At 41.6% G+C, this 72089-nt stretch overlaps 2 protein-coding genes across 7 annotated transcripts in view; both read right to left on the minus strand.

Annotated features, from left to right (window-relative positions):
- Positions 1-2267: 2267 nt before the first annotated feature.
- MSANTD1 (Myb/SANT DNA binding domain containing 1) lies at positions 2268-36892 on the minus strand. The gene is given in 5 exon segments (XM_056326860.1): positions 2268-3300; positions 13529-13813; positions 23954-24218; positions 36627-36816; positions 36818-36892. Coding segments are annotated over 5 exon segments (1056 nt in total). The 3' UTR covers positions 2268-3059.
- A 25432-nt stretch (positions 36893-62324) lies between these two features.
- Positions 62325-72089, minus strand: part of HTT (huntingtin) — an 87672-nt gene continuing 77907 nt past the window's right edge. For 5 of the 6 annotated variants that reach the window (XM_056339133.1, XM_056339123.1, XM_056339170.1 and 2 more), the window contains 7 exons: positions 72040-72089; positions 71336-71450; positions 70912-71125; positions 70664-70769; positions 69150-69312; positions 68313-68473; positions 62325-67361 (listed from right to left, as the gene is read on the minus strand). The exon at positions 72040-72089 is cut by the window's right edge and continues 141 nt beyond it. In XM_056339133.1, the coding sequence (XP_056195108.1) occupies positions 67148-67361; positions 68313-68473; positions 69150-69312; positions 70664-70769; positions 70912-71125; positions 71336-71450; positions 72040-72089 (1023 nt within the window). In that variant the 3' untranslated portion in view covers positions 62325-67147. Of the gene's footprint in view, positions 67362-68312; positions 68474-69149; positions 69313-70663; positions 70770-70910; positions 71126-71335; positions 71451-72039 lie in introns of those variants that run through there. The other variant, XM_056339142.1, reaches the window with a different exon arrangement.

Below are 72089 nucleotides of genomic sequence, written 5' to 3' on the forward strand. Positions count from 1 at the left end.
TACAGCACAAAGTTCAAATATGCTGCCATTGTTATTGCTCATTAATTGGATTTAATTGCTTTAATGGTCAAGTAGATAATATCAGTAAATATTAATAGTTCCCGCGGAGTCAGGGGAGACTTACTGTAACACAAGTTAAATTGTCAGGAAGCACTACAACATGGATATATCTGCCTACCCAAATCTGTAACACATCTACATTTGTAATGTGCAAAGCCATGACAAAGCACACAACATATATTCCCCTCTCTCTTATAGGTCTGTATGGCAATGCTCTTGCAGGTATTCTGATCACCTATATGACATTAGGAACAGTCCTGCTTTTAACAGTAGTCCTGCAGGCAGAGATACAGTACGGTTTCATGATTCTCTTTCAGATATGACTAATTCAGTTTTACAACACAAAAGTATTGGGAATTTCACTTTTGCTAAATGTCAGCTATCACCCTATCGTTGCAGAATCAGACCAGACACTTGCCCTTTTTCCAATCATCTAATCACTGTAGCAAATGTGAAAGAAAGTTACTTCATTTATACCTCAGCAGCCACCATTTTCTGCAGGTTGAATCTTATACTACATTTGCATTATCCTGTTATCATCAATTAAACTCTATAGGAATGAGCCACATTTACATACTTAATCATTCTTAATTTTCATACCTGCAGGATCTTCTAAGAAATGTTTCCACGTATTACTAATTTTCTTGGTGAATATAAACTTTATCCTGTTTACTAAGTATAATTACAGAGTAATTGGTTGTGTCGGGGTTTTAAAATAGTTTAACTAACATTAGCTTAAGCAACAATACATTAAATTACATAGGAAAATGCAAACACCTTCAAAAATAAAGTTTCAAGAGGGGATATGGTTTAATAGCAAGAATGGAGAATGGCCTGAATTCCTAATACTAACATTAATTCTGTACTTTCTGTACCTGAATGTAACCTTCAGTCTTGCAAATACAGTGAAAGCAGCAGAAATATGTTTTTCAAGGAGAACGCAAAAAGAAATGGTATGTAGGAAATTCAGCCGACGAACTTTTGATATTAAAGGTTATTTCAATGTCTTACTTCACTGAAGAACCAAGCACTTGCTGGTACTTACTTTACCGACTTAAATACAATCCTTTATGCCTCCGGCTCCCTCTTGTGGTGTATCGATGTTGATCGGCCTTACAGACCACGCCTTAAAGCATTAATTGCACACCGAAGCTGTGCCACCAGCAGATAAGAAAGTTTGCCAACGACACCAAGCTGAGTGGTGCAGTCAACCCGCTGGAGGGAAGGGATGCCATCCAGAGGGACTTCGACAGGCTTGAGAGGTGAGCACGTGTGAACCTCGTGAAGTTCAGCAAAGATGGGTTGAGGCAATCCCAAGCACAAATATGAGCAGGGTGGAGAATGGGTTGAGAGAAATCCTGAAGAGAAGGACTTGGGTGTGTTGGTGGACAAAAAGCTCAACATGACCTGGCAATGTGTGCCTGCAGCCCAGAAAACCAACTGTATCCCGGGCCACATCAAAGCAAGTGTGGCCAGCGGGTCAAGGGAGGTGATTCTGCCCCTCTGCTTTGCTCTGGTGAGACCCCACTTGGAGTGCTGCATCCAGCTCTGGAGCCCTCAGCACAGGAAAGACATGGACCTCCTCGAGTGAGTCCCAAGGAGGGCCACCAAGATGATCAGAGGGCTGGAGCACCTCTCCTGTGAGGAAAGGCTGAGAGAGTTGGGGTTGTTCAGCCTGGCTCCAAGGAGCCTTTATTGTGGCCTTCCAGTACCTGAAGGATGCCTACAAGAAAGCTGGAGAGAGACTGTTTACAAGTGCATGTAGTGATAGGACAAGGGGGAATGGCTTTAAACTGAAAGAGGATAGATTTATATTAGATATAAGGAAGAAATTATTTACCATGAGGGTGGTGAGGCACTGGAACAGATTGCCCGGAGAAGCTGTGGATGCCCCATCCCCGGAAGTGTTCAAGGCCAGGCTGGATGGGGCTTGGAGCAACCTGGTCTAGTGGAAGGTGTCCCTGCCCGTGGCAGGGGGGTTGGAACTAGATGATCTTGAAGGTCCCTTCCAACCCCAACCGTTCTATGAATCTATGAAATACTACCATAGAGGTTTTGAATGTTCTTCATTACTTCCATCTCTATATTTCACACATCAGTACAGGATATCTTTACACTGCAATTAAGAATTAAAAAACTTTGACCATGTTTACCTCTCCCAGAATTTTTCACTGTCCAAAGCATACTATCTGCTCAGCAATAATAAATTTCTTCTTTTTCTTTATTTCATTTGATAGATTATATATATATATGTATATACACACAGTACAATATTTTTCTTTTGTGATAGAGAATAAATGGGAGTTTTCATTGCTGGTTGTTCTTTAAGTCAACAGATTCCAGTTAATAATGAAAAAAATTAAACATTTAATATCAAAAGCAACTTCAAGTATCTTCTATACATTTTAGTATTCAGTATATAGTGAGGTGGTTGGGGGGGGGGTGTCTTTTTATATCAAAAGTGTATTTGAATAGACTATTTTTACCCTAATACTTTTAGAGTACTATTCATATCAGGCATGGAGTTAAAAATTATGTATCTCCACAAGAACCATAGGTCACTTGTACAATCATGGCGTATGTTTCAAAACAGGGTTTAATCATCAGCAAAGTCAAGATGCAATTACCATGCTTAGAAATGCACTATTTTGTTCCCCTACAACAGGTCAAGCTATAGTCCTTGATGCGAAGCGATACACAACACCACTGTTTGTAAAACAATACCTGACCTAGGCATTAATAGTACTGAAGTTCCCAGAGCTATTCATCCCTTAACCTTTCCGTATAAAAATAATTCAACTTAGGCATATATTGCACTAATTTTATCATACTGGATAGCTCTCACCCTCCATTATCTGTTCTCTTTGCTTAACTAAGATTACACTAGGGTTTTAATTTCCATGGAAAACCTGGGAATAGGGCAACAGACACACATGTGGTGTGCAATAAAGGGATATCTATATTATCAATAGTCATCTCAGAGGCATTCACAAAGGAAACTACACATTAGATTTGGAGATCATTTTCTCCAGTAGATTCATCATTCTCTCCTGTAACTGTAAGCTTTGAACTTGAATGATGTTCTGCTGATCCAAAATCCTGCGTACTTCTCTACAGGTTTCTTCCATAGCTCTGCTCAACTTCTTTTGTTCTTCCAACATGGCCTCCATTAATTTTAGCTTCTTCTTTTGGAAGCTGCAGTTTTGCATTTTTCTTTTCTTAACTGGTCTTTCTTCAGCTCTGAAATGTGAATATTTGATACCAATTAAACTCATATTTATTTTAAAAGCTATGTTAGAAACTAAAACTCTATACTACATTCTTAGCCAAGTTACAACATAGTCCTATTTTTAAACCCCTCTGTGTTCTCCAATAAATTCCCTCTCAAGTTCATGTCAAAACATAAGTATTTACTGTATTTGTGCGTAGTGTTACAGAATGTTAAAAAAAAGTTTTTAAATCACATTCCTTTTAGAAAGAATTTTCCCTGCACAATACCAGGCATCTTGGGATTTTTTTGTTTTTGGTTTTTTTTTTTTTAATCTTGACTTTTCTTACATATTGAATTTGTAAACTGTATTGGAAGAGACATTTTCCTTATCTGGCCCTTTAAACTCCAGTTTTAAAGCTGCACTAACCATTCCATCTAGAGAAAGTGCTGCACTGTTCTGTGCGGTGGTAAGCCACAGTTTGTTTTCTAAAGCTTCACATCAGTAAGGCTGGTCCCACTACAGAATACTAGTCTCAGAATTTGCCCTTGCACTGAGACACAGCAGTTGCACTGACCACTTATTTATATATTCCATCACAAAACATTATAAACAACATAAAAGTTTAGCAGGATACAGTTTACAAGATGCCCCCTTCTCTTAGTGGATGAGGGAAAGGCTGCGGATGTTGTGTACCTGGACCTTAGTAAAGCCTTTGACACCATCTCCCAGAGCATCTCCTGGAGAAACTAGCTTCTCGTGCTTTGGATGGGTTTGCTCTGCACTGGGTAAAAACCTGTCCAGATGGCTGGGCCCAAAGCACGGTGGTGAATGGGATTTACCTCCCACTGGTGGCCGGTCACAGGGGGTGTTCCCCAGGGCCCAGCGCCGGGGCCAGTCCTGTCTAATGTCATTATCAATGATCTGGACAAGGGGATTGAGTGCACCCTCAGTCAGTTTGCAGATGGCACCAAGTTGTGGGGTAGTGTTGATCTGCTGGAAGGCACGAGGCTCTGCAGAGGGAGCTGGACAGGCTGGATTGATGGGCCAAGGCCAGTTGTATGAGGTTCAACAAGGCCCAATGCTGGGTCCTGCCCTTGGGTCACACCAGCCCCACACAGCGCTGCAGGCTGGGGGCAGAGCAGCTGGGAAGCTGCCTGGGGGGAAAGGGCCCGGGGGTGCTGGCTGACAGCCAGCTGAACATGAGCTGGCAGCGTGCCCAGGTTGCCAAGAAGGCCGACAGCGTCCTGGCTGGTATCAGAAACAGCGTGGCCAGCAGGCTGTCAAAATTGGAACAACTGCCCAGGGAGGTGGTGTAGTCACCATCCCTGGAGGTACTTAAAAGATCATAGATGTGGCACTTAGGGACATGGTATAGTGGTAGACTTGGCAGTGCTGGGTTAACACTTGGACTCAATGATCTTAAAGGTCTTTTCCAACCTAAATGATTCTATGATTCATATCTGCTTTTAGAGGCATTTTCCAGTTGCACTTTAATTTTTTTAAATTAAATGTATTTGTCACAAACACAAGATACTATAGGTACCTTCTTCTCATATTTAGTCTAATGACAAATTTTATCAAGTAGGATACCTAACCAAAAAAAAACCACCATTCTTTGCTTCAAACTCCTAACTTTTTAACAGACATTTCAAGCACACTATAACCCTCTGCCTATAGTTTTGTTTTCACCATAATGTTAAGGCAAGACTCTGTATTAAATATAGTAATTAATTGTTACTTGGATTAAAAAAAAAAGTTATTCTGAAATTCAAAAAGAGTATTTGTGGTCCTTGCAGAACACCAGATTGCCAAATCCAAGTCTGTCTATGTATCCAGTCATGTTGATGTTCCTCTAGCAGAATGTATCTCAGATTTCTCAGGGTATAAATGATAGACAAGCACGTATCAAATTGCACATCCTCATCTGAAATGAATGTAGAACTGCCATATGCGATTTGGGTAATATTTTAAGACTTTCCTCTATGCTGCATCATTCTGAGTTTCTGTTTTGGAAGAGAGAGATAAACTTAGCAATAGACAGTGTTCTCAAGGTGAATGGTTCACTCCGCTGACCTAACTTGGGCTGACAGTGCAACACATTAATTCAAAACCAGCCTACACCGCATACAAGTCAGAACAGGTACACACAGATCTGTTTCTTTTAACCTGCAATCTAAGCAGCATGCTGAATTGTGAAGCAGGAAGAAAGGCAAGTAGAAGGCAAACATGTAAGTGTACTACACACCTTAAAAGCCTCCAGTTACAGGTGGATAACTACTTTTCTGACTTAAAGTGATAGTCCACGTGTTCGTTCACACTTTTTATAACTCCAGACTGGAGATCCCCACATCAAAGTTAACTGATGATGGGTCTTGAAGTCCCTTTACACAAACATCAATCTCTGTCGTGTTCTGCCAAACACAGTATCCTTTCTAAGTGAAATGCAATAATGACATAGCAGAGTTGTGAGTGGTATGCCAAGTCAACATCCTTGAATAAGGATAACTTGAACTCTAGTGGAATGTGTTTTTATTAAGGTGAAGAAGGGGAGTGGGGGGGGAGGTCACTCAGCTGTGGCAGATTTGTATCAAAATTTCATTCATGTTCTTATCCTACTTGACACAGTCTTTGTGCAACTGCGACTGTGACATTCACATCTCTCAGCAAAAGAAATAAACAATCCTAAGCACCTGAAAGCACCTGAAAGGCTTAATGCAAATACCACAAAAAGACACAAGCCCCTTGACATTTAAGAGTGCAATGACCCCAAAAGGGTGAGGTCTATGAAAAGAAACAAGTGGGTTAGATTAAATGCTGTTAAAACCTAAGAGAAAAAAAAAATAGAATTGGTCTTGAGGGAAACTGTTTGAGTACTGTTTAGCCACTTGAATGTGCTGTACCCCTGTATACAGGTAAGAAAGAACAAGAGTCTTCCTTTATAAACGTAGACTAACATGGTGAACAAGAACTACTGGCTTTCAGACTATCCAAGAATTTAAAGTTACTTGTACAATTCAAAGGGCTTTATTACCATTACACTGCTATGATGATGCTAAGGGAAAGAAGTCATCATCTTTATGCTAAACAAAACTTTGGGAGATATACAAAATAACCTCATTTTTGCAGATTCTATATATCATATTTGATTTTGCCCATCAAATAAATGTGTGTAAAATAAATACATGCTGCTCTGCTCAAACTGTGCATCAAGCTTGCAGGTGATCACTGAGATTATCACAGCCAGACAATTCTCCAAGAATGGATCTTGGCTGACAGCAAAGTCTGTTTTCCCCCATTGATCTAAGGGCCAGAATGATTTCAAATGTGGTTCTCAAAGGGGTCAAGCAAGTGGGAAAAGCCTACAGCAATCTAAGGACAACACTGAATCTGTTATTCCAAGGTACCCATCAGTGCACTCACATTGACGAAGAATGCATCCTTTCTGGTAGACAAAGCAAGAAACTTTCAGAAACTATGGTATTATTTTAGCCAAAGTGACCTTTTGGATTTAAACTTGTCTTCACAGAGGATTTAAATATTGAAAACTAATGGATCTCTATCCTCATCCCTATACAGAACTAGAAAGTAGCTATGTAAGAGCTCTTGTCTGAAACAAGTAAGAATTGGTTCCTAGATCCACAAGAGGGCTTGCGTCTTGTCAAAGTAAACACTAGTGAGAATGGTCCTTAATAAGGAATGAGAGAAAATCTGAAGCATGTCAATGGTACTGAGCTGCCCTGAGTATTGCATGACTTTCTTGGCAATTGTGGCTACTATTTATTTTAACCACGAAAAAAAAAAAAAAAAAAAGCCATGAAAAAAGGAGATGGAGTGGCTTGGATTGAAAGATTTAAAATAAGCCTTATTTTTAAGAGAAGAAAAAAAGTCTTTGAAGTGTTTTCCTAGAGTCTGTACAGGCTTTTATCAGTTTTTTAGATAAACAACAGTGGCCTATCAGAAACCTGTAAGACATAATCATATGTCCAAGATAATAACAGTCTTTGCAGCTCCAGAGAGGAAAGAGAGGCAAAATGTCTGGTGGTGATGGCAGCTAGTTGGGGAACTGTATCAGCAGTATCTGCGATCTGCTAATAACTGAGAAAGTGCTCACTGACAAGTGCTTGCTCAAAACCAGGTTTCAGCACAGAGAAATCCCCCAAAAGCCAGGGCACAAGGATTCTTCAAGGTCTCCTAAGTACTCTCTATGTTTGTTTACAATTAAACATGACTTGGTAATTAGACAGCCTTCATTGAAAACAAATACCCATTTCAGACACCCCTACCTTTGGTGGTGTTCCCAATTTCCTTTTTCCTCCACCCATAGTGACTATCAATGAAAGGGTTTTAAGATCACTCACCAGTTCATAGTGAGGACCTGGAACTGACCATCCTCTCTTCTTGCAGAATAGCTCTTGAAGGAGAGCTGTTGAGAAGGGGTCTACAAAGGAAGGATCTAAAGAATCTAATTTACAAGTAAAGAACCCTCAGCAACATGAAATGATGTAAAATGTCCAGTGATGCCTGAAGGAGTTATTTGAATACTGAAGTGTTTCCTCAGATATTAAGCCATCTTTCTTAAGAAGTTCTAAGTCTCCTAGGTAGTACACCTGAGAGACCTCTCCATTGTCAATAACTTTTTATAACAGAAAGTCAAGAGGGAAGCAATGGGTTTCAGCACTGAGTAACCAACCAGCACGAGTATCCTCAAATAGTTCCAGCTAGGAGTATATCTAGTCTGGCAATCTATAGGCACAAGAATAAGAAATGATCACATTTGCTGTAGTGAACACCAAACACCCATTGGTTCCTGTTGCTGATTCTACATGTTGCATTCCTGTGAGGCCAACACCTCTGTGACATTAGGGGTGCAACAGATCCTAACAGCATCCACAGCCTTTGCCAAAAAAGCATCTCCACTCTTTTCCAAGCTTAGTCTCTGAAGGTAGATTTTGAGATCTGGAGGAAAGAGGAGTCTAAGAAATCCAGGACCTCAAATACAACCTGCTGATACTTTTGGACCTCTGTCGTCTATGGCAGGGAGCCTCTAAAAAGCATTAGCACTCGTATTCCACTGATCACACAAAGTATGAAGAGCTCTGGCATTGGGACCGTCTTCCAAGCAGAACCTTGCAAAGCTGTTTCCACACTATGCTCTAAAACAGACAGGCAGGATTCAAAGGAAGCAAACCAAGGGAAAGAAAATGTTCTATCTCATCTAGGACGAGTAGAAAAGACAGTGTGTATTGGGGACCAAGGGGAACAAAGCAAATTCTCCAGATACAATTAGGGAAGATATTAGGCAAGTCTCAAATGCATTTGTTGTCTCCCTATCTAAGACCAATTTAATTCACTGTTCAATTAAAAGTATTTTGATTGATTGCCTACACTCACCCAATAAGGCTCATTTCAGGGATGTGCATGAATAATTAATGAAGCAGGAGTTTAATACAAGAGTAATCCGTCCACCAAAATGTATTACCTCCTCAAAACCATGAAAACAATTCTTCCTTTCTGACTACTTCATGGAGAATGGGTCTCCAGTACCATCAGTTTCTGGAATTTATGACTTCCAACAGCTAACAGATGTTTCTGGCTTGTGTGTGTTTTTTAGCTATGTACAGATCTGAGTAGACCTCCATAACCCACATCTTTATGGAAAGTAATTGACAACGATCTGGAAATAAGTAATATTAATATTAGAGACGGCACAAAGATCTTCAGAGTTTGAGGACTGAGGATCAGGCAACCTGGATCTTCTGGTAAACTAGGCTCATTCAAATGCATTCAGGAATTAATGAGGCTCATCCTTGAAGTAAAGTGTAGAAAAAAACCACATAAATGGCTTGAAGCCTAGGCAAAGCATCTTGCTATGATGACAAGTCTGCATAAAGAGTTAAGATGCACTACATAATGCGCATAGCCTGAAGCTGAAACTTCTTTGTAGATGCTGCCCATTCAGATTTTAAATAGTCATGGCATAATTTTAGAAAGATTAAAAGCTTTGCCAAAACTCTTATTCCTGAATTAGCATCCTCACCAAGTTTTAATGCACTTCTATTAAATGATTCATATCTTGGTTAATTCATGTTACCAATTCTTATTCTTTGTCCATGTGTAAACCGTCTGTACCAAATTATTTGACCTACATTTAAACATTTAAGAATACCAAAGATAGTATGATCATGGTATACAACTACCTTGAGGCAAAAAGTGAAAAAAAACCCTGAAAAGGTCTCCAATATAGCAAAAAGAAAGATAAATAGAAGTAACATCTGAAAGCTTAATTCACTATAATGACATTAAAAACAAGCACTGGTTTAAGCAAGGCATTAATCACTGGAACAGATCCCTGTAGGGAAGAATGAATTCTCCATCTTCAAAATATACCAGATCTAGACTGGATATCTAGTAAGAAATTATCAAAAGTCAAATGAATCATAGAAACAAAGAAGTGGATATTAACAGAGGCATGGGGCTCCTGAGTGAGCAGTAGCCCACTGCTGAGAGGAGGCATGTCTCACAGAACCCCCGCTCCATAACGTATCTGGGCTGCTCCACACCAGAATAACTGAATTCAAATACATGGATGGTATTTAACAAGAAGTCAGACTAGATGACATGGTGGTTTTATTACGGTGTATTAATCTATGGAAGTAACTCTTTCACCCCCATTTTCAGTATGATAAAAATGGCAGAACAGGTGAAGTCTGAACCACATTCACAGTCTGTATCATTATGATATATCAATACTTATAAATGAAAATAAAGACTATAAATTAGTCCACAGGATGAAAAACCAATGTTTCCTATTAGATAAAAAATCATTTATAGTGGTGTCAAGAATTTTGATTTTAAAAGTTTAAGCTGCAGTACAAGACTCCACCACACTGCATTATATTATCTGAACATAATAGAGCAATTCTATTATTGTCAGATGTTTTATGGATGTTGCAGTACAATACAAGCTTTGTTCAAGTCCAAGAGCAGTGTTAGAACAATACTAAATAAATAGTAGGTGCCTTATTAAAGGGAAGTAGGGATTCCAAATGTTTTCCTCATCTGCAAATTGCAACAAAAAATTAATTTTATCCCATGTTAATTGTACCATCACTAACTAGCAAAATTTGGTTTTTCTAAGAAGGTCCCCAATTCCAATGAATTTCAAATAAAATGCAAAGAAACACAGTTTTGACTATTTTTAACTTGAGTACATATTTATTGATTAAAGTATAAATCTTGACATTTTTCTCTATTGTGAAAGCTAAACACTAAATTCAATAATCTTTCCTTAAATTGTAATTTATATAGCCAGATAGCCTCCTGCTATGTTCAAGTACACTGTGGAAAATACAAAGCTGACACTCAAAAGCTGTGTCTGAGAATTTAAGGGAGTAACAGTAAAGTTTTCAGAAGTTTAAAAGCTGACATACAAAAGTACTGTTTGAGGATTTTTCACTATCCATTGGTGCCTTAACATTATGATTTTTATTACTGAAGAAAAAAATGCCATAGCATAAGCTTACTTTGCCTGTGTATAGTCCTCTTCATAGAAAAATAATTGTAAAATATACAGTTGTAAAATGCATCTATATTTTACATATAGATGTGTGTATATTTTTCAAAATATGTTTCAAAATAATTGTTTTGCATAGCCATGAAGTACAAAAATTGAGAGAGAACTGAGGACTTCAAACATTCTTTTAACTTCTAATCCCAAGATTGTCTTCAGTTACTTTTTTGAATCTGTTAGATCAACTGTGTACCATTTAGAAGCAAGGGCATTTACAAAAAAGACAGGATGGACCCAGATTTTGTATGCTAATTCTTTTCTTTCTTGTTGGCTATTTCAAAGTGTTTATCAAATACAGGATGACACACTAATTGCTTAAGCTGAAAATTGCTTCTCAGCTCATGATTTTCCATTAGTAACCTTAACAGAATTAGCTTCCTCGTCTTACTGTGGCAGCTCTAAGTGATTTTAACCCATCTGATATCATTAGCAAGTGCTGTATTTCCTTCTGGCCAAGAAAGGGTTCCCTACTCTTGCCCTCATTCATCACGCTAAACTAAGCATGTCAAAGCTGTACAAGCTTTTCAAAACCCCCTACATGACCATTTGGATACCAGTTTTCCTCCTTCCAGATATGTGCCCCATTGCCTTCTAACTTTTATTCTGATCATGATGCTCACCTGAAATTTTATACTACTCTTGAAAGTGGTATCTACTCCTCAATTTTTCCTTTTTTTAAATACATCAGAACTGTATTTAAACTTATGAATATGTACATATTTTGCTGTTAAATTATATGAACAGTATTATATTGTACAAAATTAATTTATAGTAGAGACTGTGAAGGAAGGAAGCAACAAATTATGGAGGTCCTACCACACAGACAGCTGACCTACCCTTCCCTCCAGCTCCCAAACCCTGTTGCACAGCCATCCTTCGCAGGCATCAGCAGCACAGCAACCTGACCTACTGCAAGGACAAAGCATCATCACCTGCCACACAAACTTGCAGCCGGTTGAAAGCCAACGTATGCCACTAAAGGCTAGATTTAAATGATCTTCAGTTTCTAAATTGGCCAAGTAAAGTTATTTTTTACTAAAACAGGTTAGGTAATTACCTTGGACAAAGTAAAAAAAAAAAAAAAAAACAAAAAACACTGAACCTGAAGCTGGCTAAAATGCATTATAGCCTAACTTTTCGAGATCTTACCACTGTGGAAATAATTCAGTTGGAGTGGCTGAAGTCCACTTTCATTTCACAATTTCCATTTCACAAATGAAAGCATCTACATGAAAGTGGCAGTCCACACGCAAACTGTAAGCACAACAGATAAGCATTTATGGTTGATTAGCTTGACTTCTGTGATGGCTTGTCTACACTCTGTAATGAAACCTGGTGTGGTGACCTCTGTTCTCCTGTACCAGTCACCTACGGTACAAAAAAATCTATGTTTTCCTAGAGTTGTCCCTAAGCTGAAGAAACTTAACATCTGGCATTTGTAAAAAGCTTCATGCTACCAAATAGTCTAGTGCATAAACTATAACCCCAGGTTTATGGAAAAGTGACCTTCTAATTAAATATTAAATAATAACATTGGAAATCAAATTGGGAATTGAGAAAAAAGTTATCACATGAGAAACATGATCTTGGAGTTTGCAAATACTAAAATCAAGCAAGATTGTGTGTCAGGGATATCAGCTACTTACAACGAACTAGGATGAAAAATTTGTTGCTTGCAAACAAAAAGGTTGCTACAGTTCAAGAATTATACACGCTAATATATATATATATTCAGTTGCCAGGAAAAAAAAAAAAGTTTTAAAAAATAATCAGCTATTCAAGGGCTATTTGTTTGAACGACTGAATGAATTTACTCTAGTTTTATTCATCCAGGAGAAGGCCTGGAAACAATAATCCAAACTTGTTAGGTTCGTTCTTCTTCCAGCTCAACACCTTCTCAGTTGCATGACTGACAGATAATTTTACTGTTATAGTTAAAGCCTGACAGACTCATGATAAGGATCTCTAGGATCAACTTTTTTCCTGCCAGAAAACTGTAACCAACTCTTATTTCATACCACTCTGGATGAAAAATGAGACCAGTAAAGTCTGAAATTTGTATCAAGTGTACAACCCTGCCTTTTGTTAAAACGCTGCTTTCTGGAGAACTCCAATCTTATCAAAAAAGGAAACACGTGTTTGCATTCTTAAACTAGCTTTTACTTTGAAAAATTCTCAATGGTATTTAAAATGTTGCAATCTACTTTTAAACTGCACGAGTAGCATTTCAGCATTCACAGAAACATTCAGTTTGCATCTTTTCACCATTTTAATAACAGCTGAATCTAGAGAACTTTCATAATCATACCAAAAGCAAAACCAGAGCGAGCCAAAAACCATCTAAGCAGTATGTTATATCTCTGATTGCACTGCAGGACTCTCTTGAACATGCCTGTACTCTTGTTATAAACACTCAACCTCATGTGAGTTGTGATATGCATGCTGAGTCTTGGCAATATTCTATAACTTTTTGCCCTGTCCTCCTACTCTTCTTCCAGTCTCTCATAAAGGAATAAAGAAAATGCCCTAATTCAGCGAAATGGCTGAGACTGGAGAACAGATCTTCTGTGTGATTTACAGAAAAGGTACAACAGCTGTTAGACAAAAATGTGCTAGGATGTCCCCTTTACGTAGCAGATCTGGCTCATTCTGTGAAATACAAGAAAGGGGGGGAAACAGATGTTACCTGAGCTTGTAAGAAAGTAAGCTTGAAGAGCTCTCTGAATGTTCATCTTCAAAGCACTCTTCCCTTCCTTCGTATGTAAACTGGTTATATGGCAAATACAGAGGTGTAGACTTAGCTGATGGAGACTGCGAGGCCTCCGTCTGTGATGTAGAAGGACCTGGTTGCTGATTTTCATGCATTTTCACATCGCTGTGGTCTGTCACTTTGGATAAGATCCTATCAATGGTTTTGTAGTAAGGCCAGTCAGGTGCAACAGTTTCACTGTCAGTCATACATTTTAATTTCCTGTAAGAAAAGGCATACAACATTAAAGCTTGTTTTCCTATCAAAGTATTTTTCGTACAGACATTCTGTCTCAAAACATTTGTTCTGGTCTCATTTAGGAGTCAAACCAAATGCTTTTAATGAGAATAAAGTTAGATACCTTTTTCTTTTAATCTCCAACGAAACCCATCGGTTTCTTTTCCCAGTTTTGACCTGTGACTGAAAGTTGCATGTAAACCCCAAATGAAATTTAATACAAATGAAGAACATTACAGTTTCTAATGGAAACAGTACTATGTTGGTTGTAGAATAATTTTTCTTCCCCTTACATTGTGCCAGACTAACCAACCCAACAGCAGTCTCTAACAACCAGAGCAGGCAACACACCACAGCCTTTACTAAACTATGGGCAGCACTGTCCTTCCATGATTTGAAGAATGAATATTTATTTTCCATGATGAATACAAGTGGCTATAACTGTAATTCATATCTTTTTCTTAACATTGCCTAAAAGCTCTGAATTGCTTAGGTAAACACCCTAGTAGCAGCCATGAGATGTAGATGTCTGTTCATCTGTTACAGAACAAAGATCAGTGTAGGGAGAAGTATAGAATTTCATTAATTTAGAAAAACCCCAATGAAAACAGTTAATAATGCATTATAAACAGCATGCACAAAAACATTACAGTGAAAAGACTATCAACCATGACCTTGTCTTTCACATGCATCTTATTATGAGATCTGTCAGTCCCAACACAAAGCTCACAGCTGTCCCACTTGATACCTGTTGTTATTTTATTTACTTTTACTGAGAAATATAAAACTGAGGTGTGTAGATGAATTATACATCTCAGAGAAACTCCAGAGCCCAGCTAGAGCCCCAAATTTTCTTTTAATTTGCCCTTCCCAGCTGGGATCTTGTTACTCTAAATAAAAATGCAGCAAAGGAACACAAAAGGAAAGGCAAGACCAGTGACAAATGCTCCATTTTCATAAACTAGATTTCATTCAAGCTAGCAAAAAGCTGAGCTAAATCTGATTCTCACAGCTAGCAAGAGGTTTCCTTTTGCAGAAAGAAAAGATAAAAAATATTCCTGGACACCTGGCCCACCCCCTTTTCTTGAAGCCTTTCAAGTTTTTCCTCCTCAGACTCCATCCTGCCCACACCGGTCCTGCAAAGGATAGAATTAAATAACATGTAAACATGATAAAAATGTTGCCAAACTTAAAAGTGAGAACTTGAAGTTCTTCCTTTTAAACAGCTCACAGCCTAGGGTAAGGGGAAATCCACCAGTGAGCAAAGGCGGCAGAAAGATTTGCTTAGGTTTTAAAGCCATTTAAGGATTCTTCTTTTTTTTTCTCATCCTTGCAAGGTCTGATGAGCTTTTCCAGCTATTTAGAAACGCACACTATAGTCCCGCATAGAAGAACCTCCACAGCCACCCATATTTTTATGCCCTCTATGCATTCAAAATTTTAATTTCATACATGGTTCACAACCTACTGCTGCGATTTCATAGTCAGAAATATCTAGCCCAACCTACAAACACGTACATTTCCATCCAGCACAGATAGAAAATAGCTAAATACAAGGCTGACAGCAGCTATCACTTAGTATTATTTATAGTTCAGTTGTTTAGGCTGTTTGCATGGAAAATGTATCAATTAAACCACTATAAGCTACTAGCCAAGTCTACATTCCACATTTGTTTGCCCATGTTGAAACCCCCATTATATTCAAGCAGCAGGTTTTAAAAGATTCCCACCCTCAGCTGCTTGTTGCAACAGATTCACCACGGCCAGTTATCCACATGGGTGAGACAGCAGAAAGCCATGCGTGACCACATCTCAGCCACTCCAGTGCAAAGTCCAGCAGCTGCATTAAGACATCACGGGACGTGTTTCGAGCCTTGAAGACAGCAAAACATCATGCCAACAAGGACAGGAAAAGCTCAGAGCTGGTGTTCTGCTGACTCTGCTCTGGGAGCAGACTTGTGTTTAGCCTAGTATTAGCCAGGATCCCCAAGTCCTCACCAGCAGAGGTACTGCCCAGCCCGTCCATCCCCAGTCTCTATCAGCGCAGGGGATTCAACCATCCCAGAGGTGGGACTTCACATTTACCCTTGCTGAAATGCATGAGGTCCCTGTCAGCCCATTCCTCAAGCCTGTCTAGGTCCCTCTGAAGGGCAGCCCTGCCCTTGCACGTGCAGGCTGCAGCCCCCCAGTTTGGCATCATCTGCAAAACAGTGAGCATGCGCTCACCATCTCCTCCTCTGGGCTGTTGATATTAAATGGGGCATGTTCCAGTATAAACCCCTGCAGTCCTCCACTTGGGATGAGCCCCTAGGTAGAGCCATTAACCACTACTCTTTGAGCACAGAGATCCAGCCAGTTTTTCACCCAGCTGGTAGCCCATCCATTTGGAGTATACCATCCCAACCTGGATACAAGAATGTTCTTGGAGACCACGTCAAAAGGGTTTCTACTGTCAAGCTAGACAAAGTACATTGCTCTACCCTCATCCACAGATCTAGTCAAGTCATCACAGAAAGCAAGCAGGTCAGTCAGATGTGATTCACTCTTACTAAATCCATTTTGGCTATTTCCAGTCACCACCTTCTCCTTTATGTGACTGGAAATTGCTTCCAAGGTGGCTTGCTCTGGGATCATCCCAGGAGCTGAAGGGAAGCTGATCAATTTTTAATTCCTGTTCTTGCTTTTCCTGAAGATGGGTTTAATGGTGGCCTTTCTTCTTCCCTCCCTCAGTCTTCACAAACTTTCCAGGATGAGTCCTGAGTCGGTCCTTTCCTACTACTGGTATTTCCTCTAACTCTGCTGCAGGCAGACTAGCCTGAAAGACCTGGGCAGTGAAGTATGAGCCTTATTACTTGCATCTGCTTTCAACAAATCACCCATCCCCAGTGGTAATTCTCAGGGCCACCCACCGCATCAACACAGGCTGGGGGATGAAGGGATTGAGAGCAGGCCTGGCAAGAAGGACTTGGGGGTACTGGTGGATGAAAAGCTGGACGTGAGCTGGCTTTATGTGCTTGCAGCCCAGAAAGACAACCATATTCTCAGCTGCATCAAAAGAAGCTTGGCCAGTGGGTTGAGGGAGGTGATTCTGCCCCTCTGCTCTGCTCTGGTGAGACCCCACCAGGAGTGCTGCATCCAGCTCTGGAGCCCTCAGCACAGGAAAGGCATGGACCTCTTGGAGTGGGTCCAAAGGAGGGCCACCAAGATGATCGGAGGGCTGGAGCACCTCTCCGGTGAGGAAAGGCTGAGAGAGTTGGGGTTGTTCAGCCTGAAGAAGAGAAGGCTGCAGGGAGACCTTATAGTGGCCTTCCAGCATTTCGTAGGGGCTTATAAGAAAGATGGGGACAGACTTTTTAGCAGGGCCTGTTGTGATAGAACAAGAGGTAATGGTTTTAAACTAAAAGAGGGTAGATTCAGACTAAATAAAAGGAAGACATTTTTTATGATGAGGGTGGCAAGACACTGGACAAGGTTGCCCAGAGAAGTCGTGGATGCCCCACACCCCTGGAGGTGTTCAAGGCCAGGCTGGATGGGGCTTTGAGCAACCTGGTCTAGTGGAAGGTATCCCTGCCCATGGCAGGGGGGTTGGACTAGATGACCTTTAAAGGTCCCTGCCAACCCAAACCATTCTATGATTCTATGAAAAGTCTGCAGGAGTAGGTATTTTGCCCAAGTAGGTCAGTACCTTTGTTTTTATGTTTGAGCTCAGCTGTGTACCCAGAGGCCTGTTTTTTACAAAACTGTCATGATTTTGAAGGAAGAGCTGTTGTTTATTATCTGCCCACACAGCTGTAGAGTTGCATATATATAAAACCAGGTATTTCTCTGGCTCTGAATGCATTGAAAGGATACTAATTCTTCCACTTCTGACTGTTTACCATAGCTCTGGACTAAAATAAAAATGAAAATAAATAAATAATTTAAAAAGGATCACTACCAGGAGGTAGGCAGGAGAATGTTAGTTCAAAAGCAGCACCAGCAGTGACCATCTACCTGTATGGAGTCTGGCTCGTACACAAAGAAAAAAGGATGAAACAGATGGAGAGATGAGAAGGGGGAAAGGAGTGTCAATCCTTTGTAAAAGAATTAGGAACACTGCAGGTGGAGGTAAACAGGGAAAACATTTGCTGGAATAGTGGTGATGGTTTAGCTTTCTGCTAAAAACAAACTAAATAGCTAACTTTGTAATATTAATATCCAGTTTTGGGATTCACTGATTTTTAACTGGTTTTTTTCTACAACTGCCAGAAGTCCAGAAAATTCAGTGAGACATCTGAGAGTTTCTGCCTGCATCAAGGCAAGGATAACCTTGGCAGAACTGAAATCTAAAGCAAAGATGAACTTACTGCTGTCAGGCAGTCATTACTGTAACTCGTCACATGTCTTAGTTGCATCCAAAATCCAAAGTTGTTTATATGTTTGTTTTGGGTTTTTTTTTTATGAAAAACAAAGATATTAAAAAGAAACAGGACAATAGTAAGGCTAGGATGCAATAGTCCAGGAAATGAGAGTGGAAGATGAGCCAAACATTCAACACTTTGAAACCAGGCAAATCACTGCCTGCGTGAGCAAGCCAGGCAGAAAAATTAGGTAAGAACATGGGGTGAGAAAGTCAGCAGAGCTTGCAAACAAAATTCACGCTGAGTTTACCTAAACCTGTTGGTGTTTCATGAGGCTCTATTAAAATCCAGCTGAGAGCAGAAGCAACTGAGAACTCCCTCCAAAAACTCAGGGATCAGAGTCGAGTTTCCAGTGGACAGATATCTGAAGCATGAAAAACATTGTCAACCCAGTTAATCTGAAAGGTGGTTGCTTGTCTTATTGCAGAGAAGTAATAATAGTGAATAAAGTAATGAGCTTTGAGATCCTATTGCCAAAACTCTCCACTGAATGGACTGAGACAACAGCTGAGTAATTTGTGCTGCCTTTGACCTTTCTTCAGACTTTATTCTCTGTGCCTATTAATCCACCTTCTAAAATAAAATTATTATAATATTATGTTCTAAAGTTTTTTTTAAAAATCATCATTTTTTTTCAGTAAGAAGCAAGCAATCTGTAACCTGACTTTTTAGTCTGTGCTCAAAACACTATTGCTTTTTTATTATTATTACAGTATTTGATATTACTGCTTCCCTTAAGGAATGGATACAAGATCCATCTCCTGGGGTTTCTGAGAAAAGCTTTCAAAATAAATAATAAATAGCAACTGTTCATGAACCAATCAATGGTAAGGCAAAGAAAGATGTATGAAAGTACAGTAAAAAGTTGTGTATCTGCTATAAATTATTGAAGTTAAAGAGAAAGATAGTAAAATATTCAAATTAAACTTTCTGCTGTAATTTAGCTGCACTTATATTTTATCATTTGCTGTAGCAGAGGTCAAATATTCCAGTTCCTTAATATCATAGAATATAGCAATGGATTACACAAGTAACAGTGTTTAATTGCTATCATGTACACATGAAAATAAAAAATTAGACTAATCTTTTATTCAAATCATGAGACTGATTCAAATTTACCAATCATTAACATTAATTGACTGTGATTCAAATCAAAAAGCAACAGCTGCATCCTGTTTTCTAGTCTTTGGGGAGGGTAATGTTTTTGAAAATAATAAATTTGCATTCACACAGTTCTTATTTTTAAACACAGAGAGAATCAGTCAAAACTGTGGACCACTGTGCATGCAAGCTTTGCAAACCCTGCTTCCTTTTCATAAGCCAGTGTGTATTATGTCAGTGGAAATATTATAACAACAGATACAGTGCAGCATTACACATTACAATCAGCGTATTAGCAGTGACAGGACAGTGCTTTCTTTTAGGACTAATTACAGGTTCATATGTGCTGAATGCCCCAAGTAGCCTACACAATAGAAAGAATTCAGCACATACTCTAAGTGATGCTGAACTGCAAGAGCTGGCATGCTAATCTCAGCAAAACTTTTGATGACCAGCACGTCAGAAAGCTTAACTTCGAATTCCAGCAGGCTTGACTCAGCCCTTCCTCCTTCCAAGACGGATATAATAGGGAGGTTCACGCGGCTTACTGCACAGGTGTCTTTAAAATTGAACATTAAAAACCTGGGGGCTGATCTATCCACAGCAGATATTTCAGATTCTACAGCAATTCCTAAAAGCACAGTTTTACTCAAATGCACCTGCAAAAAATTTTTTCCTTTCACCTATGGTGCTGTGCAGAATTTTCCACCCAGCCAATTTCCACAGCAGATGAAATGGTCTTTTAATATACTGAGACTACAGTAAGAATTACTTCAGGTCATGGTGTAATTTTCCCTGAACAGTTTCTTCCAAATGCACTTGGACTACAGCAATGCAGAGGAATACAGGAGCTGCTCCCAGATCAACCCTTCATCCTGCTGCCTCACTTCTGACAAAGGTCAGTGCTAAATACTTCAAGAATCATTTGGATGGACAGGTTTTGGGGGCACATTCGCCCATAAAGACACTTGCTTACTTTTCCATCAACAGCTGGTAATATCCTGAAAGCCGTTGTCTTTTATAACTCTATCTAATTTGAAGACAAACAATGTCTGTATTTTTATTTAATAAATCTAATCTTTAGTAAAAATAATAATAGCACTAAAACAACCTACAGCTCTCTTGGTGTCAATGATTTCCAGTGGTAATGAGTTCCACATGCTTATTATGGTGTAATACAAATTTATATGACTTTAACTAGTTTTACATTTCTTGCCTCACAATTCCAATAAATAACTTCTTGTATTACGGCAAAAGAAAGATCTGCTTTATATTCTGAAAAATAGTACTGTATATTTTTATGCACTTCTAGAATTCCTTTATATTTCTTTCCCTTCTTTCCAAGTGAATCACAAACTTTTCCATTTCTCTTAATAAAGAAAGCTTTCCACATCTCAGCCCAATTGTGTTTTCTAAACATCTTCTCATTCTCTTGTCACCTCATTGAAATATAGGGCAGTCAGAAATAAAAAAAAAGAATTCAAGGAGGAAATAATGACATAAAATAGATGTATATAATGGCATTTTAACACCTGAACAAACACCCTGAAACTGCTTTTGTGACAGACGCTCACGTGCACTGAACTACACCTGAACTAACTTTTCTGGCAGCACAAAAATCCACGTAGGATCCAAACGTACCCAGAAGCAGGGTGAACACTTGGGCTGTGAGCCCGTCCTGAGTTCTGTGCCACCATAAGCATGCACATAGTTGCATTAGCTGCAGCAACTGGAATAATTACTGATTATGAAACGCTCGTCCCCTACCTATGTATATGTTTGTCTAACTTGTGGCTCCTTCTGCACAGAGTAATGGCTTTCACTGAGCAAAATAAGCAAAGCAATACTTATAGAACTGCATCCTGAAATGCTATGGGATCCTCAAACTGGAAAACCCCATTATAAATGTGTGCATTGCTTTCTATTTTAGATCCTTAAATGTTTCAGATCATCAATATCTGTTTCAAGAGACATCCCAAGATAAGACATGCCACTGATACTTTTAACACTGAACTTGATTAAAAGGACTAGCAGAAATACTCAAGTACTGCTTTTCCTTTTATAGAAAAAAACCCCAAACATATATATATATATATATATATATATATATATATATATATATATATATATGTATAGCAATTTGTAGGGCAGAAATGTTATTTTCTTTTATGCAATGGTGGCACACAGCTAAACAGTAGTATGATCTGATCAAATATTCTAATCCAGTTCATTTCTGACTACTAAAGTAAGACTAGAGATTATAGCACCTTTGCAACACTGTAAACAGTTTCCTAAAAAATAAAGGATCCTGAAGTGGTGGGAAGAAATAACCACGTGGGTGCAGAACACCCCCCATTCCTGCTACTGGTGCTACGTTCTCCCATGTCACACTTACTAACCCTATGTAATAATTACATAATATTATCTCAAAATAGAGCATTTTCCCACTCTTGGGATGTTCTTTTTCCATTTCTGCGACAGTGCAGCAATGATGCCCAGAAATACAGCGAGGTAAAGCATCTTTCTCAAGTATCCCGCAGGCACCAAAATGTGGATTAAAACTCAGCTGTCTCACAGCAAAGCCATCAGTCAGTGGCAACACACGTCATTTACAGTTTCATCACAACGTTTCCTATACTCACACACCACCAAAAAGTACCCAGAAAACTAGAAACTAAATCACAGCTTTTGTTTGTCCCTGTTCTCTCTACCACCTCGCCTTGAAAGCAAAGCACACAGACGTGCTTTGGACAAGAGCAAACAATGAGAAAGATGCATTTCATATTCAAGAGTACAAAATGAAACAGCACCGTGACAGTGTAAGGCAGTGTTCTAACTCTCCCAAATTAGCATCTCAATCAATAGGCAGGGAGCTGCAATGCACTGCAAAATAGGAAAGCAGCGTGACAACATGCAACAGAAGCAATCTTAGAAGTTCACAGAAACAGAATTTTTTAAAAAAGCTTCGTGTTCACACACACAGAGTGCATGTATGTGAGCGATTTTATTTCTTCCCTTCCCCTGATGCAACTTCCACGTAAAAACATTAATTAGAATAACTGAGAGGGTCTGATTGATGACAACACTGAAAATTTAGAACAAAGGCTGACAGAAATAACCTATTCCACTTGGCAATTACGACACTTAAATATCGTGCAGTGCTGCTAGACACCTGTAAAATCTCGGTGCCATGAGATGTATTCCTCAGCAGGAGGACTGCAGATTTAGCAGGCTGAGCAAAGGCCTCGTAGCTAACAACTCCCGACTTCTAAATCTGCATCCGAGTGTGAATTGCTGGGTGATGCTGGGCAAAAATTTATCTTACTTCCAGCTTTCTCATCTGCAGTCTGGGTGAAGAAAATTGTAAGGATTACAGCAGCATTAGTAAAACATTTGGGAGACATTAGCACTCAATAGAAAACATCGAGTTTAATATTATGGGAAATGATATTAAAGATTATGCTTATGGATCATACAAATGTAGAAGGACATTCAAAGTTAAGGGGTTCACAGGATTTTCCTAGTTTTCTATTTGATGAGTGGTCTCTGCATTAAATATAGTAAGGGTGCCTTACAGAACAGCGAGCAGTTTTAACATGGTTGCCTGCTGTAATAACCTTTTTTATTATTAATACAAGCTTTGAGGAGAGATTAAATAAAAGAGTCACATATTTGATTTCCTTGCATTACAAGCACATAGCTAAAATCACCACTCAGGCTTCCAGTGCGAGGCAGTCTGTGCCTCACAGAGATAAGAATAAAAAAAAAAAAAAAGAAAGAAAGAAAGAAAGAAAAAAAAAAGGAGGGGGGGAAGCTATGCAAACATTTCTGCTAAGTTACAATTATTTTTTCCCTGCAAACAACAAATGCACGAACTGCCTCACATTTTCGAAAGGCAACTTCCCCTCCTGACTGACACTGCCTGTTCTTTATCATCCCCTTGTAGACACCTCCGCCCTCCCCCCGACTCCCTTGGAGCGGTATTGACAGTGCACATTGATTCTCTCTCTGCAGATATAATAGTTCTTTCGCTGCTGCTGCTGCTGCTGATAATTATAGCAATGTGTGTCACTCAATAATAAGACATTCAATTATTCTTGGCCCCGTGAAGTGTAACCCTTCAACTCACAAGTCTGAAATCTAGGAGCTTCATCCCCCCACCCCCCCACCCCCAACATTTTTCTGGTTGTTGTTTTTTTGTTTGGTTTTTTTTTTTTTAAACTTTGCCTCGCCATACCGATCCTCACCGGCCACTTCAAACTGCAGGAGTTTCACTGCAAGAATTGCTGCCAAGCTAACACAATCAGTCCCCTCAGCAAAGAGAAGAAGAAAAAAAAATAAAAATAAATCTCTTTCCCCACTAAATACGTTTCTGTCCCTCTGCACCATAAAAACGCTAGCTAATTATAAAGAAACAAAGTTGTCCCAGAGTTTGACACGAAATGGGGGGAAAAATTAACAATGACGTAACAGCACTGGCAAGAGAGAATTTTAAAAGCGATACGAACAATCTTTAATCTTTTATCGACAGATTTCCTCTAGGAGACTTCTTTCTGAAAGGCAAAAGTCACTGTGTTGTCCCTGCTAAAATCTCTTAAAATAAAAAGAATTAACTGAAGCTTACCTGTACTGGAATGTCATATTTGTAATTTTTATCTTTATTTCCTCTCCGTGGCGAATTTCTCCAGTCATTTCAAAGAGTTTGTTAGCCATTTTCTCATAAACTTTGGCATTCCTTTTAGTTTGTTTCAGCTCATCAAAAAATTCTTCCCAAACCAGCATTAAACCTCTCATTTCTGCATCAGTCCAGTTTCTGGCCCTCCTGTGTTTCTCAGTCTGAGAAGAGACAATGTAACTGGGAATTTCTGCTGCAGCCATTGCTGACTGACCTAAAAGGGTTTTAAAAGAGGACACTTAATATAGATTGAGTTTTTAGTTTAGGTTTTTTGTAGTGCAAGACATGCATATGTGGAAAAAGAATTTGAATGACAACAGAACATATGAAACCTTTTTGCAACAGCTTGAAGCTTGAGTGCACAAAATGGGGCCTACATCTGACAGGCAGGAATTTAGTTAAAAGCTTTTAAACAGAGAAACGTCATTTTGATGTCACGTTTCCATAGCAACAGAGCAACTGCATAAGCTACAACAACAAAAACCTTTTAACTGAAAGCCAAAGAATCAGGACAAAGTTGACAGGCCATCAATATTAAAGCTTTTAAACACTTTAGGTTTAACAAAAAAAAAGATCTATGCAGCCTTTGAGAAGCTACTTTTAAGTTTCTACTTCTTTTTTAGCTTTCCCTTACCTTTTAGGCAGACAATCTGCTAGCAGGGGGTCATGGTCGCCTGAACGAGCTTTTAAGTTGAGCCTTGACAGACTCTCTAGGAGGTTGCAAGGACTGAGGCCATGTACACAAAAAAAAGCTTTTTTTCTTTTTTTTTTTTGCAAAAGATATTCTGCAAAAAGCTTCAGCCAGCTTTATGAAAACTGTACATCTCTAAGCTAATAAATGTTTAAGCAGGCAGGCTCATTAAACAGGAGCCTGCATCTGGGTTGAAGAACATGCACAAAATAGCATTTAAGTGTTTAAATAGAGAGAGAAATGTATATACAAATTCAGTGTAAAGCCACTTTTTTTTTTTTCTCGAGATGTTTTGCTGCTGATAAGCACACACTGCAGTCCTGTCAGTATGAATTTGCCTTTGTAGGTATGTATTACTGAATGTGTATTTTGTATTCCTAGTAATTTAGATGCTATTTATGCAGCCTGTGTTCTGCCTTAGGACTGCAGCAGAAGCATTTTACCTGCTTTATGGGGAACCTAAAAGGATTATTCAATGAGTTAAAAAAAGGCTGCGAGATGCTTAGAACTGTGAAAAAATTGCTTTGCTGTAAAACAAGCATTTTGAGCTGGTTTCTATGTAGGGCTAAATTCTGCCAGCAGTTAGACCGGAGTAGCACTGCTTATTCACCATATTAAACACTGTGCAACGCAAGCAGTGGGCCAAATTCTGCCCCCGCTTACACTCGTGCAATCTGACAGTAATCTTGCACAAAACAGCGAGATGCGTGAACTGCATTAATTCAAGCAGTGCTAAAGAGAAAGATGTTAATTTCCTACAGTCCCAATTATAACTGGGTTATGTAAAATATAAATAAATAAACCACGGACCGTTCTTCTTACTATTTTCTGTTTCAGCATGTAACAGCAATAGCGACCTCACTGCAGGGCATTTCCTGAAGATTAATGACAGGCAGGGGTTAATGGACAGAGGCTCACCCAGTCGGTCGTTAATCCCCAGGAAATGTTCTGTGCCTCAATCCTTAATGCGTAAGTATCCTATACATTGTAAGTCCTCTCATAACCACATCCTTGATCTTAACAATAGTTTAAAAATGCACAGCTTGGTTTGCATCCTGGAGTTGGCAAAGAGCACACACAATGTTCCTAAAAGGTACACTAGTGAAATTTGTAGTAGTGTTGCCTTCTTTCTATTTTATTTATTCTATTGTTTATTGCAAAAGGCACAACAGAATACCATAAAACAAGGGGGTGGGGGGAGAAGCACATATGCTATACATAGGAACTTCCATTGATCCAACCCTTAATGTGTCTCTGTCAGAAATATACCTGCTGAGTCATGAGCTTCCTAAAAAAAAAAAAAATAAAAGAAAGAAAAAATCCCCTAGCTTCCAAATAACTACTTTTATCTACTAATATGACAGCCTAGCAACTATTACCTTTAAGAATGTGTAAATAGCAGCATATGTTGTGATGATGATCTTGTATGGTTTGTCTCTTGGGTGGCCAGCTGGGAGACATCACATGATCAGAGGACAGATGGTGGTCAGAAAAGGATCAGCTGGTGACACGTTCATTTTATTAATTTATTGTTTTGTTTTGAAACTCCCATCACTTAACCTTGGGCTCCATGAAGCTGTGTTAATAAAACCATACCAAACTCGGCTGGCTGCAGTTGTAGTCAGCGCCTGGGGATCTCCAGGACAAATGTAAGGAAGCAATGCAGTGTCTGAGAGGAAAACACCACTGGTCTCTTGTTACAGCGCCGAGTCTGACGTGGGACCAGTGCATGCTACTGCAAAGCCAAGCTTGCTTTGCACCTTTAATCATCCAGTAGAGGTTTGTTTTTCCCCTCCAGACTTTAATCCACCTTGGTTCTGAAAATGCTGATTAACACCACTGAAACCTATGACATGATACACAGACACTGTAGAAAACCCAAAGATACGTATGATCTCTGCTTTAAAGATTTATTTTTTTTTTTTAATCCGGTTTCAAGCATGACAACAGGACAGGGTGGGAGAGAACCTGTCCAGCTGCAACAAGTTCTTCCTGTGATGGTCCACGACTATTCCTTCCCCTTTTCATCCACATGTGCCTGGCATATGTGTGGCTGCTCCTCCTGCTCCACACCGTCTGCTGGGGCCATGCACGGCCCCCAGCCCCAATCCCGGGATCTTGCAGAAGGGGGGCTGTTGTTTCCCTGTACAATTCGCATCTCTCAACTTTTCTATATGCTGTTTCCTATTAGCGTAATTGACAGATTGATATAGTGACATAGTACTATATAACATCTGTTAAATGAAAGAAATGCTTTCTAATACCTCCCTTATTCCCCTCCCCTCGGCACCAGAGGGGAATCTAAGTTTCCAGGACTCGGGTTTTATCCCCTCCTTTGAGAAAGTAGTTGATATTAATTATGGAGACTCGGCAGGCCTCCTCTGCCTCACTGAAGCACACGTGCCAAGCAGTTGATAAAGTGACTGTTCTCCTACACAGAGCTGAAAGCGAGGAAAGCTTTTTTACCCCCTAAATAATGCCTGCAGTCCTCCCCAGAGCCAGGGGAGGAAAAAACCCACTTCTCCAGGCTGTGCTGCTCTCTCTGCTGACGTTCTGCAGATCTGTGCAGTCGCTGCGAGTCACTAACCCCTTGTCCTGGCCCCCGAGTCAGGAAAAACAGCTAAAACAGCACGGCAAAGCTTCAGGGGAAGAGCAGCCCAGCGGCAGCGAGAGAGCTGTCCCTCCCCAGGATGGAGGAGAAGCCCCATTAGCACTCGGCTGCTTCTCATTCCTCTCAAGCCAGAGGCCAGTCAAGGTTCATTATCTACCTCAAAGACTGGCTGGTCACCAAACCCAGAATAATTGCTGGCCAAACAAGCTGCCGGTCTGCCAGGCCCCAGGCATCGATGCCCCTGGCTCTGATATCCCTCACACTTCTGACATCTCTACTGACGGCAGAGTCTTCCAGCATCAGCCTCCTCCAGACTGAGGACCAGCCTGGCACCCAGTACCCCACAAGCAACTGAAGCTATAACTGTTCTCATCCATAAAATGTTACCTCTCTTGGAAACCACTGAAATACATAATGGAGCTTCTGAGGACACCTTTGGAGAAGACTTCTCTCTAGTAGGAGAAAGCTGTTCTCTCCTGCTCACGCCAGTCCTTCCTCTGATGGGGACAACAATGACAAGTCTAGAAGACATCCTTATGAACGCTGACTTCAGTGGCCTCGAGGATCTCGCTCACGCCCTTCCTTTTAATGCACACCTGCTCCTAAGAGCTGAGTCAGGAACATGAATTTAATGATCCTCTCACAAATCCGTTCATCTCACCTACCTAAACACTCTACCTTTTTTTGCAGCCTTTATATATCAGCTTGAATAATAGCTCTCACAGCTGTTTCACCTTTCACGGGGATCTCTAAAGATAACAAACCCCAAAGAGGGTAGAAGGGTTTCCAACGTGCAGATGTGGGTCTAATGAAGTTCGCCTAGAGACGTTTCTGTCACAGAGTTCACACAGCTCCGTTAATCCTAACATACCTGTTTGACTATACTTCAAGTGATCTGTGCTTAACCGCCTGTGTATACAGCCTTCAGCTTTGCAAGTGTGGGCTAATGCATGCCAAATAAAACTTCCTTTAGCCAAGGTTTAGGGAAAGGTGTTTTCCCTTGCAGTTGCAGGGAGATAACAGCTCTAGTCAGTCAGTTACCAGAGTTCAACCCACAAACTGTAAGCCATTAAACTGTGATTACAGAAGAGCGTGTCTGATCCTGCTGATGGCAATTGTGGTAGAAGTCAGGCAGCGCCTTCTTGGCAAACCAGAGTTTATTCCACTAGGACGCAAGAAATTTCTGCAGCTTCTCCTATATGTACTTCTTGGTCTGAAACCCAAACGGGCAGCTCCCTGTAGAGGTGCTAACACACAGGTCGCTGCCTAGTTGGATTTCAGAAACGGAAGTACATTAGTTTTGGTTCAGGTAAGTCTTGAGATCAGTCAGTTTGGTCCCAGTTCTAAAGCTACTGGCAGCAAACACCCTTTCAGAGTGACTTGATCAGTGATACTGGGAGGAGGAGGTTCCCACCGGAGGGCCATCAGGAGTATGCATCGCCCCTCAAAGACATAGGTCCATCCTGGACGGTCCTGTAATGTCTTAATTACATATAACTCAAAAAACAAAGCTGCTCGCACCCTTTTGTGTTTAGGGCAAGCTCTTGAAAGCAAGGTCATCCAAAGCCCAGGCTTGTCACTGCCTCTCCAGCCTGGCCCACCAGGAGCTTAATACACATGGGCAATAACAAATCTTGAAATAGAGTAGTGGCTGCAGAGCATGTGCTCATCCTCTGGTTATTTCAGTGCAGGCATACCTTAATAACTCTGCTTAAAAGGGTATAAAAGCATGTATGTGGCTGTTTAAAAATGAGGCAGTGCGATATTATTCTCAAAAAAGCTCTTTGCATGTGTTGGGAGGCTGTCTCCTGCCCCACGTTTTGGCATGCACCGGGCTAAAATGCCCACTTTCTAAATTCTTACTGAAAATTATGTTTTTAGTGCCTTTGATCACTGAACACTGCAACTTGCAAAGAGGGATAAATGCAACGAGAGAAGAAATACTCTTCCACTGCTTCTGCAAAGCTTGGCCAGAGGAGATACGCAGCGACAGGCAATCACAGAGGAGAAGCTGCCTTCTTTTCTCCTCCATTAAACCAAGGGTCCGTGCCAGTGAAGTTGTTGTACTCAGGAGGTTCCTGGAAACCAGGCGCTCACCCTAAGGTAGGGAAGCACCTTGCAGACAGCAGAGTTGGGCCTAATACCTGTGAGGGAAGTTTAACAATAAAACAGCTTCCTTTACGGAAGCAAAAAGCTATCCAAACTGCAGGCGGTCCTATTACGAAGACAGAAAGAAAATCACAACTGTTCAGGCTGGGGAAGTATAGCAGGTGTCTCAAGGTATATTAAAAAAAGGACCATCCCTTTCATCAGAGGGTCTGCAACTTAACTGGGACATGCCACAAGGGAAATAAACAGAACAGACCAGGATGGACAAGTGACAGCAATACATTACTGAGCAAAGGCCATTGCATAGTTTGAATAGCTTTTAGGTGCATCTAAAACAAATAATACCTGCAAAAAAGTCTGACAACAGAAATGGGTGCTCTGGGGGAAGCTGGCTGAAGGGAAGGCACCCTGGCTGATAGAGGGCAGAGAAGATTTTTGTATGTATGTCAGCACTTAGAACAAAAAGAACAACAATATATGTCTCCACACAAATGCCCTGCCACAGGGCTGTGGGGCAGGTTTCCCTGATGGTGGAGCAGGGCACTGAGCAGCCCAGGAGCACAGTGGGCTGAAAAGGTGCAGGCGAGCTGGAGGAAGCTGGGGAGGATTTTTATTCCATTTTGCTAGACCATGTCCTCTTTGAGTTTCACTGTAATCAGAACATTTCCCAAAAGCATTTTGATCTTGCTGAACTGGCAGATTCTGACCAAAAATATCTTCTTTGCCTATTTTAGTAGTAACCATGGAACCCAGCTTTGCACAGACATTCCGTTAGAAAGAGAAGGATGGTGAAAGTCAGTGAGGTGAATGCAGACAAGCTGGGAAATGGGGCTTCACAGTTTCTGTGGTCAGCCCAGGCAGCATCAGCACAGATAAGGGGGAGAACTGGAATTACGTGGGGCTTTAAGGAGAAGGTGGTCAGGGACTGCAGGGAACCCAAGGAATTCACTGCTTGGAGGAACCAGGTATAGACTAGTAAACTGGTAGTCACTAGATTAAAAAAATACAGTCCTAAGGTTTTTTTTTTTAAATTAATTTATATTTTTTTAAGTTTAACAGAGACACAAACTTGTTGCAGACCCTAGTTTAGTATACTGGGGGCAGTGGTGGCAGTGGTAATCCCTTATATCCAGAAGTTACAAGTGACCACTCCCAAAGTGCCTGGCACTTACAATACATGGAGGCAGGATGCCAGACTTGATGGACTTTCAACCGCACATGTTCCTAAATTTTCAGGCATACAGGGAGAGAAAAGGCAGTATTCTTAAAAATTTAGTTATATGGTATAGAGCGCAAAACCATCAGTTCTACGTGTGACATTCTCCCAGTTCAATTTATAGCAAACAGCGCATTCCTGAGATTTCCTTACTCTTTAAAAAAACAACTTGCAGGTCCTTAGCATATGGAACAACTATGCAGTACGTCATATCAGGCATACTCCTTTTCTGGTAAGCAAGCAACAAATCAGATTACAGTGAAAACCACTTAGTTCCCCATGAATGGTTTCCCAAATCCCACTTGCAAGAAATTATTTTGGCCCTGCTTACTTACAGGGGTTAGTCAATAAGTCCTCCTGCCCATGTTTGGGTTTTAGCACATTTTAGCAAGCTACGTGCTGGAAAGTGTCTAATTCATTAAAAACTGCTCCTAAGACGCTATGCAAATATTTCAGAAGTAAATTCCTCTGAGAACCAGTTCTAAACAGTTTGCTTTAGACGTAGACTATGATTTAATCCAGTTTGGATTTGAGATGTATCACAAAAGAAGAAAAATAATCCTTTTTGAGTAGAAGTCTGCCCTGTGCCTTGTGCTGGGCGATGTTCCCACGACTCAGCAGGGCAGGAGAAAAACGCCGTGTCACCAAAAAATGATGACGACGGCTTTTTTGACTGCAGTACTGCTGTGGCTGCACATGGCATCATTTCTGCACCAGCAAGAATTAGAGCAAGGGATGACATCAGAGGCAAACAGCAGCATACTAAGTAGTGATACGTAAATAAATGCTTGAAGGAGGTTATCGATTCAAGGATCCATCAGCAAGAAGCCAGCCCCCAGATTCAAACAGATGAGAGTAAGCCAAGTGCAGGGAGCTTGGCTATGGCGCAGGACTCCAGCTAAGCAAGTTTTTGCACCGTTGTGGTGGCAAGAATTAGAGCTGCACTGAATAAATGGGTTCTAGCTTGCTGTTCTTCCAGAAAGGAGAGCGGTACGGGCCCTTTTCCAGCAACCTCAGAGAAACTGCAGCACAAGTTGCCGGCAATTCCCTGCCAGAAGCCCAGCCTAGCCGTGAGGAGCTTGCTATAGCTTGGCAGCCTGCTGCATCCACCTAGCAGCTGTCTGCATCCCCACGCTGTCTCTCCTTGACTCCTTGCCAAGGCCACGACGGACGTGGGGAGGCTTCGGTCCCTTGCCGTACCCTGCCCTCTGCCCACAGCCATGCTCCTGGAGAGCCCAGCAAATACCCTGAGAGAGCTGAGCAACACCTCACACCGGTTTGCCTCAGCGGGGGATGGCAGTGGGATTAGGTCCTGCTGTTCTGTAGTTAAATCAGCCACAGGTTTTGAAAATAAAAAGCATTAAAAAAAAAAAAGTCAAAGATGCCTGCCAAGTCAAGAAAGGCAGAAGCTTCTCCAACTCTCCTTCTCTCCTTCTGCTTGGACAGCCCAGACTACCCCTGGCTGCAGCCTTTTCTCCTCGCAAGGGTCTTCTCAGCTCTCCAGCCCCACAGAGGAAAATTTACAAGATTTAAAAAAAAAAAAAAATATTTCAGATAAAATATTTAGGGCACAGGAGATTTTCAGTTCATAAAAGATTTACATACTAAAATGTAAATGGTGTTTTGGGTATTATTGCGAGGCAGCCTCAGGAATGGAAATTCGAGAAAAGTGTTGCAACTTATAAAGTTCAGACGACACTTGTAAAAGACTGCCTGATCTGAGAGCTGCCAAAAAGATAAGTAGAACTGAATTCACCAGCACCGTTGTGATAGCCAAAGCGCTGATCTGCTTAATTGGTTCCTAAATAGAAGTTGAGACTGTCCAAGAGGTAGCTGCCATTTCTGGGACAGGCTGCCAGCGATTCCAGCCACCCCACAGCATCTCTGTGTCCTCATGTGGAAGTACCACACAGCAGGTCACGGTTGGTCTTCATTCCCAATGCCATGCTCAAAGCGTTTCAGGGGAGTTCAGTACCCTGTCGCAGAGCTGCTGACGGGCCCGTGAAGTCCTGCACGGTCTGTGTTTACAAACGCTTCCCCCAGAAGGATGACTCCTGCCTCTGCACAGATGATCCACACAAATTCTTCAGCTACCAGGACACTGAGCTGCAGCTCCAAGACAAGCACAGTATTAGGAACTTAAGGGTTAGCCCACCCGGCTTGTGATAGGCAGGAGGACAACCCATCCCAACACAGAAATGTTTATTGTGGTATGCATGCAACGCTGCCCCCTTCAACAAAGTGGTTTGCCATTATTTGGGGTGTTGTGATGCCTCCTGGTTTACAGCATGCACAGCCTGGACATCCCAGGGACAGCCAGGAGGGGACATCTCCCCCTCTCACATCCAAGCGCGTCCCTCCAGCCAGCCTTCTGCTGGGGGATGCCACGTCTTCCATCACTGCCTTCACCACAAGGCTGTGCTGCAATTGCTTCCATGTTCCCCATTGACTCCTGGCTTCTTCCAGCTGTTTTTTTTCCTCTCCGTGCTCTCTGCTGTTTATCAGAGGCAGCTTTGCTCCAGCCACTCTCCAGCCACCAGGGTTCAGTTTACGTTGCAGCCTTAGCATGCTCCTCCAGTCTGGACATTAGCTTCTACCGTTTCAGCTATCACTAAACCTAGGACTGTGTATTTGCTTCCTCTCTCGGTGTCAGCAAAATGCTGCCAGCAAATCTATCAGCCCACAGATCAAAGAAATATTTTCTAGCCATCGCACACAGGAGCATTCTGGCCAGCGTGAGGAAGTCCATCTGCCTCCTTTTATAAGTTCTCCTGAACTCATGCACACCTGCAAACCTCTTCTGGATGCAAACTTTTCCACGTCCAACACCAGCTGTCCAATACCAGCAGTGATTTTAACATCCTTCCAGGTGCTTTTCATTCAACATGGCATCTCCAGTGAGAATATACAAATGCAGACAAGTTGTCCAAAGGGACCCCATGGCAGATGTGAATGGCATTAGGAAATTCTGATTTTCTGTCATCCCTAAACATTCAATTGACAGATTTCTGCATAGCCAGAAGGAGCACTTTTGGATCCCCATGTTCTTAACAAATCTTCAGTTGCTCAGAAGGCTGGGGTTTTTTGGCTATGTAAAACAGCTTTAATGACTGTAGGACCAGAGACCTTCTAAACAAAGCGACAAGGAACCACCATCTGATGGCTGAGAAACAAGACTAAACAGTTTACAAAACCCAAGCTGGTTCACAACATGGTATCTCATTCTCTTCAATAAAAGTGGCCGGTGTTTTTCATTTGTTGTGCAAACAGAAAGCAACAGTGCGTTTCCAGAGGAAGGTGCTCTTGTGCAACTGTTTACTAGAGGCAATCGGCCAACTCCAAAGGGCTAAGGAAGCCAGTCCTCCCCCTGCCTCACTCACCTTACTGTAAAAGGGTATTGGAAAAACTACTTGGACTGGCTTTAGCTCCTATTTTGCTGTGGACTTAAAAAGATCTCAACGGCCTGGTCCACAAGCCTTCGCAACCAAGGGCAGAACAAGTATGACTGCTGCTCGTCAGCATCTCACTGGCCATATAAATGAAAATACTCTTCTCTGCTAACATACTGCATCTTTAACCCAAGAGTGATGGCTCGCACACTTGAACATGCTGTTTGCACTGACTCTTCCCCCATGGTATCTTTAATGCCCCCATACCAAGATCCCAGTGGCTGAAACCACCCAAGCAGACCAGAAATGCATCACAGGCAGTAGTCTAAAACAGTCAGTGCTAATGTCATGGTTTTCTCCATTTGCAACATCTTTCCTCTCTGCACACTATGCTTCGTGACAACTGGACAGGCAGATTATATTAAAGCTCATGCACACCTTTTCAAATGATTTCTCATCAAGTCTCAGCGGGAACTAATTGAAGATTAAACTAATCATTCCTTGAGGCCTCTTACGGAGTGTTTTATCACTTTGTGTGAATACATTATGGAGAACTTCAGTGAAGTGGTGATCTGGCAGGACCACTGAACACATGAGCTGTTGGGGCTGGACAACCCAACAGCAATCTGGGAAATAAGGACTTGGGACATACTCAATAAATGGGACAAGACAAACCTCTATCCATTTCTTAAAGCCAGTCTAGCAAAAAGCACAACAGTAAACATTTCCCAAAATATTACCCTGCCTTTCTGAAAACAAAGGAGCAAGTCTGACAAGAGCTGTTTGACATTACATGAAATACTCCTGATGAACGAACACTCTGATCTTCTCTGCCTCCTGAAATCTGGAGAATACCATGGCACTCAGCCAAAACCCAGCTACCGTAATGCGTGTCGATACCTGCTTTAACCTGCTTCCACAACAACCAAGTTCTTTCATCGACCGCTCCGCAGCTCCACCGCTGACCTCTGGTCCGCACAGTGCCTCTCTGGGTATTGTACATGGCTATCAGATAACGACAACTGACATCCAGACTTCCACCAGCCTCTGGGTAAAAGCCGTAATGCTGGGTCATGGCAGACCCCCAGATGAAAAAATTAACCTGCTTTTTCTGCAGTGCCTTGCAGGGTTAAGGAATCATTTAACCAGAGATGAAAGCTGAAAGAAAGGTCCAGAAAGGTTTTGAAGCAACAGAAACCACCCCCTGGAATGTCTGAACCAGACACTTAGGTCTAGTAAGATTCATGGTCCCAAAGGCAGGATTAGATATATCCTTACTAGCGTTTGCTTTGACAGAAATACACATTTTCAGGTTTTTTCTGCTGTGAAGGCAGAAGAGAATCCTGACCGCTGGTTACTACAACTATTGGGAATATTTTGGGAGGTACTTTATACATGTCATTACTGTAAACGTTTTAGAAACATTATTATGCTCTAGTCTACTCTGCCTCCCTATGTCGTTTTGATCTTACAAATGAGAACTCCTGCAGGCAGGCATCACATGCAAATTCCCATCTATGCATTTAAAATATTACAGGTGGTGTGACTTATCAGTCAAAGTTTCTGGATTCACTCTCACTTTTAAGACAATTTTGATGCTTCCCATTACTTTTGACATGCTACAATATGAGGAAAGCATGATCAGCTTTGTTTTAGATTAACATGATATGATTGCAGTGCACTCAGAAATGGTCAAAAAACAACTCTCTCTTTCATTCCCAAATGCTCAATTCTGTATGAAACCACAGTAAAACAGTAAATCTTGTGAAAAAGGTTTTCATTTACGTTTGACTGTGTTAATTATTGTCAGAGAGCCAACATCTATACCACTGCTTATTTACAGACAAAAAAAATATACAGACATATGCACATGCTTTTAAAAATTCATTTATATACACACACGCGCACATTATTTTACCTGGTTGATTTCTAATGGCAACTACTCCAGTGTAAGTCGCGGAAGAGGAGAGGAAGGGACAGCTGAAGGAAGACTGGGCCACCGCCTTACTGCAGAGCCCAGGGAAAGCTCTCTACATGCAGATTAATCCTCAGAAGTGGAAGAGCATTGTGTTTTCCCTCCAAAAATTGAGAAATGCATCACATGTCCCTACAGACTCTGCACTGTCTCAGGATAAATCCAAGACTGCTAAAAGTCAAAAACATGCTTGGATGCCACAAGTTGTTTTTCTGTATGCTGTAGTTTTGTGTAAGACTGACCAAAAAGAGAGATTATTTTGTCTGTCTTTAAGCAATATTCTCATCAGATAATTCTGCATCTAAGAGCTTGGGGAAAGGATGAGACCAACTGCCAGCCCAATATGGGACTTTACGAAAGCATGTCCTCCATGAGACAAAAAAGTTGTTGGACTCTCAAAACCATAAAGAAATGTTTTAAAAGTCAACAGATTTTTAAATACACCCTTCCCAGTCTACTGGCTAACATCTCTGAAATGGTGCAGTAACACAGCAACCTCAGAGCCAGTGCATCAGAAGAAAGCAAATGGGTTCAAGGACAAAATACCAATCAGTTAAACCCTGTAAAAACCACAGTAAAAGCACAGAAAGTGGTATTATAACATGGACTTCTCTGTCCACAAGGTACGAACCTGTGAAGTGATTCCTTACAAGGGACTGAAACAGCAAACGACCTGACTTCCTCCAGCTGAAAAGGTGACAACATAGCAACTTCTCCACACTCAGAAACTGCAGCCCTGAAACACTCGGCCCCATTCCCTTGCCCAGCTTTTCAGAGGTGGAGCAGAAGGAAAGCACAGGCTCAGGACACAAACCCACACTTTAATAGCTTTCGAGGTTTTATGGTGTGGAAGGAAACCTTCAGTACCTGCTGTCCCAGGAACAGAAGATCCTCCATGAGCCTTGAAGTCAACACAGGAGTCCTCAGAGCAGATCACCGACCCGGAGCAGAACTTCGTGTCTGGGGGAGAAAGAGTTTGGCAGAACAAGGCACTGTGCAGGGAGAGGAGCCAGGAAACATTTCGTAGCAATTGAGAAAGAAGGTCAGCCGTGCTTAACCAAGGTTATCTTGTAAAGGTCGAGGAGGAGCGTTTGGTTTATTTTGGAAACTCTAGCCCTTCAAACAGCACAGACAAATAGATCCCCCATGCTGTAACAGTCCCATCACATATGACTTGAATCAGCCCATTAGCCTCCAACAACCTCATCCTTGTGTGCTGAAAACTACTCACTTTAAGCCAAAAGAATACGACAAACATCCTCATCTACACATCTTACCACTGCCAGAAAAAGGCATTTCGTTAAAAGGCATCCCAGCCTCACCCAGGCCACCAGCAGACATAATTTTCCCCCCACTTTTCCCTCATCTGCCAAACTCTTCCATTATCGAGTTAATGCTCAAGGCTCAGTGTGCTGTCCTTCAGAGGATCACAAATCTTTTTTAAAATATGGTGGGTCCTGAAGGTATTGTTATCTCTCTTTAGCACAAGGAGAAGCCAGAGACAGCACGACAGAGAATTTCAAAAGCTTCTAAATGACTGTGAAACTGAAGTAATTTTCAAAAGAGAAATGACACTCCAGAGCTGAAGCCAACCTTGCACATCCTTCAGTCACATCTCAAAATGAAACACGCTCTCAATTTACTTAAGGCAAGGCCCTCAAAGCCACCAGAGGCACCTAAATAGTATCACAATGGGAAATTATTTCAGGGTATAAGAGACAGAGCTAAATTAGCCATGACTTCTCCCCTCCTCCGAGAAAACAACTGATTAGGAACCTAAAAGTCCACAGGAACCCATTTTTTCCAACAAAAGAAGGTATTTGGGTACCTCAAGTTTTTCTTCCTCCATGCCGAGATCCAACTATTTTGGCCAAGCCCAACCTCTGAGCACTTCAGCCCGCGAAAGCCCACTCGGGACCGGGAATTGTGAGCAGGACTAACGCTCCTCCTCAGCGCAGCTCTGGCATCGGTACGGGGGAGCAGCTGCTCTGATTTTCATTTAAAGATGTGGCTGGAGGAAGAAGGTGTGGTTGGGGTGGCATGAAAATAGCACCCGACGCCCGGGCAAGGTGGTTGCAGCCTCTCCCTGTGGAGAGAGGTGCTGGATTTGGACTCTGCCTCCAGGGCCGGTTTTGATTTTTATCCAGTGATGTTTTAATGCAAAGCATGTAGTAAGCAGCCTTGGGAATGCTGCCAGATACCTGCTCCCCACCTCCCTCCAGGGGAGGTCCCAACCAGTAGGCCACAGTCAGGCTCTCACTTGCTTCTCCTCCCTGGCTCTGCAACTCCTTCTCTGCACCATGGCACAACTTCAATAGGAAGGGCTGAGAGGTTGCCTACAGCCTGGGAAGGGACAGGTGGATTTGAATATCCCTTGGGAGAACCCAAACCCAAGTTCAACCACTTCTGAGATGAATATTATAACCATTAAGCTATTACATGAAAACCACCACACCAATCATTTGTGTCTTAAGCAGCGAGCGCACGGCTGTGAGCTGAGGCCCCAGCAACAGAGGCAGGTTTGACTCACCTGGCCGGGTCTGGAGCTTGCAGAGTGTGGGAGCCGCTTGCGGGATGCAGCGTGCGAGCTGGCATGGGGACACGGGTGGGAAAAGGGTACCCAACAGCCTAAGCAAGTATTGGGACACGTATCAGGGAGGGAACAAGACCCTGCAAACAAGCCCTCTTGAGATCTTCAGAGAGATATCGGTTCCCACTACTTAAAGTCCTAACCTCACTTAAGGATTAAAATGTAAAACTCAAATCTCTTTTATTGTCACCAAAGTGCTTTTACCTTGAATTTTTAAGTGTTTGTTTAAGCTGAGGTTAAAAATAATCTAGGCTCTTGACTGTTAAGCAGATGGTACAACTCTCTGTAGTGCAACAGGCTACAGAAAGTTTCTGTAGTTCTACTAATTCTGGTGTGCCCAGTTAGCTTCCTGCACCTTCTTCATCCTCAAACTAAAACAGTTGAGCTGCAAAAAATTAACCAAAGGCATTCCTTAAAAGAATTTTTAAAGTAGCTGTTAGCCAGTGTGTTTTTATCACAAACCAATGCAATAAAGTAACAGCTAGCTCTGTGTTTAATTGTTAGAGTATGTAATTAAAGAACAAGTCCGTACATGTGTTTTTTAAATACTTCGAGCCTGATTTTCTTCAAATTTGTTGTTTCTTCCAATTCTTTAAATATGCATTTGAAAGAAGTGGAAAGACAGGTAGCGCTATTTGGAAGTTGCAAATAAGTCTTTTGAGAAAATAAACGCATTTTAATCTCACTGAGATATACTAACCATAAAAATAGGAGGTATGCGATAGAAAAGTGGTACTTTTTGACAAAACAGGAGCTATTTAGAGGAGGTATCCCTCTAAACAGGGATAGATGAGTAGGCTGAGTAAGTGGGAATAGCTGCAATTCATTTTAGTCATCTGGGAAGATAATTTTGTAGGCAGATGTGTGCAAGAGCTCCAGAATTTGTTTCAGGTCCATTTAGAAATAAAGTCTGACACAAAATTTTGATTTAGATTTCAGACTCATCTCAGCGACAGTCATTAGTTTATCCAACAGCATTAAAAGCAAACAGAAAGGGCCCCTAAACCACTTCCCACAAAATAAGAAAATGAGAGCTAAAATTCTGCTTCATTCTACACTGCTGTTTCTTTAGACAGAATTTCCCACTCCCCTTAACAAGGTGGTGATTTAAAGATCTCTGCCGCGGAGTACAACCCCAACAGCTCTGAAAAAAACTGCTGGTGGAATTTGATATCCTGTATCTAGAGCATCAGAAAGCGTTTGGGAGGCTTGTGTTAGGAAAAAGGACACAGCTGTGCAGAGATTAAATTCCTTAATTTTTTTTTTATTCTAAGAAAAAAAAAGAAGAAAGGAGCCTACATTTTTATAAGTCTGAACATAAGGATGATAACACAGCATATGGTCCTTCCAGCCAAGCACCTGTTGGCTATAGAAGAAATACTGTACAGTTGTGTCTCCACCGACTTGCTACAACTGCTTTTTCAGCACTTGCAATGGCATAGAACCATCACGAAGTTTAACATCGCTTTTTTCATTTGGAGAACAATGCTGGCCAATCCTCCTTGCACTAGGACATTGTTTAAATAAATATCCAAAAATTAATTACACCACATGCCAATACACAGTGCACTCTTACCAGCCCTAAATGAGGGTCAGATTTATGTTTTTATAACTAGGACCCTCTCTAAATATGCTCAACTTGAACGAGGCATACCCTCTGCCTGTTTGAGAATGACTGCCCGTGTGCGTTTTGTGGGGTGGATGCACACCCATAGGGCATATCTGAGTTCAGGCTTTTTTTGCCCACGGAACACCAAGGTGCAGATCAGCGCATATCTGACACCAACATTGGTTGCTTCAGAACTTCCGAATCCAGACTTCAGGAATTCCTACTGCACAGTGCACAAAACACCATCTTCCTCTGAATCCCACTCAGAGAGATGTTGTTGCCCCCACAGGAGACCGATCATGTCACTCTTCCAGCGTGGCCTGCTATCCAACCCAACAGCTGGCACTACCCCATCCCCACCCCACTGATTGAGTGGCAAGCAAGCTATCATTGTCCTATGTCCTTCCTCCTCTTCCAGATCTCGTTCAACACTTTTCCTTGGCACTGGAGCTGAGCATTGATTTAACTTCCCACAATTTGGCATCATTTCTTTTCTCAGACCCACCACTGTCGTTTCCCCAAAACTGCCAAAACAAAGAAGGAAGCAAAAAATCACATAAGAAAGTCTTACACTCCCTCCATGGCACTCTGTAGCTCTCCTACAACACCCACTAGCCCGTACCCTCATGCCAGTCTACATCATCTTCAAACCTTCCAGCTCTTGGGGTATATTCTTGGTGAGACAGCCATCCACTTCAGCAGTGAGAGCTTCATCAATGAAACAGTCACTTCTGAGGTGGCAAACTACAGCCAAAATCTGAAAAAATACCCCCTCTAGTTCACACTTCTGCCTAGATCAGACAGATCTGTTGCTCCACACAAGCTAGAGACTGGGTGTTGGTTGCAGAGCTAAATAGCCCCAAGAAGCAGAAGCTCCCAATTAAAAAAAGACAGCTTCTAGTCAGATTTAAGTTATGTCCCTAGACAAAACCAGGGTGGTTCATCAGAGGGAAGGTCTGGCCTCTGAAATGAAAGCATCAAATTCCAATTTTTATTTCATTTCATCCAGATGGATGCCTTTTCTTGGCCTGGCACTAATCAGCATAAACTTGCCTGCTTCAAACAAGAAGAAACACCAGAATTGCTACCATCTTCTCTGTGGACCAGGGCACTACCTCAGCTCCTCTCCTCAGATTTGTTTTCAGTCTCACAGTCGAAGCCTGACCAGAGCCTTCCAAACAGTTCCCATGACTCCCAGAGAACAGCCTCTCAGATATGTTTATTGAAGTAGTACAGATGTAAAATGGTTCGGTAAATCACTGAAGGCATCTACCACTGCTTTGTGGTGCGTTTCAAGAAGCTTGCAAACAAGCAAATAACATCCATCAAGCAGGGAAAACAAAGAAACTTCTTTTTCCTTTATAGATTATAGAAAGTATTTCAGCTGACTTAAAACAGACATTCTTAATTAAAAACATATCTGGCTACAAAAAGGTAGTGGTCCTGTTATGGTTGAGTCATTGCACAGACTTGATTTTTACTAGGGAAAAAAAAGGGGTTCACTGGTATGGAATTGTTTCTCAACTAAAATAAGGTATTCTGGAAGGAAAACTCTTATAACAAAGGGGAAGTGCCCATTTAACTGTAGCTATATGAAGCATTTTGTCAGCGTAGTTATTCTGTAACAGACCTTTACTATGAACTCCTCTCTCCCTATGATTATCACCTCTGAAAGGTACGAGCAAAGATTTGCTACGTGCTGCCTTCCCCTAATGAGGACTACGGGAAGCAGCAGAGGCATCAGACACTTTATGTGCTTACCTGTCCCCATGGATCCCACAGATGCCAAAACTCTCAAAAATTTCCCTTCCCTGATGTCAAAACAAATATGAAAAAGGATTCTTCACAAACACAAAAGAAACAGGGAAGGGAAAGTGGGGCTGCTTTTCAGGTGAATACAATAGATTATTCAGACACGATCCAAAAAAATGTAAAAAAAAATAATAAAACAGTTTTAGAATCTAGCTCAGTTTTCAGCATGAATGACACTGCTGAATGGGGGGGAATGGCACAATAAGCGGTATGAACAAGAGTAGGACAGCTATCTACTGACATGTAAGCTGAACAAGCAGAGCTGAACAAGCTTAATGCATTCAAATCAGAGACCAGACAATTCTCTGGCAGCATTTGAGAAATACATGAAAAAGCTGTATGCCATGGTGCCAGCAGTCACAGAGGACTGGAAATGGTGACCCCAGCAGTCCTTTCCAAGCCTATGTTTAAGTTCTTTTGGCACAGAAAACCTCTCGTACCTGTGATCATTTCTGCAGATTTCTGTGTACTATTTCTGCTTCTGCTGTATTCAAGACACCATTATCACACCGTGATACACTTGAACACATTGTGGATTTGCACACAGATCTACGTTTTAGTTTAGGTTTTCTTTAAAGTCTTTAATATCCTATTTATCTTCTTCATCACTGTTGAGGATTGAGCTGCTATTTTCCAAGAGCTATTCACAATGACACCAAGGTATTTTTCCTGAATGTTACATCTCCGTGGATGCATAGGTATGGCTCTTTTCCCCTTAGGCATTACTTTGCAGTTGCCTAGATGGGGTGAGAAAATGGAGAAGAATATTCACAGCCAGTTTTAATTTTATATACGTAAAGTTTGTCATCTCTCCTTTTTTTCTGAAGCATTAGTAGATAATTTAACAGTAGAGATACCAACAGAGGATCTTGTAGCCTGGTGACTTTCCTGCAACAGGAAAATTGATGATTCATTTCCTACCCTCTGTTTTATCACCTTTAATTAGAATCATAACTGGTTCAAAATTATAGGAGCACCTTCCCTTTTACTCTTGAGAATTTAGGAGGGTTGATGGCTATTAGTAAGGGACCTTGGAAGTCCAGCTCTAACTTGTCAACTGAATCACTTCTGCCCAAGGGCTGCTGGGCTTCAAAGTACATAGCTTTGTGACAGCTTCCTTCTACAAAACCCATTTTGACATGTACCCAATATATCATATTCAGTCTAGTAATGCAAGTCTTCATTTTAATTTACTCAAATCTGCCTAAGGAAGGCTAGATTTACCAGTATACATTGCCCTTTAAACGCCAATCACATTTGCCACCTTCACTTGCCAAAGCAATTATTTAATTTTGATCAAAGAAAACCATTAATTTGACAACTCCAGATTTGGGGCTCTTGGATGGCTACCACCTATTTTTATCAATAGTATGATGCATGTTATCCAATTGTTCTAAACCTGTTCTGCTGACACTTCAATTTAAAACTTTAGATGCTTTCAGATACCAAAACCCTCCAGAAGAGAAAGCTTCCTGAGATCCCTTATAGTGAACAGCAAAGCAAAGATTTATTTAGCCTTGCTGTAACAGCCCTATGTACTTTGAATGTTATTATTACACTGCAGTCGCCTATCAAGCCTGCGGATGGACAGGCTTCCTACTCTTCATGTGTTTGAAGGGGTTTTCTCATTGTTTCTGTGAGTTTAGCAAGTTGTTCCTCAAAATTGATTTCACCTGCCTTGTTTAACTTGCCTTATTTAACTTGAATGTACGCTCCTTTTTATTGCCTCTGTTCAAACATGACCTCCACGTTTAAAAGATGTTTTTTTACTTCTAGCACCTCTCAGCTCTTCCACGGAGCAATACCAGCTTTTCAGGGAGTTCTGCTCAAGCTTTTTGATAGAAGCATGATACACACTTCCTTGAGCTTGTATTATAACATGTTCTCATCAACCTCATGTTGTCTGCAAGCATCTCAGCCTTTTAGCTGTTCCTTTGAAGCACAAAATTATAAGAATCATTCTTACATTTATGTGTTCCACCTCTTGGAGACTTTTTTTTGTTTGCACAGGGACAAGAAAACTGAGTTTGTCCTGGTTGTTGCACATTACGCTGGGTTAAAACGAATGTTGTCTTTTTCCTATTACGTTAAGTTGTCAGACAACAGGGAAAGCAATGTATGGATGTATCTCACATCAAGGTCTTTCTCCTTCTTTTCTGATCCTATGTCTAGTGCCACCAGCATTTCTCCATTTGCTTCTGCAGAAAAAAAACCTTTCTTCCCTTGTACTACACGGAATACTCTCTTGATAAGAAGCATCTCAAACAAATACAAGTCTGTCCTCCAAAGGAAATTGCTCCATTTGCCAAGACAAGAGCAGCCCATATTTCCAAAAAAGAATCCTCTGATTTTTCAGCCAGCATTTTGATAAGGAGAACTTTCCAGAGAGTTTCAGGACCATGTTTCAGTCATCGCTGCATGATAATACTAATTACGAACACAGTCAATATCAATATTAACACTGCCACCTCCACATCTCTCTGAGAGAAGAAACATACTCCTCTTCTAGCCTTATTCTTTCTTTACTTCCCAAAAAAGCACCAAAGTTCCCTGGAAGGGCATTACTTCACCCCTCCAGGACAGTTTGGATGATAAGTCCAAGAAGATTAGCTTCTGCACTGTTTTCTAAAAACCACTGTAAGGAGGATCACAGATGACTGATTTTCATCCAGGAGACTCTAGCATTGTTCCAGTATCTCATGCATTTATTAGGAGTTCATTTCCTTCTGCAGCCTCAAGGGAAATTTCCTAATCAGCACACCTGGTATGTGTAATATAAATAAGGGGATGCCCTCTCCAACGATCTGTGCAGAAAGGCTGTTCTGCTGTAAGAAATGGCCTGGATCGGCATCTTATTAGAAGAAAGAATGAGGGTTATAAGATCCTCTCCATTTTCAGACTCATAAGTCCTCATGAGCATTTACTGAATCGGACAGAGTCAAGGCTCTACTTGATCTGTAGAGGAACCTACTCAATCAGTATATTTATGAGTTATTTCAACGTTTTTCTTTCTATGCTGTCAGCATAGATGATACTTTATCACCATTTTTCTACCCCAGAATATAATTTATTGCTTGCCTTAACAAAAAGATCACGAAGCTGATGTAGTTTACAACCACATCAAGAAAAATATTTTATGTGACAAATCCGGCAACAAGTCAGCACTAAACAAACTGGTTTGATGACAAAAATACTTAGGGCAAACCACCTTAAAGAGGACAGAGATCATGAGAAGCCCTCCATCCTTAGTTTTATCTGTTCAACAATTTGCAAAAGCAGTACAGTTGTAACCACTCAGCCTCTGGTTTTCTTTGGAAGTTTCTCCCCAGACACTAAGAGCGCTAAAGTCCTCACAAATTGCACATTATATGAAGGAAATATATTATTACTTTAAATGGATAAAATAATCAACACCTCCCTTGCCTTGCAGGACAAGCAAATTCACGTCTGATGACTCACACTAACACGTTGGTAGCAGCTGCACAATTCCTATCTGAAAGGGTTATTCTGGGGTTGGTTGTTTTTTGTTTTGGTTTTTTTTTTTTTCTGAGGGCAAAGGCCCTCAGGTAGCTGGAAAAAGTATCTACAAACTTCCAGTCAAGTGCTTTGTGTCTTTCTCTGCTTTACCAACAAGCCTTTTGTTCTGAATTCTTCTTTCTGCTACCTTTGATTAATTTCCTGCTTAATCTATATTTAATACTTATACTACAGATACCGCTCACTTTAATATTTTTTTCCTTTCCCCAAACCCAAACTCAAGGTTTACTTTAAAGCTTCTAAAAAAGTTTTATCATATGAGCGTGCTTCACTTTATGCTGCCATCTGTAACTAAAGTAGAACACAGTAAATGGCATATTTGTGATTTGGAATCTAGTTTCGCAGATAAAAGAGGTTAAACAGTTAATTTAAATATGCCTTTGATATGTAGCTGAAATAGATTCAAACACAGATTTGCTTACCATCATTATTCCTATTTTCCACCACATTAATTGGATATAGGCAGTTGAATCGAGAAAATCATCTCATCAAGGGCTGTTTTCTAAATATTGTATTATCTAATTTATTATAAATCATATAATATCTATGTGATGTTCTCATTTTTTACAGCTAAAAATGCTAATGAATTGTTTATAACCAAAAGATTAAGTCTGATACGAAAAAACTCAGACATATATGCAACATTGTATAAGAATACCCCCACCCTTTCAACTTGCCCGGTTACCTTGGGTCCACCAAAGTGCTTACGCGTTTTCTTAAAGCAATCAGGTTTGCAAGATCTATGACTACTTAAATCTATTGCTATTAGTGTGAGCAGCCCATATTTAAATTCCATTTTTAATGGGTTATGAACCAAAGCATACCCAGTACCAGAATTTCTCCTTTTCTATACCACAATTGGATCCGATCTGGCACCTCCTTACAGACCCACACGTTGCTTTAAGGGGACCCTGGTCAGGTGCACGGGTCCTCTAGAACCAGAGCCTTCAGCCATAGCATGATAAAGCTTCTCAGGATTACAGTAGTTTTCTTAAGACCAATAAAAAGAGACTCATCTTTATCTTCTAAGTTCGTTTGCATTGGTAACATCAAGACCTTACCCCTCAATTTAGAAGAAAAGTAGGAAGCAGTTACCAAGGTAGAAAGCTCCAAGCTTCCTACAATAAAACTCAGTATTTAGTTTCAGTGCTGCCCTCTTATCCTGCCCAGAGCAGTAGGATGCATGGGATCTGATTAATTAAACCAACTTCAGAATCCTCAGCAAAAAAGCGTATTTTGGTGTAGAAAGTGGTAACAGGCGGACTACGGGCATGCCTGGAGTGAAAAGTCCACTGGTAAAGCTTTACACGCCGAGCAATGGGTTTTCCCCTCTTTGAGAAGTAAATGTGTGATTGGAAAGTCCGCACAGCACATATTTACTTCCACGGGACGAGCACTTGCCAGCTTCAGGTATTTTGTGAGACGTCTCAGACTTACCTTGCTCCACCTGCGCGCTTTGTTCTGCTCTGGTGGAAGCTGGCACAAGCGCACCCCGAGCTCCACCACACCACCGAGCCTGTCCCGCACCGGCACGGCTGGCTGAGGGCACTAGTGCTAAACGTGCTATAAGTACTCCCAGGCTGTAGGGACTAAAGGGTTAATCCGGCTCTCAAGCATACATTAAACCGTGCTATGAGCATTCCACAGAAATACCATCCTGAGCTAGCAGCCTAGAAGGAATAGCTAACCTGACACATGTTCTGTCTGGGCAACGGACAAATACGCTTGCTTTTTGAACTCAGCATCAACAGGGCACTTTGTGGGGCACTCAGGAACCCTTAGAAACCCGTGGGCATAGAAAATCAGCCGTTGTACGGACAGCTGCATGGAGAGAAAAAACCCTGGAAAGCTGTTTATGCAGCATTAACTGTGGGAGTTGTACTTTGCTTCAAGCAGACGCATTTTGAGATCGTACCACCTGTTTAAAAGGCAAAACGTTTCCTCATTCATTTTAAAAGCTGCAGCTCTACCTCCCCACCCCTCCCCCTGTGCATAAAGATGCCATATAGACACACTTACAGGAGAATAAAGAACCCACAGATGTAAGTATCCCAGATATTGATCTCTATCAGGCTACATAACCCAGCAGTTTTAGCAGTCTCTCAGGAGTCTGCTGTAAAAGCAATTGGAACTGCAATTAACAACAGCACATCTTAGGATAGGGAAAGACTTCTAACTAGAAGCTAATTAGGAGGGCAAACACTGGAGCTTGTTAGCTGAGATGCTAATGAGAATTATACTTGAGTGGCAGCAGACTAGCTATTCAGAGTTAATTAGAAACCTCAGCTGATAGTATATTGCTCTTAAGAGCTTTCAAAACAAACAACTGGAAAAACTGTCCTGCAGCTAAGGATCCAGCGTGCCACGATGAGTAATTCATGGGCACAGGGAACAGCCAGAAAATTACGCTTGGGCATCAGGGTAATTTAACAGCATGTGAAAAGGCAGAGAGGAGGTTTTTCGGAGACGCATGCCCTCCTGGATTTTCTGTGATGGTTCTGTTCACCGGTGGCAAACCTTACACTGCATCAGCCCTGCCATTTACGCTGCCTGGCCAGAACAGCATCCCGTGGCCCAGGAGGGTGAGCCGGAGGGCTGCGTGCCCCAAGCATCCGCACCACTCCCGTGCAGAAGCGGGACAAGGACTGGGCTGGTTACACAGCCCCTGACACCCTTCCTGTCCCACCCGCCAGCCTCTCCCCTCCCAGCCCTCAGCCAGGGAGAGCTGCTGGTGCCAGCCGTGCTAGGGCAAAGCAGCAGCTGCGTGTGAGTTGCTCTCACTGTGCCTCTGCCTTCCCAGGGCACAGGAAGGTTTTACCCTCTCTTCCCTCCTTTGTGCAGTGAGGGGGCAAAGAGTAAATCGAGGCGCTTTGAGGGGAAAAAATCTGTTACACGTAACGTGGCCGCAATGGGGATGGTGGAGTGTGGCCTTACCTGGGCTGAGTTGCATGGCTGATTCCTGCTCTGAGCAGAGCCAGGGAGGCAAAGCAGAGGGGCTGCGTGTTTAAATGTTTCCTCTGTGCCTGATTGGAAGCGCAAGAGCCAGTCAGGGGCAGGGGAGAGGCTGCTAAACTCAAAGTAGGTTGCTTGTTTCAGGAAAAGATTGGATACTGGAGAACCTGCAGACTGGTTGCAGCACATTTGCACACACAAAAACATTTGGGTGTCACGGGGGAGAGAAGCACTACAGAAGAATCAAGGGGATTTTCAGTTTCACTGAGGCCCTGTTTGCATTAAAACTTGCAGCGATTTAAGCAAAACCTGGGTTTAATTCTGTTTATTGAAACCAATCGCAAAACCATGTGGATACTCTTAAACGGGTTTAGCTTTCCAAAAGAAAAAAAACAAGGCAATGCAGATTTCCGTTAATGCACACAGAAGAGCACCCACAAATGGTTTGACACCGGTGTAATTAAACAGATTTCAAAGTTTAACTGTAGCTAAACAAATGTGACTTTTAATGCAGATGCGACCTATCTATCAGTCACCGGCTGGTGGCCTGTGAGGGGACCGGGACCTTTGCATGCTGAAACCTCCCTGCAAGAGTCCTTGGGAGCGAGTATGTGTAAATACACCTTTCACACAGTATCTGCACCAGAAAGCGTGTGAAAGTACAAAGAACTAAGAGCAGACACTAACACTGGCAGCTATAAGCCATAAATCCATCTGTTTCTCAAAGCAAAAAAAGATTCCTAGTACATAAGCAGTATTCCAAAAAGACAAATTTACTTCACTGAAGCTTTGGGAACCATCGTTTTCACCTGATGTTTTTGAAGCAAGAGCCCCGGATTGTGGTTATTCAGGTTTAACAGGACTAGTAAGCCCTGATGAAGCTAGAGGCAAAATTCCCTGAACACCAAAGTGATGTAGCTCTGGGCTTGACCATGCTGCAGCTCCCGGAGAATTGTCCCAGCCATAAGCCATATGCCTGGGCTCAGCTGACAGCAGTTCACTGGTGACCGGGACACAATCATGGGTTTGACGAAGCCATGTCATGAATCCAAACTCACCTGGGGCTGGTGCCTGCGATCACCAGCTGGGAGTCCCCTTGCTCAGCAGCTTGCACAGCTGCCCTGTGCTCAGTTCAAAGTGTAATAAGGCACTTGGCAACTCAAAACAGGCTAAATAAAAGAAACAGAAAAGATTTAAAGGCAAGTGACTTATAACCTCCCTGTACGCGGCAGGGAAGATTTACTGCTGGGGAGCCAAGGCTATCGACCTCGATACCCCTCGGAGAGTCCTAGCAAACCGCTCTCCTAGGCATCATCTAGCCAGCACGGCACAGAAATGAAGGGAAATGCCTTCCTCTCCTTCCCGGGGTTTATTCCCTCCACTGCTCCATTGCTTAGTACTTTTAGTAGATTCTCCCCGTATCAAAGGCTTTCACGGAAACAACCTTCCCAGAGCTGCAGCCCCAGGTGGAAGCAAACCGGGGCAAGGCTCGAGGTGCTGGCAGGGTTTGTACTGCTGGCAGCAAGCAGGTACAGCTGTAGGCCCACCCCGGTGGGCAGCGCTCAGATTTGGCCGTAGGCATATGTGTGTCTGTCCATGACCGCCCCAATGCCTGGAGTGGAAGGCTGTGGGATGCTGGTACAAGACACAGCATCATCTGCAGGATTTGGTATCTCCAAGGAGTGCTGGATTAAATTCTCGTGCCCGAGTTGACAATGACAAGTCTGTACCTGCACTTAAAAGGTCAGTTTAGCTAAGGCAGAGCCTTTCCCACAGTTAGCAGGCCATGTTGGTTTTTCTCTGCTTCAGCATATTGATGCTTATCTTGCTTTGTGCCGGAGATAGCTTTACTGATAGCAGAGGAGCACAGCAGTGCTGGCCCTTTCAGTGCTGCAACCGAGCGAACGTGACCCCAAAGCTTTGTCAGCCTGGGCACAGTCAGCCCTAAAGCCGGGATCAGCAGGCACCTGCCTGCGCTGCCAGGGACTGCGTTCATCCATCCCAAGTGCCACTCGAGCCTTTTTCCGCCCACCACCACATACGGGCCCATCGTGCGCGATCGCCGTCCAAGAGGGAATGCAAGGGTCACTCATTTCTGTGAAATGAGAGGTACCTGAAAACGCCTGCTAAGCTTGGCCTTCTCCAGACTACCTTCAGCCTTTGCTTTCTGCCCTTTCCTCAAACCGGTCTTCAGTTTCTCAAGATCTTTATCAGGACTAACACCTCATGCCCCACAGACATGCTTGGACAGCAGAGCTCTGCAGCCGGCCACGGCACAAGTTCAGCTGGGCGAGCGATCCCAGCATAGCTCAGCGTGCCACTTTCTCTGCCCCTCCTGTCTCCCAGACAGGGAACTTGTTCAGGCATTGCGCTGGGCACCTTAAACACGCTGTGCTGACACCTCACTGCGTTACATTTATTTTGGAAAAAAAATCAAAGATGTGGGACTAAAACAATCCTTGGCTCATGCCAATGCTCATATAGGCATGAGCCAATGGTAGTATATGTATGGGGATGCCTATAGTGATAACCCAGTGATGGTGAGGCTTCTTTTAAACATATACACATTATTGGAAACTCTTCTGACTGGAACCACAGATCAAAGCACCATATTTGCCCCGCCATGCCTAGGACACACTCCCTCCGCCCTGAGCACTGCATTTCCCAGAGCACAAGTCTTCTGTCCTCTTTCAGCCTCTGGGAAAACTATAGTAAAACTGGGGTCTCTGAACAATTTTGCTGCCTTGCTGAGCAATCTCCTTTCTCCTCAGATATCCCCAAATGCAGCAATCGTTTTGCAATTCAGGAGGGCGACACACATTCTTTCAACATCCTAGCAAGCGTATGCTACAAACTGCAACTTTCCCCATTTGTTCTGTGTGCCTGGTTCCCATTTTCCCTCCGCAGGGATAAATGTACAACTCTAAACCCTGAATTTAATCTATTTACCTTCTCCTGACTGTAAGGCTTTTTCAGTATTTCTAGCTTGCACACAGCATCCAGCTCCACAAGAGCCCAATCTTCCTTTCAGGCTGATGATCTCCAACAGCAGCAGCTCCCCCTGTGAAGGAGCCCTCCGTTCCCACCCCAAGCCGCACACCTGCAGCAAAATGACACAACCTGCTGCAGACTTTACCTCTTTTTCTCCTCCCAGAACCAGGCTGCTTCTCAGCTTACACTGCAGCTCCCTGGGGATCGGCATTTTAGCTCTGCAGGACATACTACCCCAGGTCTCAGTCTTGTCACAGTTCTAATTTTTTTTTTTTTTTTTTTTTTTTTTTACACTCAGGGCACTGCCTGCTGTCCCTTAAGTTTTCATATGCACTGGGAAATTTCCTCTGCTTGGCAATATATATTCGTGGGTTTATCAAGGATTATTCCTGGGTTTTCCAGTAATGGGGTTTCTAGTAATGCATCTGAATTGACTCTTTGGGTTTGGTGTTTTTGTTTCCCCTAATTCACAGTCTGATCTCTCACAGCTGACATAATGCCCCAGAATTGCAACACTGCACCTTTAGTCTTAGATCACTCACCAGTACTCTTTCTCTTCAGGGAAAAAAAGAGGAAAAAAAAAAAAAAAGGTAGTATCAGGAGCAGAAGTCTTCTTTGTTGAAGCCTTTGGCCTCGGGTCAAGGCGGCTTTTCATGGGAAAGCGCTGCAGTTCCCTGGAGAACTTGCATAAAACCTCATTCTCTGCTGTTACCTTCACCTCTGTGCCCTCCAGAGGTGGTAGCTGTATCTTGGTTTTTCTCTGCTGCATTTATTTTTTTGGTAACCAAGTACAGCCATTGCATCCCATGGAATATGACTAAAGGAACTTCCAGCCCAAAGCAACTACTGAATCCATGATGCTATTTTCCTTACTCTGCAAATTATTTGGATTTGTTTTGTTTGGATATGTATTATTAAAACAATTTGTCCACAGTTTAATATGGGTAGATTTCTACTTCCACTTGTGTTAAGTTGTCCCACGTTTCTGCGACCTGCAATGCCAACGTGCTGGATTTCCAAAACACCCTGTATGCCATTTATTTTGTCCTTACGATACTAGTCATGCCATCATTCGATTTTCATTTGGCTTGGCTTGCTGCAAGCTTCTCTTCTCTACGTTCGTATCAGGTTGAGAAAGTCTCTGTAGCCCCGCGTCCTCATCACCGCATCCCTGCCAACTGCTGTTCACAGGAGCAGTGCTGCTTTCCCCAAGCACGTAGTGCTGCTTGGCACTTCCCACATCTTTTTTGCTGCTTCTCACTAGTCATACCTGTAAAATCTTATTCTCCGAATCACCACTTGTGCCTCAACGCAGCACTTTCCATCTGCCTGCGTTTCTCATCTGCTGACTTTTCTCATTGCATTTTATCTCCTCCTCTTTGTGTCTTGCCTTTGCGCAAAATAGGCGCGCTTTTCAAAGTGCTTTTCGTTATGTCTGAGCTAGCTCATACATTTTCTTTGGTTGCATACTTCCTTTCCAGAAGTTTTACATACGTCCTGCAGGCTGCGGGAGATGGACAAGAGCATCTACACATTATATTCTGGGCAGAAGAGTTTCTTGTGCCCATACTGCACCAAAACGGCAAACAACTGCATCAGCACAACGCTGGGGCAGCGCCAACGTGCCCTGCTCCACACTGGGCCTCCTGACCCTGGGCTGTCTCCTACAAAAAGGGCAGCGCTTGCAGCGGTCACTGGGCTCACATCTGCCCAGGCTATGCTTGTACAAACACTGTCAGCAAGGATCACAGACACTAGTGAGCTAACAACAAGTTCAAGTACCCTCCAGCGTTTTCATTCAAGTTTTTATTCCTGTTAATCACTGCTGATTCATCTTTGAAGATTTGTGCACTCCAGCCATCTTGCACAGCTTGGCCACATCACAGTTAGCTTTCCTGATTCTTGGTAACACTTGTCAGTATTTTTCCTATCAAACCTTATCAGAGAACATTTTTTTTTCATTCATTTTTCAGAAATAGGATTTTACCTTAGCTTGGCAAGTCTGTTCCTGTACCCATCTTAATCCTGTTAGAAAATGTGCATTGCTCATTACCCTTAATAACACATCTACTTTAACTCTTCCATTTTCTGCATGTCTGTCAGTTTTGTAGCTTGCCTCCTGGAAGCTGAATAAAGCTCAGTTTCTGCACCCATTTCTTTCCCTACAAGTCCAGCTGAGGCAGGAAGCCTTGGAGCCCCCACCATGCCCTCCATTCACAAAGCATTTCTTAATTTCTGATTGATCCACTTGCCAAAACTGACTCACGCCTGCCACTGGGTGCAAGCACAAGAAGGTACCTGCTGCAGAACAGCTCCTTGGTTTTACTCCTTTGACGCGCCTCAGCCACATCCTGAAAGGCGAGTTCTCCCTGTGCAGTATGTAATCCTGTTTCAGCACTCCCCACCAGAGCATCGTCATCCTAACATCTGCCTTTCACCTGCAACACAGCACATACTGCAAAAAACCCCAGTGAAGTACGCACATGGCTAACGAAACATCCGTTACATGTTGAGACCCAGAGGAAAGGACAGATTAGCAGCAACTGGTAACAGCTCAGATATTGCTGCTTCAGCCCACTAAGTTTCTTCTCTGCTATTCTAAATAGAAGTCTGTATTTCAAATAAAAACGTTTCACAAGGAGCTTTATAATTGGGAAAGCTTTCATGTCCCATCTGAAAGGGCTCCTTGAAACAGATTAAAAAAAGAAAACATCAAGGAAGACATTAGGACTGTACCTTGCTCTTTCATCAGTATATATAGTTGATAATGCACATCAGGTGCCACAGGAACTGCTGTTCAAGGTTAAAGCAAGGTCGTTATGAAAGGGACAATTACTCTCTAGTGACAGATAAGGAGAAGAAAGTCAAAGCTAAATCATGCGAGAGGAAAGGCAGGAGTGCTCAACGTCAAGTGAAAAAAAAAATCTACAAAAGCCTTTACCTTGGGAAGAGCTCACTTCAGAACCTGGCCGTGAATTCAGGTTTTTATCTGCCCACAATAGCCCCCCGACAGCCTCCCCCTCCCCACGCCTGAAAGGCAGCGGCCGCGCTGGCTCGGCCGAGCCCCAGCACGGAGCAGACCTCTCCTCGGGTGGGATGTCCACTGGCCGGTGGGTGCCACCGGTGGCAGCAGGACAGGCAGCTCACGGCTGTACCGAGGGGGCCGTGCCTGGACCCTGCTGCTGCGCTGGGTTTCATTTCAAGTTACTATGAAAAAGCGCCTGATTTCAGTGTCCTTGTTAGGCACTACAAGCATAATAAAAACATGTTTTGGAAAGGAAAATGAGAACCAAACTCATATCCAATACAGTGCCAACTTCGGTGGAGAAGGGATAACTCTGCAAAATTATTGAAATGTCACTTTATTCAGAGTTGACATAAACACATCTTTGCAGGCTCATGAGAACAGCCTTTACTTAATTATTTTGATGTAACCGGATTCACATTGCAGTTGGTCTTCGGAATCTTTGAACAAAATCCCAAGTTCTCTTATGATGGAAGACCGAAGAAAAGAGGATCGTGACCAGAGGAAAAAGACGCCTCCTCGCATTGCCCAGGGGGCATGAAGGACAAGAAGGGCTTCTAGAAGTATATAAGCCCAGTTCACACATGAACGCTCGCATTACCTTCTGGATCCTTGCTACTTTTTGGTTGTGGGACAAACAGCAAAACTTCCAACTTAGGCATGAATCTAGGTATAGCCATAAAAATGTCATACATTCGCCTTTATGCATGTTCCAGAAAAAGTCTTACACCAGAACTTTCTCCTGAAAAAATAATTCTTTACATTCCCTTTCACTGATGCTGCAGTTGCTCTTTGTCCACAAGAAAAAGAGCTTGCAGGTCTAGATATGGCAGCAAACATGCCCTCCTAGGAAAAGCCTCTCACAGCAGTTTAGCATTTATGTTTCTCAAAGAAATAAGCTAGAGGAGACAAAAATAAAATAAAAATTCTTTACATCTGCAGAGAACTGTTCTAGTAGGCACAGCTGCATGTTGATTAGATGCGTGATACTCCTGCCCTCTCCCAGCTGACAAAGCTGAACTGGCCAAATTTAAGTTCAGCTCCACATATTTGAATGATGTATATGGGCAACATTTAGCACCAAGGGGCCTGGGGCTTCCTGGCAGCACGACTACACAACTGCCTCTGTCACCGGCCAAGATACACTCGCTGCAGAGGTGGAAATACACAAATGAAACAGCAAAACTCTGGGGAAATGAGATTATTTCAATCGAGCACAAAGGAGCTAGATGCTACTCTGTCAGGAAAAAAAACCAAGACCCAAGAGCAGTGTCCTGTCTAACAAAAGCTGAGGGTGGTCACCTGGAGATGTGTACAGGAGCAGAACAAGCATACGGGAGAATTTCCCATAGATTCTCTCAGCCTTCAGCTGCTCACAGCTCAGGGACTTCCCACAGCAAACATGCTTCTTGTGTATTTATTTAATAAATAAAGTGTATTTAATTGGGATTTTAATAATCCATATACTGCACACACTGGTCTCGTCTAGTTCCCTTCTGAAGCTGTCTAAACCTTTAGCATCCAAACATCCACAGTTTTGGCTAGTTCTTCAGCTTAACTACTTCCTAAGTGGAAACACACCACCTTTTGCTTGCTTTCAGCATGGCTCCCCCTAACATCCCATCATATTTCCTTTCAGACTCACAAACATTGTCCTAGATGCTGGTTGCAGCTGCCCTGTCTGAGCATGCAGCTGAACCTGGTGAGGGACGTAAAGGACAAGAATGGCTTCTAGAAGTATACGAGCAGCAAAAGGCAAGGAAAAACGTGGGCTCACTGTTCAGTGAGGTGAAGGACCTGGTGACAAAGGACACTGAAAAGGCTGTGGCGTTCCATGCCCTCATCACCTCGGCCATCACTGGTAAAATGTGCTTCCAGGAATCCTGGTCCCAGCCATGGGAAGGTCTGGAGCAACAAAGGCTCGCCCTCAATGGAAGAGGATCAAATTGGGGAAGATTTAAACAAAATGGACGTGTACAAGTCCGCAGGATGTGATGGGATGCATTGATGGGTGCTGAGGGAACTGGCTGATGTCACCGAGAGGCTGTGGCCATCAGGGAAGGTTCCTTAGGGCTGGAAGCAAGTATCACTTGTCTTCAAGGAGGATGATCTGGGGAACTACAGGCTTAGCCCTACCATCCCTGGGAAGGTGATGGAGCAAATAATTCGGGAAATCATTTCCAAACATATTAAGGACAAGAAGGTGATTGGCAGTAATCAGTATGGATTTAGGACAGGGTAACCATACCTCGGCCAAGCCGAGAGCTTTCCTTGATGAAATGACCGGGTCAGTGGATGAAGCGAGGGAAGTGCAACCTGTTCATTTGGATTTTAGCTTGAGACACTGTTCCCCATAACAGCCTCACAAACTGATCAGGGGTCGGCCAGGTAAGCGGACAGTGCCAAGGTGCACTGGAAGCTACTGGCTAAACTGTTGGGCTCAGTGGAATGAGGTGGATTGCAGTTGCTCAGGGAACAACCTGAGGTTAATCCTGTGCCCAGTATTGCTCAACGTCTTCATAAAAGACCTGGATTATGGGGCACAGCACACCTCAGCAAGTTTGCAAAGGGTGCAAAACTCGGAAGGGTAGCTGATGCACCAGATTGGTGTGCTGCCATCCAGCAGGACCTCAACAGGCTGGAGAAGTGGGTCAGCAGGTACCTCCTGAAGTCCAGCAAACGGAAGTGGAAGTTGTGCACCTGAGGAGGAATAATCCCATGCACCAGTATGTGCTGGGGCTGACTGGCTGGAAAGCAGTTTTGCAGAAAAAGACCTGGAGGACCAATGAAACACAAGTCAGCAACCTGCTCTAATCGACCCACACGCCGCCACCAGGGAAGAGCAGAGAGACAGCACCGCACGGATAATGCGGTTCTCAGGGCTGTACTCAGCCCCAGTATGACTGTATGTACATAGGGCTGAGATATAAAAGCTCAAGGATTGGACAAGATCAAATCATACCACAAAAATAAAGAAATTATCCCTTTCCCAAAAAGCATTTTGGGAGGCAGCTATCATCATCCTAGTAAAACCTTTTTCCTAATTTCCCTGACAGCGGGACTGCTAAGCACTAGCCAACAGTTAAATATTTAGGAATAAGCTGTGCAATACCAGGTTTTTACAATTGATCTCCAGTCAAGTTGGTTTTGGTTTTGGTTTTGGGTGTTGCGGGTTCCCTCCCCCCCCCCCCCAAAAAAAAATAATCATATATCAAGAGGTCAGTTTATAAAACCAGAAACAACCAGTGTCTGATAAATCTTGAAGTTACGTATGTTGAACTCCGGTCCATCACAGTTGTATAGCTTAAAAATAACATATTTTCAGAGAAGTAACTTTCTGGAATGATAGAGGAACAAAATAATGCAAGAATATTACCTGTGGAAATTCAAAACATCAGGTTGTCACTAGAGAAAAATGTAGAAGTATGAGGAGGTGCAACTGTAACTAGAGAAAGCAGAATTTTTTTTACTTTTTTGATTGTCAGAAGAAGAAAAAAACCCCTCACTTGCCTTCCTCAGCTAGATGAAAGGCACCAGTATATAAAGAAAAAAGATAGTTCTGGCTGACTTTGGAGTAGTAATTTACAGGGAAAATGGTAGTTCAAAGAACAAATGAAGCATTTATTCTTTTTATAATCGAATATAAAGGAACACTCAACTTAAAATCTAATTATAAGAGTAAAAACCACTACTAAAGCAGTTTCAAGTTCTGCAACCTTCCTTCATCTTGCCATCACAGCTCGCTAAAAATGCATTTCCCTTCTTTGTTGCTCTGTAAACACATATGGTGCCAGAGAAAACTAAACGCAAAAGCTGGAAGCAAACTAGAACAACGCTCTCAAACCTTTAACAAGAGGCAGGAAACATTTTCAGGCATAATGTGGCGAAGTGGACACAGCCATTCAAGATGAAGAATAAAAAGATAATGCTTCCTATCATTGCTTTGTCCCTGGGCTGTACCTTGCAGCCACATTATATGAAGCCATTCCCTGCCCCCTCCTCAGCTCCAAGGCTCTCGGCCCCTTTCTCAGTAGCTGCTAGCCCAGCTCTGTCCTACAATGTCCCTGAAAGCGTCATAGGTGCCTCTCTGTCCTTGCATGCACCACAGCTATTTGGCCTCAGGGAAGAAGATACCACCTTCAAGGTCTACAGACTGCCTTACCACATACACGCACACAAAGGCCGTACAAAGTAACGATACGCAACACACGGCGATGAACCGTCTAAATGCTTGGGGTTGGAATTATTTTTTTATTTTCTTTTTTTAATAAACATGAATACTTTCCCCTGTCCATAACTGGCCATCAGAAGACAAAAAGGTCAGTTTATAAAACTTATACATAGCATATACCGGGCTGCTGCACAGAATCCTATTGTTGATTCCTGCATCATGTCCCAGAGCTTTAGAGCAGAAAAGCACAAGATTAACATAAAAACCCAACCCAACCCAACCCAACAAAAAAAAAAAAAGCACGTCAGACAACTCTCATCTCTACCTCTTTCTGGGTCATCCTAAAATGTCAACTCTTGATCATTTTGTTTTGAAGAATGCTCACCTTCTGTGACAGGTTTCAAAGCTCTTTTCAAACTATGTCATTTTGGGGTACATTCTTGTTTATGGCACTCAGCTTCTGAAGTTACTCTCCCTACATGAGATTTTATAGCCAGTAAAGCATGACTGAGTACACATGAAGTAAAAAACTTGCTCTCCTGTTCTGAGACTTTTTTTTCATGTAATCAAGCTGTAGGGAACAATGCAGTTTAATCATCATTAATTTGGGATTGGCATTTCTGTTTCATCTAGAGTTAACACAGTCAAACAGAACAAAAGCAGCATATACAAAGAAGAGCTAGCTCTCACTAAGCTGTTAATAATTAATAACCACTTTGATGATATTTAACCCATCAGCAAAAATGCAAAAGAGGAGGCACTATAAATCTCACTGCAACAAACCAAATTCCTCATACCTTCACCAGTACATATGGTTTAGCAATCTTTCCAAGTGCAACATAACTCAACATGACTTCTATCAACACTCCATCATCATCACTAGATTCACCATTAATTTCAAAGGTGTAGCATGCAGTTTGGCTTTTTATGGATCTAAGAAACATAGATTTCCTTAATCCAGTCACCTGAGACAACTCAACTTGAATCAGGCTGAGTTTGCTATGTTTTTCCCACGCAGGGATACTCTCAAACCCTACAGTAGGCCAGTGGCAGAACTGGAAAACTAAGCTGTCAGTGTAATACACGCCTCTGTTTTACCATTGATAATGTAACTTGGTCCCAGATATGGTTTTCTGAAACAGCAGGTTCCTCTCACTTTTACTGTTAGTGCTGCCGGCAGGTTTCCCAGCTGCCAAATTATGTTTCCCACATTTTTAAATATTATCAGATCACACTGCAATGGAAACAGGTATTATCTACGAATTCACAGCTAAGTAACTGTCGTATATAAACATGTTGCTTAGGTGAGCATAGGTAGAACCACAAAAGCGGTGAAGAAGCAAAAGTTCAGATAGAAATGTCATTTGTGAAAGCATTTGATTTTGCTGCTGACGAAGATAAACATCTGAACAGTTGTCTTAGATTACTACACTAAGTATTAAAAAGTTGCAGATGATTCAGTCCCCTTCTTAAGATTCTTCAGGACCCACAATTCGTTCACAAACCCCAGTTACCTTGGATCACAGCCTCATCTCCTGTTACTTGGTCAGGTGCCAATCTATCGATGACACACAACTTCTATTTTAAAGCATTAGCCAGGTGAAATATTTATTCTAGTGGTCAGGGCAGAGGGAAGGCAGCAGGAGAAACAGGAACGAGCTTAAGCCACATTGGCAAGAGATGTAACGATCAGATGCCTCAAAAGCACTTAAAAATACCTCCCAGCTCTCCGGTATCCAGTGTTCGTTTAAAAGACTGTTGGTTTGAAGCAGTTACGAAGGCAAAGAAAAATGAGTATGAACAAAGTATAATTACAAAAATATCTGCCTAAACTTGCCTGAAACAAAAGTTAAAAGATGAATTGTGTTATTTTCATGGATGTTAAATCAAATGCCAAGATGGTATTTGAAATGTCAACGTTAACAAAACAAACCAAGAAAAGAAAAGTTAAGTTAGCAAGCTTTACGTTTGCATTTCCATTAGACGACAAGACAGCTACTTCAATCCTAGAGCCACTTGAACAGCAAGATAGGGATGAGAACACACTTAGTGCTTCTTGCTCATGGGGAGAAAGGTATAGAAAATACAATAACATCCCCAAATAAGAGTAAGTTCAGGGAACAGTGACTTGAGGTTTCATAGTGCATGTAATTCAAGATGAGCTAGATCAGGGAAAACATATTATTTAAATGGTCTGACTTAATCTGGCTCACAACTGTAGGCATCTGGGGCATGGTCAAACCCAGCCCTCAGGGATGCATTTTGCTTGGAGCCCAAACGCTGCAGCCTAGCTGAAAGAACTCCAAAATGTAAATAATGAGGTAAAACAATCAGGTTACACTTGATCAGAATCTACCCATGACATTTGCAGTTTGAAGGATATGAAAACAGCACCTGGGGTGAAAATTACTCTGCCATACTTGGATGTATATGCCATGGGAAAGAACAGAAACAAAATTAAGGCAGAATTATGCCTGCAATAGAAAAGCAGGAGGTTTGGCTCAGAAGGTACCATTCATATATAAACTGCATAAACATTTTCATGTTCCTACTTCCAACTTATTTAACAAACCAACTTCCAAATCTTTTCATCTCTTCAAACAGTTATACCGTTAATTATACCCTATGTTTTGTGTAATTCTACAAGCAATCAAAGCTTTTTGTCTTGTAACTGGGGTGGAGCCAAGCCAATTCCAAAGTGACGGCTGCAAGACTCTGACTGAAAAGAAGAAACAAAACCATACCGATATGGGACAGGAGAGAGTGGGGAAAAGTCAGAAAATTATAGCAAGTTAAAAAGTTCTAGTCTTCTAAGTGCAACACTTCATCTGCCTGTGCCTGACAATTTGTCTTTAAACTTCCCAAAACTTAACTGGGTATTCTTCTCTGACAAAAAGATTAAGACTTTTTTATTCTAACAAGTCTTCAACTCTAAAGACAGTACGGCTCTGTTCCTTGGCTCCATGGCTAAAATAAAAGGTGGAAAGAGTGGCTGATCATTTGCTACTACCACTGACAAGGAAAAACAAGATGTAAAAAAATTATTTTGACTGAGAATGAAACCAGCACGTGCTTTCTACATTAAGCTACTACTTTAAAGCTTATGCCAGAACTTCCAGAGAACAGCCGAGTGCTGCAAAGTTAATCAAAACAAGATGTCTCTGAGCAGTTGAGTACTGCAAGAGATCCTCCAGTGTTCAGCAGCAGGACCACCCAGAAATTTCTTTTAAGATGCAAGCCTAACCGTTGGGAAACCAAACTTAGGCAAGTTAAACCCATTGCTTCTACTGTGTAACATTATCCGCCCTCCCAAGGACTGCTGCAGATAAATACACCCTCATTCACAAATACAGCTGTACGCTTAAATTTTTGCTTTTTCTAATCTCATCTAGAATCACAGAGAAGTTTTGGCAAGCGGGAATATTAGATACAATTAAAAGCACAACTGTGATACTTCTCTTGTTAACTCCAAATAGCACTGATTGGGAAGCATACCTACATTTGCAGAAAGTTCAAGTGTTCTTGCATATTTTTAAAATACTTCATATTTGGTAGTTGCTGAAAAGAGGAGATACCACGGAAACAAAAAACTATAGCAAGAATGCATCAAGACCTTTTTTAAAATAACCAGAGAAAAATCACTTACAGTAATAGTTGTATTTTATTTTCTCTTAGCTTCAATGTGCAGTATTTTCAGCATATTTTTTTTTTTAAAAAAACTTAAACATACATCTAAAATTATATGCTTTCCTTTTCCCTTGAGTACAATTGCTTTTGGGGTTGGGGCTCCAAGCTTTTGCTCATCATTGCCCTCAAACTATACAAGACAACACCACAGGCTGCGTTACCTTATCCTTTGTCAGTCTGATCCAACTTGATGGTATGCACACACACACTGATGGGAATGATAAGCTCACACAAAATGCACGTGACAAAAAGCAGCGCATGCTTCACAAATGCTCTGCAGCATTTATACCCAGTTAACTTGAATACGGCTAAAACTTGACATACGATAGAAGCTCTCCTGGGTATGACTGTGGGATTCTCAAGATTTTCAATGGATACTTTAAGGTAGCATGCACAGAGTTCACCTGAAATCTCAGTATTAGGTAAAATAAGCATATTGGACTTCCCCAAAATTTTGCTACATTGCTTATCTAGTTCTTACAGCAGCTTGCTCTCACTTCCACTTCAAAATAATCAAACTACCTAAAACCTACCAAAGTACTTCGCTCTCTTGTAACTTTCATCAATTGTATCCTTATAACCAAAACTGTTTTAAAAGAGCAAAGCACCTGCCATTGTCGTTTAGTTGGGATTGTACACGGTCAAAGTCTGCTTTATGCCATGAATGTACTTGAATCAGTTCCCACGTTTCCCCCACCCCATCCCTTTGAACCATCAGGTAAGATCCTGAATGACCAAATTTTAATTAAAATCTTATTGCTATATTTATTGCTCATTATACCCTAAAATTTATTTTGTTTAGGAAGCATAAATGCTTAGCCATGACAGCTCCACAAAATCTTAAGACAAACCAGGTCTGCTGCTCTTGGAGAACTGTCTTTGCAGTGTTTTTGACACAACCTCCTTATCTGCTATGTGAAGTTAACAGCCGTTAAAAAAGGAGAACAACGAGACAGAATGCTCCTAAGGCAAATCTATTAAACGTCAACAAATTATTTTTAACCCAAAAGGTTCCACTTGTTCCCCACCTTGTTTGATCTAAATCTGTTCATTCATTACTCAGTGCTTTAGGAATGTTGGTGGTCGTTAAGAAACAAGCAACTGTCTCGGTGCTGAGAAGACATTCCTACCAAAGCCAAAGTAATACACAATCATTTACTAGATGCTTTAGGCAAGAAATGACATCTGAGCATACACTCTAGAGAAGACTTAAACTCACATTCAATTTCGACTGGCAAAAACCATAAACAGTAGAAGATAATACTTTGAATCCCACAAGTAAAAACTGGTCTACAATGGGTTGTAGTTTCCAGCTCCTCACTCTTGCACACAGTGCAAGGGAGAGGGCATGCTGAAATGAAATACAATCCAACTTTATTTAATGGGCCAGTGGGTAGCTAGCCCAAAAACTATTTATAAAAAGTTGGCTAGCATACGGTGTTCTCAAAGGAGGGCCACATTACAGATTTCGTAAAGTAGTCCTTTGACAACCGAATTGCAGATAAAAGTTTTAAACATGAATCTGTCTTAAGTATGCTCCCAATCATGCCGTACCTCTAATCTCGTAAGGTTGTAAAGAAGCCAGTTCCACTGCAAAGCACATGAAATAAACCGCTTGCTTTGGTTAGCCAGGACACCAAATGTAAGTCTTAAGTTCAAAAACATTTCAACCCTGTTCTCAATGAAAAACTTAAGTCTGATTTTCAGAATTAGCTTTCTGTCTGCAGCAAGCTAAAAATGATCCGTGATATAAAATTTTGCCTTAAGTCAATCTCAAGGGACAAGTGATTTATTTTTTTTGCTTTAAATCCAACATTGGTACTTCTCAGTAGCCATTGTTTTGTTGTATTGTCCCCACTGCGCACCTCTTGGCTCTTGTCACTAGAAGCAGGCAGGAGTGATTTTAAATATGATTTCACTCCCAAAGAAGTGAGGGTAGGGAAAGCATGTCTAGGAAGTAGAAAGGAAGGCATTCTGCAGGTGATACATTAGATTTCAAGCACTACCAGTGTGCGTTTCCACACCAGAAACACCCTGAAGTTACATTCCCTTCAGGTAACTGAGGATTCCCTAAGAGGAGATGCCCTTCTTTATAGACACTTTGGACATGTTTCAGGAGGTATACTACGACAAATCTCCAAGAGAGGTTAAAACAGATGGAGTTATCACTACCAGTGAATCTGTGTGAGGTTAGACCTAATGCATCAGCTCTAAAGTTTGACTTGAAGTGGGCAATGCAAGTATTTGCTTGAAGGCCAGCAACAGGCATTTGAGGAATGGGAGTCCGTCACACCTGAGGTTTTTCAACCAGCCACGCTGACTGCTTGATTCAATGTATTCCTCCACTGGTTGGAAAGTTTCTACGACAAGTGCCGAATTGGTTTGGAAAGTTTCATAAAGGGTCTAGCTCCTGTTATCCCAAGGTCAAGTAACCAGCTATTCTGTGTTAATCATGAGGAGCTTAAAATAATGAAGAATGTAACAGTTTGTAACACAACATATACTGTTATATGGTGAGAATATGACTAACCTGATGCTTAAAAAATATATTAAAATCTATTTTAAATTTTGGAAAATAGCTTACAAAAATATCTTCACTTAAACTATATATCATACAAAAACTGACTGGTGTGTGGGCTTACAGTACAAAATGATTACTGGTGGTTACAAAAGGGAAGAGTGATCTATACTACCCCTTAATGAAGAAACAGGGTATTATATCTCACTGCCTTGAATTAGTCTCTTAGCAGAATTAAGATAATTTCCAATATAACTCAAAAAACTTTGAAAGTATCTATTTTATTAAACCTTTCCCTGAACTCCTGGTCAGTTTCTTTTAAAAATCACCACAGTGCTGTGGCCAAAGAAAGAAGAGTAACCCAACTAAGGGCAGAAATAACTGCTCTAGATAGTAAGATCTGTAGAGAGCTAAATACAGCAACTCTGCAGTTGTTTCAACTGCCCATACCACCAGTTTCCTCTATCAGTTTCTAAAAGGAAGTGACACCAGTGGACAATTCCTTTGTAATCAATTTATGGGCAGAAGCAACAATTTTTGGTCTAGATTGGAATTAGTTTAAATACATGGGTTTAATAAATACAAATATACACATCTGTATACATTAAATGTTGTCACATGTGTATAATTTCAACATATACATTATATACAGAAATACATACAGTACATGCTCCTCCTGACAACACTATCTCATTTTTCCAAGTGTCACCACAAGGTGTGATAAGAAAATGAAGAGAGCTTAAATATAGGACGTAACTGAGAACAAAGGTATAATTTCTCTATAATTAAAGAATTAGAACAAACGGAACTAACGAGAAATGCTGCGCTAGATTTCCCCATGTAACGTGTAGGAATCAATGGGGCTCCCTGGGTGGCAAGTCAAAGCTAAATCTGGCCCTGTGTGGTGTCCTGAAACTTGTAGATATTTGTGCTGTGTTTGTGTCTAAAGCATTATGTATACAACAGGTAATGAAAGAGGTTGTGTAACCGAACACCTTAGCCAGTCCCAAAGTAGACCACAGCAGCCTTCCGATTCTTAACTGCTAGCGTGAATTTCTGCACATGAGAGTGGGTTGAATCCAGATGACTCCGCGGTCTCAGTTAGGAAAGGTCAAATGGTTACCGACTGCTGGGGAGCTTGCACCATTTTGTCTCTTAAAATGCCGTGCAGCAAATAAGAGCAGTTTCTTAAGTATACAAAAGGCTGATCCAGAGTAACTAGTCCTCTCTTTTACCATTACGTCTCAAAATAAAGGAATTCAAAAGAACCTACAGTAAGTGGATCACAAGAATGCCTCCTCAGTGCAGCGTCTCCAGACAAATTAATCGACTTCCAGTTTTAAAGCACTTTAAGAAAAAGTGAGATGCAAATAAGATGTAATCTGTACAGTAAGATGGATTTCCAAAAGGAACATGAATTCAAGCACAAGAAAAACAAAAAGTGAGGACAATACAGATGTCAAGACATTCAGTAGCATGGCTTCTGTTCATCTCAAATTACAGCACAGCTCATGCACCACACATCTTACAATTTTACATACTGTACATGATATAGAAATATTTAAGTTAAAATTTCTTTTACTGATATACTGTACTGAAATTTTAAATCCTGAGAAGAAAAAAGAAAAATGTGTGGTTACGTATGTGCACTATATCGCCAGTATCACCAACACATACACCACAGGATATCAGAAAGTCCAGAGAGGAATTACATGCTGGAAGTGTAAATCATGAAAGCCATTTTCTCTTTTCTTTGTTTGGGAGAGACATCAGGAAACAATTTATATTCTGTACTACACAACAGTATATACAGGTACATAAAACTGCTAAGTTTTCTAATGACTGCAGCTTGCAATAACAGTCTTTCTGTCAGCATCTTACCAGCTGCACCACAGTGGCTTCAGCTGAACATCAGGAAGAAGAGTAATACCAGTTACCCTGCATGTAGTACTTGCTTGTATTTTACAGTTAGTGTGTCCCAGGTTAGTCCCAAACACCACTTGAAAAACGTTGACATACTTCTTTCCACTCACATGTGCCTGGTGTCAACAACAACAACATCACCAAGAACAAGAACTACACTAGACTTTTCAGGTGATTTCCAGTGCTGCAGAGCACTTGTCCATGCATTCTGGAAGTAAAACTGACAGGTCCATATTTACCACAATAGCAGCCCCAGATACTTTCTTGGTCTTGCATTCCCCGTAATTCGTATCAGATTCCAACACTAGTCATGCAGTTCCATTACACGTCAGGACTTTCAACATGCTGTGACCTTGTGGACATTTTGCAAACAAGCTAGTAAGCGATGATATGGGGTTCCGGGAGATGCTACCACCTCAAACACTGACTGAAAGGCCCTCCGATCTAATTCTTCATCTATCTGATGTCGGTAGAAGTCTATGGCCACCAAACAGAAGATGTTAACATCCACTTGCTCTGATTTTCCCATTCTGCTGATAATATGTGGAAGACTGAGATCTAAGTTAAGGTCATAATAGGACAGAAGTTGCTCATCTTTTGGTATAGCACTTAAAACACTGTTATCCAGTAAAATGGCATATTTTTGAGTTCACCAACAACGTCATGTAGTAATTGGACTACTACAAAAATCCTGTTTTGTCATTAACTTCAAGTAATTTCTTATTCCCAGAAATACATTTTAATCCAGCAGGAATCTTCTTTATCCACTGGAGGTAACAGTGGAATCAGCACCACAGACACAACTCCTGACAGCCAAAGAGCACTGCTGAGATTAACAGTCATTAGCAAGTTTCAAACATGACATACAGCCACTTCTTTGCCTCGTCATGAAATGCAACAGTTATTTTTCTGTTTCTTTGGAGGTTTTTGTTTGTTTGTTTTTAAATAAACCCAGCACTGATACCACCAGTATCTTTTGGCTCTTCCAAATTACTTGGCTGATGTCATTCCACTGCCAGAGCTCACTATTACTGCAGTGCATCTCCAGGGAGAACACTCACAAAACATGTTTGTATGCAGAGGATAATTTTCTTTGAGTTTGGTGTTTGGTGGATTTTTTTTAATTAATATATTTTATCTTGCAGAAGGAATATAGAACAACGCTTTCAAAGGTCATTGCAAAGCTATCTAGTGAAGCTTTTAAGAAGTCCTTCAAAGTAAGGACTTACTTGCCCAATCATTTTGCATAGTCACAAAGAACAGACCTTAAAACAGTACTTTTAGATAACTTTGTTCTCATAATTTGGTTATAAGATTTCCCAGCCCCCCCCCCCCCAAACCTGAAGCATCAATGGCACAAAGTGATATATGCCACTAACTGCAGCAAATTTGCCATTTGTTGCATGCTAAACTTGTACACTTATCCTTCAAGGCTATCAATGTGCATTTTGGAATCGCTGTATTTACCCAGAAATGGCACACATTCAGTCTTTGTAGGATACATTGCTGAAATCCATTGACTGGTGGAAGCACTGACAAAAAAACAGGAAAGACTCCACATTGCCATTGCCACAGGCGTTCTTTGTGTGAAATTAGAGAGAGACAGCATCACCCAATCACGGACCATTGAGGACTGTCCGGTGCTATGCAGTGTCTGGAATACCTGCAAAATATTTTAAAGAGGAATAAAGACATAGCAGATGGATACGGGAAGAGTGTAGTTTCTCTTGTAAAGGTTCTCTCCAGCTACAAAGCTCTGAGGTTCACGGATCAGATTCCTGGAGGCAATCCCAATGAACACAAAGCTTAGAAAAAAAGAGAATTTGCAGAAGACACAGCCAGGATCCAACTTGACTCGTGACATCTGACAAACTGAGGCAAGTACAGAAAGGCAAGGCTTTTCTGGTGTCTCTGTTTTTATAGATCGAATGGGGTGTGCACATGCACTCTAAAGCAATTCATGAGTCCAAGTAAGCCAAACAAGAGTCCACAGGGGCTTGACTGTAGAGTTTTATAAAGCCAGATGACCTGGGCTGGCTCCTCCAGACCCAAAGAGTCCGAGTACCAGGATCACAACTATGAATTGTGTCTTTTTTTTGCCAGTATCAGCGATTGAACTGTACTGCTGTGAGCTTTGCCTTCTGGGTGACAGGTGATTCTAGCCTTCCATGTTGCCCAGAACACAAAGCCTACAGCAGCATAGCTCAATCACTGCAACTGGTTTGTTAGATCTAACAAAATTGATCTTTGCCCCTCTGATTGAGCCGTCGGTTATTTAGAAATCTTCTGAAACTTCGAACAAAAAAACCACCAACAAACCAAAACCATATGAACACTACCTTATAAACTACCGTTGCCATGAATTGTGGGTAGGGCTGCTGATTGGATAAAAATTCTCCAATAACTTTATTCATTACATCTTGTGGGGGGAAAAAATCATCAAGGAACTGTGGAAGGATCCGAGCCACTACTCTAGCTTCAAAGGGAAATCCTTTCCTGATCCTGAAAAAGAATAAAAAAACCCAAATTTTATAATCAAATTCCAGCAAATATCTAGTTCTCTTCCAATTTAATTGGCAATAGAAAGTATGCTTTCATCTCTAGATAGGCAAAAGAGTCTTCAACACTGAGGAATCCAAGTCTTTATGTAATTTTACTCCAACAGTCTATCCAAAGAGGCCTATCAAAGCTATTAAAAGTCGTTACAGGTGTCATGTCCTGTCTCCCTCAACTTTTTTTTTTTAATACTCAACATATTTTGAAGCTTTGCAATGACATCAGAGACAAGACTTAATAATAGGAATGCTGAAAAAAAACATAAAGAAGAATTAAAGACAGGGAGATCACTACTCCTAGTTATCAGAGAAAAGACCATTTTATAAGCAGAACGCTTATTTCCATTATTAACAAGACCAAGACTGACCAATATATTCAACAGGAAAAACAAGTTGCACTGCACTATACAGAGGGGAAAAGATATTCCAACTTAAAGACAATTTGACTTAAGTAACACTGATTGGAAAGTCTTCCTAATAAAGGCTGCATCTATTGATGTGTAAAGATCAGGTTATTGTCTCGCGATTATTCCCTTATTCCCTACAAAAGTTATTTTCTGCTTGTAGTATTCGTATTTGTTTTGCTAACTCTTAGAAGTGATATTTTCAAAAGCACTCAAGCACTGCTCTAGTTCAGTTCTCACTGAGTGCAGAAGTGAAACCCTCATCCGGTTTTAGAGAAAACCCGCTGAACACTTCAAAAAATGTAACCCATTATCCCACAAACTACTACGCAAAGTCTAACATGCTACGCTCACTTAAGACAGCTTGAGATTGTCAGATCAAAACACGGGTTTTGAAATGTTTCCATTAAATGAGTTCCATGTGAATACAGAATTTTTACTGTACCCTTCCACTGCAATTACTTAACAGCCTTGAAAGAGCAACATTTGGGTGGGGGAAGGGAAAAAAGGTTTTAAACTCTTGGGGTGGTTTGAAAGATTATTTCCTGTAAACAGGATTTATATCCCTGATTATGCAGAAGACATCCTGAAAAGCACTTAAGAGTCTGACCTGAAGGGAGCTGGAAATACATTTGTAAAGTCTTACGGTTTGTGCAACACACAGTATCAGCTAGGACATGTCTGTTTTCCATTTACATTCCTGTACACTTGTGCTGCCTTCAGCAATTCCATCAGTGTTACTGCATTTACTAGAAGTATCAATTTTAAGCAAAGGTAAGCAGAGAAATGTCATTGATTAAATATTAGAACTGTCGAAAAGAGAGGAAGTGACCACACAGTGCCAAATGGAATAATTTCCCTTCCAGTGCCCCATAACATGCTTTATTCTCTTACCTATCAAAAAGGACAGATACTCGTTCCATAGCTACAATCACAGATTCACTGTCAGGAGCAGCTGGATTTGCATCTGTGGTACGACTGGGGCTGATTTTTTCCTTTCCTAAACCAAAATAACATTGTAAGTTTACTGCAAACGCTACAAAAGACCTTCTTCTCCTCGGTAACAAAAACAAATAAAGGAAATTAGCCCTGTTAGTAAGCTCATCTCTCACCACATCAGAAATGTATATTAAAAAAAATACCTGTGTACATGCAAGTCAGCATTAATCCAAGTGCTGCCATTGCTCTGTGGGGGCTCTGCACATTCACTCTGTCAACACTCAGTTTAACTAGCGATTCACTGTCCAGCCTAGAAAGCTGCTCTGAAAGAAGGAGTCGTTCTAATCCTCTCAGGACACAATGATAAATAATGGATGGCGTCGATTCATCACTTCCAGACACCATGACTCCACACATCTGAAAAAGAAAAAAAGCCAACTATCTGTTTTTGAGGTATTTAGGTCATCTTCTATCACCACACCACTGCAGCCAGCATGGAACTGCATCAGGTATTAAGGAAACTAAACACAAAAGCACACCTACACCACAGTAATAAAGGTGTTTAAGATAGCTATGTGGTGATCCCAATTCACATGACCACCTGTGATTACAGGCATCATAACATACCTGTATAATTCCTGCAGAGAATTCAGGCCCTACATCAAGTGGGTAATTCTCGATCAAATAGAAAGCAGCTGCGCACATTACCAAGATGTGCTGTTGGTTATGGATATTCACACAACTGTAAATAAGCAAAACCACTAGTGGTCACTTAAATCAAACTTGTCTAAGTCACAAACAGAGACAGTATGAACAATCCTTAGAAACACTACATATTTCTTCACGTGACATTTATGCAGTTTTAAAAATCACACGGAGTATCACCAAGACTCCATAGGAGAGCACTGGTTATCATGGTAATTTCAGTGCAACACAAGAAATTTATCAGCAATATAATTACAAGTTACCATTGCCCAATTTGTTTAAGAGAAATAAGCTTCATTACTGATCCTGCAAGTCTTACTCAAAGAGTATGCCTTTTGACAGAAAAGCAAGGTTTAAGGAACACAATTTACCAGAGAGACAAAGCCTGAGCTATCAAACAGTTTTCCCACCCTCAAATATCTTTTTTCTTCTGTAAACGAAATGTAAAATCGGCTGGTATTTTCAATGACAATGACAAAACCTGCTTGATACAACAGCCTGCTCTAAACTGTACTGACAACTGCAAAGCATAAAGAGCCCTTCTGTTCACACATAAGCATGCAACAGTTCCAACAGGTGAGGGGCGGGGGGGGGGGGGGGGGGGGGCAGGGAAGTACGGGTCTTACTGTGCTACTGCTCTCAAATTGGAGAGCAGATACTCGCTGATAATCGGAAT

Source organism: Falco biarmicus, chromosome 1, assembly GCF_023638135.1.
Source record: "Falco biarmicus isolate bFalBia1 chromosome 1, bFalBia1.pri, whole genome shotgun sequence".
In the NCBI taxonomy this organism is placed as follows: domain Eukaryota; kingdom Metazoa; phylum Chordata; class Aves; order Falconiformes; family Falconidae; genus Falco; species Falco biarmicus.